The sequence below is a fragment of the Micromesistius poutassou genome, assembly GCF_964030765.1.
Source record: "Micromesistius poutassou genome assembly, chromosome: 5".
In the NCBI taxonomy this organism is placed as follows: Eukaryota; Metazoa; Chordata; class Actinopteri; order Gadiformes; family Gadidae; genus Micromesistius; species Micromesistius poutassou.
The window spans coordinates 1,025,321-1,077,719 of record NC_140275.1 but is presented as its reverse complement, the minus strand read 5'-3'; the positions used below and the strand labels follow the sequence as shown (position 1 = coordinate 1,077,719).

At 50.3% G+C, this 52,399-nt stretch overlaps 5 protein-coding genes across 5 annotated transcripts in view; 1 reads left to right on the top strand and 4 right to left on the bottom strand.

Annotated features, from left to right (window-relative positions):
- Nucleotides 1-2,263: 2,263 nt before the first annotated feature.
- Nucleotides 2,264-16,775, bottom strand: npc1l1 (NPC1-like 1). The gene is made up of 21 exons (XM_084468294.1): nt 16,538-16,775; nt 15,202-15,363; nt 13,959-14,873; nt 13,494-13,787; nt 13,166-13,389; nt 12,945-13,045; nt 12,617-12,789; nt 12,156-12,284; nt 11,388-11,570; nt 10,983-11,097; nt 10,210-10,475; nt 8,725-8,814; nt 8,403-8,593; nt 7,386-7,510; nt 6,834-6,963; nt 6,475-6,530; nt 6,184-6,334; nt 5,160-5,391; nt 4,316-4,429; nt 3,494-3,656; nt 2,264-2,986 (listed from the first exon to the last, which is right to left on the bottom strand). The coding sequence occupies exons 1-21, from the start codon at nt 16,577-16,579 to the stop codon at nt 2,784-2,786; spliced, it is 4,059 nt and encodes a 1,352-aa protein (XP_084324420.1). The 5' UTR covers nt 16,580-16,775; the 3' UTR covers nt 2,264-2,783.
- A 3,250-nt stretch (nt 16,776-20,025) lies between these two features.
- nono (non-POU domain containing, octamer-binding) lies at nt 20,026-21,794 on the bottom strand. Its single transcript, XM_084468301.1, has one exon. It carries the CDS (start codon nt 21,653-21,655, stop codon nt 20,273-20,275), a length of 1,383 nt encoding a protein of 460 aa, XP_084324427.1. The 5' UTR covers nt 21,656-21,794; the 3' UTR covers nt 20,026-20,272.
- Nucleotides 21,795-21,918: 124 nt separating this feature from the next.
- On the top strand, nt 21,919-26,383 carry pold2 (polymerase (DNA directed), delta 2, regulatory subunit). The gene is made up of 11 exons (XM_084468300.1): nt 21,919-22,127; nt 22,307-22,534; nt 22,646-22,767; nt 22,893-23,016; nt 23,436-23,550; nt 23,662-23,860; nt 24,291-24,371; nt 24,531-24,688; nt 25,021-25,148; nt 25,291-25,392; nt 25,848-26,383. Exons 2-11 carry the CDS (start codon nt 22,309-22,311, stop codon nt 26,006-26,008), a joined length of 1,416 nt encoding a protein of 471 aa, XP_084324426.1. The 5' UTR covers nt 21,919-22,127; nt 22,307-22,308; the 3' UTR covers nt 26,009-26,383.
- Nucleotides 26,384-26,502: 119 nt separating this feature from the next.
- aebp1b (AE binding protein 1b) lies at nt 26,503-41,920 on the bottom strand. The gene is made up of 22 exons (XM_084468295.1): nt 41,409-41,920; nt 39,343-39,498; nt 39,143-39,229; nt 38,648-39,031; nt 38,353-38,418; nt 37,689-37,754; nt 37,248-37,322; nt 36,021-36,092; nt 35,624-35,733; nt 33,067-33,206; nt 32,889-32,973; nt 31,841-31,985; nt 31,642-31,730; nt 31,124-31,247; nt 30,524-30,720; nt 30,215-30,391; nt 29,964-30,127; nt 29,238-29,830; nt 28,639-28,778; nt 28,451-28,550; nt 28,181-28,347; nt 26,503-27,169 (listed from the first exon to the last, which is right to left on the bottom strand). The coding sequence occupies exons 1-22, from the start codon at nt 41,659-41,661 to the stop codon at nt 26,822-26,824; spliced, it is 3,738 nt and encodes a 1,245-aa protein (XP_084324421.1). The 5' UTR covers nt 41,662-41,920; the 3' UTR covers nt 26,503-26,821.
- Nucleotides 41,921-49,307: 7,387 nt separating this feature from the next.
- Nucleotides 49,308-52,399, bottom strand: part of elmod3 (ELMO/CED-12 domain containing 3) — a gene marked incomplete at its 5' end in the record, with an annotated part of 6,408 nt that continues 3,316 nt past the window's right edge. Inside the window, 4 exons of the mRNA XM_084468882.1 lie at nt 49,308-49,974; nt 50,507-50,634; nt 51,437-51,513; nt 51,959-52,089. Coding sequence (XP_084325008.1) covers nt 49,724-49,974; nt 50,507-50,634; nt 51,437-51,513; nt 51,959-52,089 — 587 coding nt within the window. The 3' untranslated portion in view covers nt 49,308-49,723. The remainder of the gene's footprint in view (nt 49,975-50,506; nt 50,635-51,436; nt 51,514-51,958; nt 52,090-52,399) is intronic.

Below are 52,399 nucleotides of genomic sequence, written 5' to 3'. Positions count from 1 at the left end.
CCCCGGAGCCCCAGACCACCTGACCCTCCTCTTCCTGCACGGCTCTGCTCCGACCTCCCACCCCCCTCTGCACACACACACACACACACACGCACACACGCACACGCACACACACACGTGCACACATACGTGCACACACAGGCTGCGAGGATGAGAGTTCAGGAGACTCTGAACAAGACAATGAGGGGGTGGGGGTGGGGGCGGGGGCGGGGGGGGGGGCGGGGGGGGAGGGGAAGGAGGAGGGGGGGAGGAGGAGGAGGACATTGTTCTGCGGGTGTGTGAGCGTGTGTGTGTGTGTGTGTGTGTGACGGTCAGCGCTACACAAACAACACAGTGCGTCGGGGGCTGCTGATGTTCCGGTGCCAACAACAACAACAACAACAACAACAACAACAACCCAGTAGTTTGACCCCCTCCCCCGTAGCGGAGCCCATTCATCCAAGATGGCGTTCGGGTTTTTTTTTTTCCCGGGCGGTTGAGGTCTTGGGGCGCCCTGCGGGGGGCGGAGCTACAAGGAGGCGGAGCTACAAGGAGGCGGAGTTTAAAACAAAGTGAACGCAGCACAACGAACAGCCGACAGGAAGCGCCTGCGTTTATCTTCTTCCAACGGTCATGAAATGAATCGGGCATGTTGTCGTGTCTACCAAGTGATGACTTTTATTTTATTTTTAGTTTGTTTTGTATTTGTTTTATTCCCCCCCCCCCCCCCCCCCCCCCCCCCCCAGACCACCATATTGTTTCCTTTTTAAGAAGAAAAAAAAAAACACTACACAATGTCTTGCTATTTAACGTATAATAATAAAAAAGAGAAGCCTACTTTACAGTCCCCTCGGGCCCCTCCCACAACGCTCAGCCAGGCTGACTCCGCTTGCTCCTCTTCCTCCTCCTCTTCTCCTCCTCTCCTCCTCCTCTTCCTCCTCCGCAGCCTCTCGTCAGCCGGGCCACGCGGATCACTTTTGTATTTTGTAAATCTCCAGACAATCAAACCTAACGAGTGTCGCTTTGACTTTAGTTTCTCTCTCCTGGAGCACTGACACAACCGTAGCCGTGGACGACGGCGGCGCGTCTTGACTTTACACTTTACTTTACACCCTGCTAGTTTACACCCCCAACCCCCCCCCCCCCCCCACCCACAACGCTCTCCCTCGCCGGCTGTTTCTCTCTGGTTCGATAGGTACTGCTTTAACTCTCTGGCCCTCACCCCCCCCCCCCCCCCTCACTAAGGACCATGTCCATGGGGTGGGGGGGCCCGAGCTGTCCCATTGCCTTCCTACTGCCGTCGCCCCCGCCCCCCCCCCCCCCCCCCCCCCCCCTCGCTGCATGCACCCAGTAGCATGGCACGGCTGTGGACCCCCCCCCACCTCAACTGCTTTTAAAGACGTTTTCCCTCCCTTAAGGCTGCCTTTAGACGTCGCCGTTTAGATCGCCGTAAGTCTGATGTATCTCTGACACGTTGGGTTTCTTTTCTTCCCACAATGCAATATCACTGTCTGTGGTTGGCTGAGAGGAGGCGAGGGGCGGGACGGGGAGGAGGGGGGGGCGGGGTTTATGCGATGATTAATTCCAGGGAAATTGATCATTTCCCGTCGGCTTGTTTTTGTTGTTTTTTTGCTATTATGCTGCTACACAAAATGGACTCATAGAGAGATGATTCATAGATCAGTGGAGCGACGCCAGAGCCGGTCTATTTATTGTATGTCTGTACCATAAAGTGAGTTCCACCAGAGAAGAAAAAAGTTATTTATATTTTTTTTCCTCAAGACTGTATTATAATTTAAAAGATTTTTTTTTTTTTTTTTTTTTTTTTGTCGCCTGAAATCGTGGTTTCCCTTGTATAATGTGTACAGTATGTTTTGGGGGCATTGCTGACCTACAAAAAAACATACAATCCTATCTAAGGGATGCATTGTTAATAAAAACAAAACATTGATACCCAAAAGCCTTCTGTCCGCTGGTATTTTATCTTTTAACCAGACTTATCATTTACACTGTAGCTATTTAAATCCTTGTTTGATGAAGTGTGTATGTTCTCTCCGGGCAGTTCTAACCCAAACCACATACAGCCCCACTGTGGAGGTATGATCATTAGTGGGCGAGACTAATGACCGCCCACAGATCATTAGTCTGCTCCTTTCACAGAATGATCAAGATTGGCGTATCAAGCTCTCATAGTGCAAGTGGTGCTAATGAAATGCAGCAAACCAGTTCTGTCGTTCGTATTTTCAGAGACGAGGTTCATTCAGATATTCAATATCTTTTTTTTTTTGCATTGAGGCATTTATTACACACTAGAAACATTTGCTTTACAAAATAGCAGTTCATTGCTGGAGTGCTTCCATTCGCTTTACCATAAACACGGTCCCTGTGAAATATAATCCAACATACAAAATAATTACTTTAAATAAACGTTAACGCAGTATTTCTTAAGTATAAAAAGACTCATTCAATAATCTGTCTATTGCTAAATGAGGTACTGTCATCTGTTTTGTAATTTTCATAAAGTTTGGACGAATGCTCTCCAATTACAACACTGAAAGTAGGTCTTGATGTCCAAATCAAGAGTCCCTTCTTGGCACTACAATATATTGCACGGTTGTGTGTCAGCGGGGGGCTTGAAGTCCCACCGACCCATCCCAGGTGTGAGGCACCCACCACAGGCCGAGTGATCCACATGTCAAGGCTTCGGCTTCGTCTTCGTCCAGATCTATTCATTGTGGAGGTAGCCTATCTACCGGAGATGCAGAAGAGCTTGTAAAACAGTTCAATGTCTTTTTCCGGTGTGCTTAGAGGTCAGTGATTGTCTCCCGGGGCTCTTTGTCTGTAGACTGTCTGGTTAAGGGGAGGTCCGGTTTCTCCCCGTGCTCGTAGCCCAGGTTGTGGTGGCCATTGGACTGGCTGTGGACTCTCCTGCTCGTCTCCGTCTCCTGCCGGGCCTTCTCCTTCTCCTGCTGGAGCTTCAACAGCACGGCCTTGTTGACGCCGGGACCTGAGGGGAATAACGGCAGCATCAACCACTGCGCTTTACTGGCGTTTGGTAGGTCAAATATATCTTTCATATTTTTAAAAGACTTTCTATCGATCACTTCTTATTTGTTCTCTCTGTCTGCCTCTCACCGTGTGCATTTTACGTTTTACATTAAGGGAGTTTGGCAGACGCTTTAATCCAAAGCGATTTACAATAAGGACATTTGTCAGAAGAAAGAGAAACAACAAAATATATCGCGAATGAGTGCCAAGCGCTAGGTTCATTTAAAGTGCCAGGATATACAACCTACAATAAGTGCGTACGAGGGCTGTTTTCAGGAGAGTCGCTCGCAAAAGAGAGTTAGGCTGAGAGCTAGAACGATCTTAACTGGAGTCGCTACAAGAGAAAAAAACATGCGCTAAACCGCCTCGTTTCAAAACGTCAGGAGTCAGGACCGAGTGCGACAGTGGAGTAACGACAGGAACCAGAAACAAGGTGTTTGCGCGTCACACGGGCTCGCCTCCGTACCAAAGTAGCTGAGCAGCACCGGGAGGAAGATGAGACCGTGGGCCACCCCCAGCAGCGTGATGATCAGGTTGAGCCGGAAGAAGAAGATCTGGATGAGCTGCGCCTTGGCGAACGCCAGCACGATGATGCCCGGCAGGTTGGTCATGGCCACGCCGGCAAACACCTGATGGGGGTCGCACACAGGAAGGTCGCCTTTCAGTCCAGCGGCGTGGAGGATCACACACATACATGCACACGCACACGCACACACATACACGGTCTAACGGTTCGATGCACGTTTCATTTCGGTACGTACCGTACCAGGTTTTTATTGTTTTTATGGGACTCTAAAAAACGACTCTATAAAAAGTTTTTATTGATTAGCAGCACACACTGAGAGCGTCTTGTCTTGTCCTGATGTTTTGTGTTGAGGACCACAATGAAAATCACAAAATAAGTCCTGGACTTTATTGTGTTTTTATCCTCAATTGTATTTGATGTCTTTCCATTTGTGTAAGGCGTTTGTTTGATACAATTTAATGAATCAAATCAAAATCCAATTGTTTAATAAAAATCATGTACCGAAAAACATACCGAACCATGACTTAAAAACTGAGGTACGTACCGAATCGTGACTTTTGTGTATCGTTACACCCCTAACATACACTCACATACATAAACTCACACATACATAAACACACACACATACACCCACATAGATAAACACACACACACACGGACGGACGCACATACACGCACATACATAAACACACACACATACACCCACATACATAAACACACACACACACACACACAGTACGAACAGAGGAGTTGTGTACTGACCGCACTGCCCATGGTGGCGGTGGCCTCCTTGGCCCGCTCCACGTGGGTGGGCTGGATGCTGAGGGCGAAGGATCGGGTCAGGTGGGACACGAACTCCACGGAGATGCCCACCGCCTGGGGAGGAGACAGACGGGGGGGCTCACAGAGGGCTCTGCTGCTCAGATAGAACCATTCTGCACCAGGTTGGTTTACATCGGTAGAGAGAGAGAGCGAGCGAGGTAAAGCTGGGGTAGGCCATTTGGAAACACAGCCGTTTTGTTGAGTATCCAAACCTCCCCTTCCTTCAGGCCGTCCCCCAAAACACAGGACTAAGCTCCGGTTCCCTCGGTCAAATGTCTACGGGGAATAACACGGGGTTTATGAACGATCGTACATAACAAACTCTGTAGGGGGCGGAGAAGTAAAAGCTGCGTCACGTTTTGAACTACACACATTTCCCATCTAGTTTCGACTGTGTTTTTGGATTGTCGGTGCCGTTAAAATAGCATTTATAATCGTTTGCTACTTTAACGGCACCGACAATCTACTCACCTACAGAGTTTGTTATGATCATTCATAAACCCCGTGTTATTCCCCATAGACATTTGACCGAGGGAACCGGGAGCCTCGGAGGCGGGGCTTATCCTTCAGAGGTCCATAGGTCGGCCTTGTGGAGGACTCCGGCCCCGCCCAATGGGGGCCCGGCAGGGGGCCACCAGGTAGGCCGTCCAATAATCCCAATCAGGAAGAAATGGTTGGACTGACTTATGACAGGCCTGCGAGATCGACAGACCCCAGATTTCTTTTTTCGTTTTTGTCAGACCCAAAATATCCCAAAATATCTCCCCCTAGCACGGGCTCTCACCGTGACCAGGTTGATGAGCGCCACGGCGTTGTAGTGGATGTCCCACAGGGTCATGACCCCCACGGTATCCACGGTGATCATGATGATGGTGAAGAGGTTGAGCAGCCCCGAGCGCAGGTCCATGCCCAGCAGCAGGCAGCACACCACGAAGGTGGGCAGCAGGCACAGAGAGATGTTGAACAGGCCCTCAGGAACGATGGTCAGGTACTGCTCGTAGAACGCATAGGTCACCCTGAGGGGAGGGGGGAGAGGACAGGTCAGAGGGAGACGGGGGAGAGGAGGGAGGGAGACGGGGGAGAGGAGGGAGGGAGACGGGGGAGATGGGGGAGAGGACAGGTCAGAGGGAGACGGGGGAGACAGGGGAGAGGACAGGTCAGAGGGAGACGGGGGAGGAGGGGGAGAGGAGCGGTCAGAGGGAGATGGGGGAGAGGAGGGAGGGAGACGGGGGAGAGGACAGGTCAGAGGGGGAGGGAGAGGAGGGGTCAGAGGGAGACGGGGGAGAGGAGCGGTCAGAGGGGGAGGGAGACGGGGGAGAGGACAGGTCAGAGGGGGACAGGGGAGAGGAGGGGTCAGAGGGGGACGGGGGAGAGGAGGGGTCAGAGGGGGACGGGGGAGAGGAGGGGGAGAGGAGCGGTCAGAGGGAGACGGGGGAGATGGGGGAGGGAGAGAGGACTGGTCAGAGGGCTGAGAGGGAGGGAGAAGGGAGAGGGAGGGGAGAGGGCTACAGGGAGGGCATGGGGGAGACGAGGGCGCTAAACACACGGCGGCAATGTGCCGTCGAGCGACGCGGGTTTGATTCCCACCTGAGCTCCTATGCTACGTGCCGTGGCCTCTCTTTCTCAGCCACCTGTCCTGTTGTGTTGACATTGACTTACTGTTGGGAGATCTCCGGTTGTAAGTAACTAACAAACAAAACGGTGTGCATGGATTAAAGAGAGAGAATCCACGCGCTGAGGGCCCCCCCCCCCCCCCCCCCCGGGGGGAACGCGGCCGCTGTCGGGGGCGTGAGGTGAGGAGGACCTACGTGTAGGGGAAGACCTCGAAGTCCGGCGCCGTGCCCGGGACCTTCCTCATGCCCATGGTGATGTTGTGGGCCAGCTCGCGGACCTTCTCCAGCGCCCTGGTGAACTCCTGGGAGTTGGTCAGGCTGACGTGGTACGCCATGAACCGGGTGGCTGGGTGGGGGGGGGACGACACACACACCACACAACCGCTGTGAGCAGCCGACCCCTGACCCGAACTGACCCCCCCCCCCCCCACGATGAGACTGCTGATGGACAGGTCATCCCCATGACGACAGCACTATGTCACTCACCTATAATCTCTCCACTCTCATCCCGAACCACAGCCTTGTCGTACGCTCCAAGACCACTGGGGGGGGGGGAAGAAACGTGGGCGTAAGTATTTTAGTTTCACGGTTATTTATTCAGTTTGTACTACTAGTATATACTTGAAAGGTTTATGTTAGAGTTCACTTCATCCCATGAACATGAATGTTCGTTGTCGATGTCAGTCGGCTGAGTTCAACTTAATTGCAGACGACTTTCTCAGCGGGGGGGGGGTTTACATTCATTGTGTTAGTGTTAGCCAATCAGGGGCTTGCATGCCTCCGGCAACATGATTATTGTGGTCGAAACAAAACTACCAAGCGATTGGATCTTGTCTGTTGCTCACCCCTTGGGGCACTGCAGGTCCGGCCTGTTGCCCAGGAAGTCGGGGAGGAAGCGGTTGAACTGGTCCACGTCGGGCCTCACCACCATGTTGGGCGTGGCCTTTATACACTTCCGTCCACAGCGCCAGCCGGCTGAGGGCAGAGGAGGAGGAGGAGAAGAAGAAGAAGGGGTTACGGTCGGCTCTGCCTTTGGGAAGCGGTCAAAGCTCCCGTGACGTGCCACCAGGTGTGAGTGGGATTAGCCGCAACGAGCCGTTTTGGAAATCTGCCCCTTATGACATCATAAGTGGGCGTGTCTACCCAGACGTGTGCCGGATAGATCAGTCTACCAGCCTACCCAGTGGACCGTAGCAAACGTTGCTCGTCTATCCGTCACACATCTGGGTGGACACGCCCACCTGTGATGTCATAAGGGGCAGATTTCCAAAGCGGCTCGTAACGGCTAATCACACTCACACCTGGTGGCACGTCACAGCACCTTTGAGGACCACATAGGCGTCCATGTGTGTGGTTGCCAGGTTGGGGTACGAGAGGCCAAGATGTAAAGAACTCACATTCAGTAGCGGGGCAGAATTTCCCCGTGTTTGGGATGGTGTACAGCCGACAACACTTGGAGCTGGGATTCAGCCAGTCGATGAAGTCATCCACCCAGGAGTTAGCAGGGACGGCCAAGTAGGACCTAGTGAGCGCACGCCATCGGTTAGTGAGGTGCACTGAAATTCAGATGAACGTTTCCCTCTATTTCTACATTACTCTCACATTATGACATTTTACTTTTTACTCATGCATACAGCAAATACATCAAAGTGTTCTTAGGAACATTCATATGAATGGAGTTTAAAGAGAAGCCGTCAGAAAGTCATTGATGCGCGGTTATTTTTCAGTATTCACTTTAATTTTGCATCCCATTTAAATCCTCCCCATAAGACTGCTTTGGCTGTCGGCTGTCTATTACAATCACTGTCCCTTTCGCACCCGGTGGGGGCCAGCAGCACACGGAGCTCTGCCGGCCGTTGAGGTGCTTCACGACTGCCCTCTGAATGTGTGCCGATGAAACCTTCTGTGACAAAGTTGAGCGGTGACTGTTTAAAGACCTTGGACTGTATCTGACACAGGCCCCCGAGAAGCACAGACGGAAGAGCAGCACGGTTTGGTGCACAACTGTTTTAATAATTCTATTATTTAAGGTGAGAGGCGACGCGCAGCATGGCCTTAAAACGGACGCTTTTCAGTCCTTTTCCCATAGTGCAGTTGATCATTAACTGTTAACTGAGTCTGTAAGAGGTGAGAGATAGCGAGGGTTCAGTGCACCGTGCCAGGGCATTAAAGCAACACAGAGACAGCGTGTAGTGTCAGAACAGAGCAACATAACCCTTTAATTTAAGGGACAGCTTTGGTATCCGCTGAGGCATTAAAAACAGTCAAATCAAAGGGATATTCTAACGCTTTGAGACATTTTTCTTAATTTCCTTGCAGGTTGTGCTCTGAGCCATTGTTAACATCCGAACACGAGTCTGTGCATTACATGATTAACCTATTCTGTATGGATTGATAAAGCATAAGCCGCTTACAGTTCAGGATATTCGGTGGCGTACTGAATCTTCTGTGTGAGGGAGAACTGGTCACAGCCCACGCTGGAGCACACGGCGTCCATGCCCGCAGCGCTGGTGAAGTTGAATCCCTTGGTGGTCACAAAGTAGGTCGGGATGCCCACCTCAAAGTACTTGTACAAGTACTTGAAATACTCCAGCATGTAGGAACCCTGCGTGCCCAAACAAAGCCATTCATAACGGGGGGTGATACGACGAGAACCGTTTGTGAGCCGTGAGTTTAGTTGGAACCGAACAAACAAGAGGTATGATTCGAAAGCAGCAAATCCTCAGTCCTGCCTACCTGAGGCATGGCCAGCTCCTGATCCAGGCCCACTGTCACGTGGAACATGAGGAATATCGAGCAGCAGAACATGACCACGAACACCACCATCTGGGGAGGAACACACCACCGTTTGGAATGGTCTCCACTCTCGTCTCGTGTTCACTGATGCTTCTTCACTAAGGAGCTGCCACTGACTACTTCTACCAAACGTCTCTGAGATACTACTACTTCATCATTGGCTAGTAATTAAGTAGATGAATTGTAAAGTAGTAGTGGTAGCAGACGGTAAAGTAGATGAATTGTAAAGGAGTAGTAGTAGCAGACGGTAAAGTAGATGAATTGTAAAGGAGTAGTAGCAGACGGTAAAGTAGATGAATTGTAAAGGAGTAGTAGCAGACGGTAAAGTAGATGAATTGTAAAGGAGTAGTAGTAGCAGACGGTAAAGTAGATGAATTGTAAAGGAGTAGTAGTAGCAGACGGTAAAGTAGATGAATTGTAAAGGAGTAGTAGCAGACGGTAAAGTAGATGAATTGTAAAGGAGTAGTAGCAGACGGTAAAGTAGATGAATTGTAAAGGAGTAGTAGCAGACGGTAAAGTAGATGAATTGTAAAGGAGTAGTAGTAGCAGACGGTAAAGTAGATGAATTGTAAAGGAGTAGTAGCAGACGGTAAAGTAGATGAATATTAAAGGAGGCTGGGAGTAGTATGTAAAGTACGTAACATACATAATGCTGGTGATATTGTCAACACTACAGTATCCTCCTCATCCTCAATGTTAAAACCGCTTTCCGGGGTCGCGGGGGCAGCAGCTCCAGCAGGGGGCCCCAGACTTCCCTTCCCCGGGGCCACATTGACCAGCTCTGACAGGGGGGGGGGGGGGGGATCCCGAGGCGTTCCCAGGCCAGTGTTGAGATATAATCTCTCCACCTAGTCCTGGGTCTTCCCCGAGGCCCCCAGTGGGCATCCTTAGCAGATGCACTACAGCAGTGGTTCTCAACCTTTTTTCAGTGATGTACCCCCAGTGAAATATTTTTTCAGCCAAGTACCCCCTAACCAGTACCCCCTAACCAGTACCCCCTAACCAACGCAAAGCATTTTTGTTTTGGTCTCCTTTGCCACTTGTCCCGCCGTGTTTTCAAAAGAATCGCTGCTACGCTTCAACCACGACTCCATCGTTGATCCAAGTGATTGACAGGTGATGCCAGGTGGCATATGACAGGTTGGGTCGAACCATCCTGGTATGGGGGAGACTCTGGGTTTTAAGGATAATGAAATTGAATAGCCTACTGAATATAAAATTCATTTTATGAACTTTTATGAACATGCAAAACTTATGAAGTTTTGCACGGATGCTACTTTTTAAAAAGCATGTATATTTAAAAATCTCACGTAGCCCCTGGAGTGCCTTCGCGTACCCCCAGGGGTACGCGTACCCCCATTTGAGAACCACTGCACTACAGCATCCGTTCATGTGTGTGACGGGTCCGGGCGCCGGCGCTCTTACCACCACGATCCTGCTGACGGGGTGCAGCAGCACGGGGGCGTAGTACTTCCTCATCAGGGGCAGCAGCAGCCCCTCGTTGGGCTGGGTGGGCCGGCGCGTTCCCACGGTGATGCAGCACGCCAGCTCGCAGCGGCTGCTGTCCTGGCGCCGGGCGTCCAGGGACAGCAGCGCCACGAAGGCGGACATCTGCAGCAGGAAGTCCATCAGCACGGCCAGCGCGGCGTACAGGGCGAAGGACTTGACCGCCGGCATGGTGGACAGCGCTCCTGGGAGCGGGACAGGGGGAGCAAGGTTAGACGGGAACAGACGCATCGGATCAGGGATCAGAACTCCAGAGTAAAAGCCACGCTTAACCGTAACTGATTTTTGTGTTTTGCTTATTAAAAACAAATGCATCTTATACTGTTTCCGTTGTTTCCGTCGTTTCGTTGATTGCCTTCGGCATTCATGAAGCATTCTGATTCAGATTCTTTAGGATTCTGGTGCTTTAGAAGAAGTCTTGCTGACATCCTCGTCAGCCATCGACTTATAGTGAGACGCCTCAAGAAACGTCTTCAGACCGGTCTCTGAGAGGTTGGAGTTTGAATCTCATATCTAGCTTTCTTCTGACAAATTATTTTAGGTCACTTTGGATAAAACCGTCTGCTGAATGCCCTTAATGTAACGCTAAATATCTTCTGATGGCTTTAAGGTGTCCTCACACGCGACGATGGACCCGTACACCTTGAGACATGTGGGCCGTCCTACGATAGGATGGATAGACGGCCTCTCACCTAGGAAGAAGCAGATGGACTCTGAAAGGCTGCACAGGAGCATGCTGGGAGCAACATTTCCCAGAACTCGTCCGATCTGCATTTCTCTGGTCTCGCCTGGCCTCCGCACGTCTCTCTAGAAGGACGAGCACAGGGTTCAAAGTGAAGACTACCACCTTAAGTTAAGTGCACATACATTGTGTATGCAATAATGTGCACACATTTGGTCCTCGTGTTCTTCCTCAAACATCTTCCTGTTTTGACTTCTGCTCGTCAGAATCAGAACCCATCTACCTTTTATCGTCAACACCTGAAAGACGTAAAGGGGTGCCAGGTTTTCAACCCCATCCCAATGTGTGCGACGGTTCTGGCTCCACGCGGTCCCACTCAGTGGTGTCAACAGTACTGTGACCCTCTGTCTCTCACCTGGTGCTCCAGCACAAAGATGAAGATGTTGTCTGCGCCCACGGCCAGAACCAGGAAGGGAACCACCTGCAGGATGATCAGGGAGGACGGGATTCCTATCCAGGCGTAGAAGCCCATGGAGGCCAGAACGGAGCAGCCCACCACCAGGATACCCCCGAAACCCACCAGGAACTTGGAGTCCACCTGGAAGGAGAAGGGCAGGTGTGCAGTGTAATGATGCACATATTTGGCTGAATACATGACGTTTTTAGTGTTAACTTTATCTAACACTATAGAGCTATAAAGAAAAACTGAGGTTTTGTTTTATCGGCCAATTTTGAGATATGCGTCTGCGTCTATATTTGAGGGAGATCCATTTAAACATTTGAGTGTCAAATCTCTTTCATGTAAATGAATCTATCTTTCCAATCTTTAGAATCTTACACATTGCCCTTTAAAATCTACAGCATGTGTTATATACTGTGTAGGGGCAGTAAAACTGTAGTCTAAAGGTGTAGATAAAGATTTAGTTTCTCAGTTTATTGCAGTCATCATTGCCACAATATCTATAGAAATATCTATATCTGTATCTACTCTACGCAGTTTCTCCATTTGGCTTATTAAATACATTAAAGTCCATATAAAGGCGGCGTGATTGTTTAGGTCCTGCCTCATCTCATGATCCTCGCATTCACTGGCCGCCCGAGAACGCTGTGAATACGGTATGGGGACGTGAAGGCAGACAAACCAGTCAAACCATTTGGTTTTGAGGGTTCGGGCGGTACTTACCAGTATGCGTTTGAAGGATGAGTACTCCCCCAGTGCCACGGCAATGTAGATGAAGATGACCAGGTAGCTGATCATGAAGATGGGGATGTCCTCCGACGTTGTTCTGTTGATCTCATCCTCAAGCGACCTCTGAGAGAGAGAGAGAGAGAGAGAGAGAGAGAGAGAGAGAGAGAGAGAGAGAGAGAGAGAGAGAGAGAACGTAACATCACCGAGAAAGAGAGAGAGAGAGAGAGAGAGGGAGAGAGAGAGAGAGAATGGCAAGAGAAATCAACACGTCAATGACCCTGTCAATCAGACGGACCACAAAACCGTGTGAATGTGTGTTCATGTCCATTCCACTGGTGGACTCTCAGACTTTACGCAGAGTCACATCCAGTTAGGTAATACCTTAGTCCTCAATGACAAGCTCCTTAACCGTATACAAAATAGCATTAAGAGGACATCAGCCCCCAAGTTCATACCTCCGCCATGTAGGCAAACGTGAAGTTGTTGCTGGGGTCCTGCTGGTACTCTTGGACGATGTCGAGGAATATTTGCTCCCACTCCAGCGCCACGTTGAACCGGGGGTCGTCCCGGTTGTAGTTGTTGAGGGAGAAGGTCAGGATGAGAGCTTCTGCGTTCGTGAAGTCTTCGTCTGAGCGAGGAAAGAGACATAGGGAGGATGAGAGTGGCAGAGCTGAGTTAGCTTACGTGCGTGCGTGCGTGCGTGATGAGGTTGACGAGGTTGGTGAAGGGTTTGTCAAGTTTGTGAAGGGTTTGTCAACATAAAGCAGAATGTGCGTCACTCACTCTCGTAGCCTCCGACCGCGAGGAACGGAAAGACGGGCGCCCCATAGTCGGCCATGCAGCTCATACCCAGGTCGGTGATGTCTCTAAACGACAGGGGGGAGCTGTGGACAAGATGGAGGTCATTCAGTCTTCATTTCAGCTCATCATTCAGACACACATATATTTTGTTGACATGACACCACATTCAGCATGAATCATTCTTTGGGTTTAGTTGTTCTTACTTGACACAGTAGATGAAGTGATCCCTCCAGTCCACTTCTTTGGTTACTCCTAATTCTGTCATGTTAACCTTTGCGTTGAGATTGGTCACATTGTTCTGGAAGTACTGCAACAGACTGTTGACCGCACAGTCGGTCATCGTGGGGTTGTTTGGGTTCAACGGGGCAAAACACACGTCCTTCAGAGTTGCACTTCGATTAAGGTCTGATGACCAGAACTCGATATTCTACAGAAAGAAACACAGAATATATTAATTTCTTCAATAAATTCCCATACTACTTTGATAATAGACAATGGTGCAAGACGATGCTGTGGTTATATGGTCTTTACTTGTATTTTTGTCTGCAGCTCCAACAGCTGAGTTAGGAGCCCTTTCTCGAGGATGCCGCTGAAGTTTTGCGTCCCAAACAACAGGGAGTCGTATATATGTCCCTGTCTGCCCGGCGCTGTCAGGATCAGCTGGTTGGTCCGGAAGAATGGGTCAAAGTACTTATCATGGAAGTCCTTTTCTTTGCGGGCTCTGCTGTTTGGAGCAGACCACAGCTGGACTGGATCGGTGGTCAGTTCGATATACATAAGGCCTGTGGCAAAGACGGCCACCACTATGGCTGCAGCCATGAGCACCTTAAAGGAAGAGAGGTATTACACAATCATTACTGAATGAACAATGACGTCTATCAAGATTACCTCATGTCCTGCTCCTTAATTATCTCGATTATCGAACCAAGAACATCCAAGAGCATAGCACTGCATGATCTGCAATGAAACATTAAAGTCAAGGCTGGGGAGATTTACCTTGAGTGGATGCGAGGCCATTAGAGTTCCCCAGGACTGAAACAGAGAGCCCAGGAACTCCTGAGCAGCCAGGCTGTTCTTGTCCGTACACGACACCTCAGAGGGGTCGATGAGTGGCTGGGTCACCGTAATCCCGTTCTGGTCCTTGGCGCTCGTTTTCCCCGTCCGCTTCTCCTCGTCCTTCTGCTTCTCCTTGTCGTTCACCCAGCAGGACACCAGCAGGTAGAGCAGGAAGGCGACGAGCAGCAGGCAGAGCAGCAGGATGGAGATCACCAGGAAGCCGTCGATGCCCATCAGGCGGAAGGGTCCGGCGGGCATGGCCGGCGGGGCCATCACCGGGCATGAATCCTGACAGTCCTGGCACGAGCAGCCCTCCCCTCCCGTCGGCGTGGTCTCGTTGCACCTCAGGGTCCGCCCGTTGTACGGCACCATGCCCGCGGGCACCCCCGCCGTGTCCCCCGGCGGTATCAGTTTGAAGTCGATGTCCAGAGGGGCCAGACCGTTGCTGGAGTCGCCCTGGAAGTCGTACCAGCGCTGGGCGTTACACAGCTTGGCGCCGTAGCGACCGCACATGGTACCGATGGCGAACCCTCCAGTGGCAGGGATCCGGACATTCTGGCAGGACCTGAAGGCTCCCTCTGCGAAGGTGGTGGAGAGGTAGGCCTGGTAGCCCAGCACCACCTCCACATTCTGGCCCAAAATGGTGACGTTCGTGGTTTCTGTGACGTTCACCGTCTGGGTCTGGTTGGGGCTGCATGTGTTGATGCAGTGCAGATGGGCAAAGTTGTCTGCACAGGAGGGGCAGCGCATGAGAATGACCTTGGACATGCTGAGGCTCTTCTCCAGGGTCTTGAGCTGTTTAATGGAGCAACAGGCTAGGGTCGCATTCTCTCCACGGTCCAACATCGGGCACACCTGCAAAAGAAAGGGGTTTCATAGGTCGGTTGCCTGAGAGACTTAGGTCCCGCGAAGGGGTAGGGTGTGGGGGAGTGAGGGGGAGTGCTGTTTTTCCCCTTAAAATCAACCCTTGAACTCTAACCAGCTCGGTAGCTGACTTGCAGCTAAGGGCACTCAAAGCAAGTGTTCTTGTTAAGGGGAGAGACTTACTGCCTTTACTGTTGTAAAGGTGCTGCATTCACAGTCAAATTCCAGTCTTGTAGTTGATCTCTTTGCCTCACGTCACATTCTGTCTGCTGTTCCTCTTTCGATGAGGCTGTGCGGCCAAAGGGTAGAAATTACTCACCGATTTAAGCTTCTGGTAGTGGGCGCCCTTGAGTGCTCGAGCCGGGGTGTAGCTGAGGCAGGGAATGATGGGATCGATGAGAGAGCTCTCGATTGAGGGGTTCTTGCCACATTCCTCGTAGAAGGCGCACTGACCGGGCTGCACCTGCCCCTGAGAGAGGACCTGTGTGAAGACAGCCCAGACATTATCAGGGTGTGAGCTTGGCGGGACAGGACATAGACGTCGTTCATTGGCAGTGAGGGAAGAAAACCATCGGGTTATTGTTGACAATGTGCAACGGACATTGGCATGTTTTACTTCATGGATGTTGAATGCGATGATGTGATTTTCTTAATGTAACGGGTAGGCACCCTAGGACCTGGGAGCCACCTCAGAACAGTCTGCCTGGGGAGGCCCGTTTCGGTTGCAGGTGTTGTTCAGAAAGTAATTATCCCTAATGATGACGATATCTTATCTGTGACGTCATGACCTGAGCCGAGTGCGTGCATAGTGTGTGTCGCCAGGTCAGCGAGGTGGTGGTGTGATGTTAAAACCATAAAAGGGAGGGACCACTGTCAAAGATTGACTGACAGTGGTACTGCACCTCATGTAAGACATTCAGCTCCGATTTTTGTTAGAAAGGTTGAAGCACATTTATCTGCCATCATCTCATCTCATCTTATCAGTGTTTGCTAAGAATGTGTGTTTTTATCTAGCCTGGAAATCAGAGGAATCTGCAAGCTCATGTCCTATTGGCTGTGCCCCCCCCCCTCCCGATCAGACCGGGGTCCAGTAGACCCGGTCTGGGTCAGGCCCAATCACAACGCTTTATATACTATTGGGCATGTGTTTGATATGATGACTGTACAGTCAATGACGCATTGATTCCCATCCGTTCTGTAAGAAGTTATGGACTTGTCCTTATTGTTATTAACATATCATCAATCAAAGTATATATTTATAATGGATACCAAATTTGCACCCCGGTTCATCACATTCATGACGTTTCTTTGCAAACAATCCATTCAAGGTTCCAGCGAACACTGTGTCTGTTGGACACTTTTGGGCAACAGTTAGAAACAGTTAGAAGCAGTCAGTGGACCCTGACCACTGGGTCAACTTTGCCAACAATCACAGGGTACTAAAAAAACACTAAAAGCACTTCTATTACTACAACTTAAAAATTATTTTGATAAACTAGAAGTTATGTATACAGTACTGTATGTGAGTGACATGAGTGTGTTTCTCAAAGTGGGTTATTGTGTGTGTGTGTGTGTGTGTGTGTGTGTGTGTATGTGTGTGTGTGTGTGTGTGTGTGTGTGTGTGTGTGTGTGTGTGTCTGTGGAAATGCACTTACCAAACATGCGAGGAAAATTATCAGCGTGGTCACACGGCCCATGGCTTCACCTCAGAATAAAAAAAAGAGTGCCAAAGAATCTGGATCCTTCTCCCCGGCGTACAAACACACACAGGCCAAGCCAGTGAGGGTCCTGAGGTCTCCGGATCAAAGCTCTTCACGGCGTGCTCAGAGAAGTCCCGGGTCTCCAGAGCCTCCACTCTGTGGCTGGTGTTGTGGAGTGTGCTGGTCTTGTGGAGTGTGTGTTAGGAGTGGGATGGGAGCTGAGGCAACCAAGACACAGCCAGCCCTCACCCTCCTGTGATGTCACACCTGCCTTATCTGGTCCGATGTGATCCGCTCCAATCACAACCGGGGATGATCAATTCCTTCCTCTGATCATTAACATGATTCTGACGTTGCTAGGGGGGGGAAAATCAACCATATACAGTAAGATTAATGAATAATGGAATGTGCATTCTTGCATTCAACAAAAATACCTTAGAAAATAAATTAACTCTGCAGTGATTTGTTTCATTTTTACTATATTTAACAGTAGGGACCCCACCAATATATTGATATAATTATTTATTTTATAATAAACACGGCTTTGCTCTAACCCAGCAGGTGGTACAATGTAAAAAACTTTGTCTCTATTTACTTAAATAAATCATAAATCAAATGTATTGAAACTTTTAAAACTAGAAGTAAATATGAGTGTTGGCTATCCCTGTCGATCTGGATGAAGTGTCAAAATTATAATTTTATGAATGGTTTTTGTCACATCATTTTACATCATTTTCTGTAAGACCTTTAGCCTCATTTACATATTGACGCCTCAATTTGACACCAAATAAGGATTCATCCAAACATCTATTAAATAGAAAAAAATATAAAGTGCATTTAACATTTTCTTTTTCAATCCCATTTAAATATTGAATCAGTCAATCTAAACATTTATGCAAACAATTTCACCAATTTAAAAACATATTTATTTAAATGTCCCCCCAGAGAAATGTTGACTCCATGGCTACGGCCTTGGAGAAAAGGATACCATTATACATTTCCAAAACTTCATCTGGTTAAACAACTTATTTTAATCCTGAGAACATGAAGCGTTTGACGAGCGTGACTAGTGACTCCCTGTCTCAGAGTCCCAAAGGAGTGGAGATGGTGACACACATTATAGACCTCACAGGGATAGTCACACCGACAGGTAAAACCGTACTGCCATGGCCGTTGTCATATTATTATTATTATTAAAATGACATGTCATGGTTATGGTGTGTCCTTGACCGCATGCTTACAGGTGAGATTAAAGGTAAACTTGGCCCTGTCCACAGCTGTTATCATTCTTCAAGGACCCTGGGAAGATAAACTCGCCAAGGGACAGAGAAGCACCACAAAGATCACGACCCAGGCATATCGGAAGCATCGGGTCTAAAGTACTCTCACACATTTGAAATGTTGAATAAGCAGAGATGGACAAGAGATAGAAAACAGCAAAACAGGGGGAATCCGTCGACTTCATCACCATGAAGTCGACGGAAAGAAATGGGCGTAAAATGTCACCAAGTCACAAATGCATGTTTTGAGTATGTTATGTTGCATAAGCCTAGTCTCAAAAATAGTATAGGCCTAAATCTTAACTGAACAATTGAACGTAATATGTAGGCCTATACACCGGTAATATATAACTACATACAATTTGACGGTTGATTATTTTTTTTATATATATGATTTTTCTTTAGCAGTAGTTAAGACCTACTGCACTTGAGAAATCTTGAGCACATCTCCGGGGCAAAGCATGAATACTTTAATGATCTGCACCATACGGACGTGTATGTTATATAAAGTATAACATTATATAGCCTAACCATGGAAATATCTAAAGGAATCAGAATGTTCTCCTGATATAAATAAACATTGATAGAATAGTTTGGATTCAAATCTCAGAATAGCATTGTCTGTATATATGTATATATACACACATGTTTAACCTATGTAGGCCTACTCTCTGTGAAACAAAAGGCATTTATTCCTTACACAAAATATCAAATTTGATCTTCAAGCTATTGAAAGAAAGGGGGTTGCTAAAATTATTTGATTCATTGCTTTGGGAATGAATAACTTAATATTAAGATTTATATTGGTTTTAAATGGAGTAATAGACAAAAATTGCCCTTATGTTTTACAGGTAGAGACATGCTCATCAAAAATATATCTAAAAAAAAGGTTATGTCCCGGCAAAATAGGCCTATATATTATTGGCTAGTGAATACTTCTGGATTAGGAAAATGTTGTTTACTATGTTAAGTACCCCTTATCTTTATGTCATAGCCATTTACCTTTTCGAAGTCCACATTTTAACTGCTACCTGCTAAATCTGCATATCTGCTAAATCTCATCCCTCCCATCTCTTATCAACCCTTAGAACGAAGGGACCTTACCACCATTATCTCCACCACATCTGGACCCACTTACAGTACGAGGGAAGGGTGGCATGGCCGTAAGCTCTTGCCTATCGGCGCGGAGAATGTTGTTCCAGGTGAAGTAAAACTCACAGGCTGGGAGATTATCCTGATATTGACAGGGTCATAAATCATTGAATATTAACCGTGTTGGCCTTCTCGTATCTGTTGTGGTTCAACCTTGACACAACGATTGATGGTTAGGTGAAGCACATTGAAAAGTGGGGTGAATCTTCTCTGATGAAGGATAATGAGCATCCCCTTCTTGAGTTGTACTTGCTTAGGATGATATAACTACAAGTAGGCCTACATATAATTCTGCACCTTTTTTGAGTGCTTGTGTAATTATAGTTAGAACAGATGGCCTTGTCTACATACCTAAATAGCCACCGTTTAAGTTATCCTCAGGGCACTGTAATGATCAATAGGCCAAGTGTAAATACAATTCCCAAAGTATTTTTTTCAGCTCTCCTTTAATGCTTTCAGGTCAGAGGCCACCAGCTTTGAGGTGTCAAGTGTTCTTAAACGGATCTTAACTCAAACAGTGTGAAAGTCAGTTCAGGGATCTCCATTCCTGTCTGAGCAAAGGAAACTTTTGCATAATTGCACATTGCAAGCCCATCCATCAATGATGGCTAATGCTGGGCAAACATGACAAACAAAAGGTGGGTGTTGATGTCTGATAAATCGGACTAGTCTGCGATGACTTCCTTTTCGATCTTTATTACTTAAGTCCCCTCTTACTCATGGCTCAGTAAATAATACCCGATGTCTCCATGCAGCCATTTGTTTTTCCGCAACAAATGGGTATGGTGGTTTCCGTATCAAAGTCGGTATTCGTCATTTATTGAAGCATAATCTTAAATCAAAATGTATTTGGTTTATGAATAACAGCCAGGATTGTACCTCCATAGCTTGCTTGGTAACACCCACACCCCCCCTGTCTAGACAAGGATACTGTTTTAGCGCTAATTATGTATTCTATTTAAAAAACAATGTGTATGAGTATACTCTGAATGACAGGAAGCACTTGAGACATCATGAATTTATTCAAGGAAAGCTGAAAAGTGACAAAATCATTTACCGTTCCAATGAAAAGTACACCAACTTCAGAAAGAAAGTAAAACACTTTGAAAAAATTGTAACTATACTAATCAATGTCTTGTAGTACAAAAAGAAACAAATATAGGAAGAAAAAAAAAAGCCCATGCATCATTTATCAAAGTTCAATAGCACTGTTATATGAACGTAAAATAAAGAACCGGGAGAGAGAAAAAAAGGACTTCTAAAATCTGCGTTGCTTATTGGGTCCATATTCACCTGGACCGGGCAGGCCCCGCGGGAAGCCGCCCTGCTGGCCTCCGCCACCGGGCATGTTGTTGTTGTTGTTGCTGCCGGGGCCCGGTCCCATCAAGGAGGTGTTCTCAGCAGACATGGGTGGGTTACCGGCAGGACCGGCGTTGCCACCCATCAAGTTCCTATTCATTGGCATCCCGTGGCCGCCAGCCATATGCATCCTCATCTCCTGCTCCCTGCCTTCCGGGAAGTTCCCCCTGAATCCTTCCTGCTGCCGCTTCATCATCTCCTCCCCGCGCATCCTCACCTCCTCCTCTCGCCGGCGCCGGTCCTCCTCCTGTCGGATCTCGGCCTGCTTTCGCTTCTGCATCTCCTGACTGTGGAGCTCCTCCATCCGCCGGAGCTCCTCCTGGCGGCGGAGCAGGTCCTGCCTCATGAGGATCACCTGGTGCTCGTGTCGGGCCGCCTCCATCTCCTGCTCCAGCTTCTCGTGGGCCTCCTTGATGTTCCGGTCCACCATGTCGTACTGCTGCTTCTCCATCTCCATCAGGGCCTTCCAGCGCATGGCGTACTCGTACTCGAAGGTGCCCGGCTGGGCGAACCGCGGCGGCTGCTCCCTCTCTTTGTGGTACTGCTGGTTCTTGTTCACCAGCTTCTCTGACAGGCCCTCGTCGTCGTCGAACTGGTCCATGGGCTCCACCGTCACGGGTCGCGGGAAGGCGGTCAGCAGGAAGGCGCCCTCGCCGCACTTATCCAGCGCCTTCCGGGCGGCCGGCTTGGAGGTGTACTCCACGATGCCTTTCCCCGTGGGCCGTCCCCGGTCGTCCACGATCACTATGGCTCTCTCGATCTGGCCGAACACGGCGAAGGCCTCCTCCAGCAGCTCGTTGGACACGAAGTCGGGCAGGTTCTTCACGGTCAGCGCGGCGCCGTGCGTGGCGAAGCGCACCCGGATCTGCCTGCCCCGGAACGGGGTGTCGTCGAGCTCGGCCCGGGCGATCTCGGCGATGATCCGCGACTCCAGCCGGATGAACCCGAAGCCCCGGTCCTTGTTGATGAAGATCTCGGAGGGCTTGCCGTACTTGGAGAACAGCTTCTCCACCTCGGGCTCGGACACGCCGGTCGGGAGGTTCCCCACGAACAGCCTGCTGCGCTGGGTGTAGGCCTTCTCCCCGGGTTTCCTGAAGTTCTGCAGGTCCAGGGTGAGGGCCTCGCCGGAGTCCGGCTTGGCGCTCTGGTGCTCGGGATGCTGCCCGTTTGTGTTCATTCCTCCGCCGGGCTTCTTCTGCTGCTGCTGCTGCTGCTGCTCCGCGGGGCCCGGCTGTCGGGGCCCGTGGTTCTGCTGAGGAGGAGGACCCCTGTTTCCTTGCATTTTTTTTTCTTTTCTTTTAAAACCCCAATTATTCTCCGACCTTATTTGTGTTTTTTTTGAACGCGCTCTTCCTAAGCGGTGAGACGGCCGCGCACAAAGAGCTGAAAATGGCCGCAGCTATCGTGGCTACCAGCAGCGGGCTAGGCTAACACCGGGCTAACAGCGCTGTTGTGGTCCGTGTTGCCAGATTGGGGCGTGTTTCCCTCGACATTTGGCGACCTTGGCTGCAAGCAAGGCAACGCTGGTGGCCAGATGGGGCGGGAATCTGAGCCGATCTGGCAACGCCGGTTGTGATTTGAAAGAGACGGCGTCACTTTGTTCGTGACGCGTTCGACGCGCGACGCCGACGGTGATTTCGCGGGAGCCTCGATGTTGTTCCGTCGTTCCCCACCTGGTGCGTGAAGTTTAAACTGCGCACGTTTGTAATAGTTCAAAACCACCAACAAACCAACGCGGAATTACGCATAGAAAGGTAAGATTGTGTTTACCGTGAACATTGCACGTTGTCATTGTTGTCGGGTTAATGTGTTATTTGACAACTGTGTCTGTAGGCCCGATTGCGGGACACTGACAGTAAAATAACATGATGAAATAAGTTGACATCTCCACGCTTCATGTTAACACCAGTAACGTGTTTTTACCGTCTTCCAGTCATGTTCTCCGACCTGAGTGCCCGCAGAGAGAGCTCGACTCTGCTCTGTCGCCCGGGATCCGAGGACCCGGGGCCGGTGTTCGACCGGGTTCTGCCCGCCTACACCCCCTGCTCTGAACGCTTCAGACTGGGCGACCGGAGCTTTAACCGTCAATATGCGCACATTTATGCTGCACGTCTCATGCAAATGACGCCTGGGCTCACACAGAGAGCGAAACAGAGATGGGGTGAGGTTTGGTTTCGTACTAAGGGTAACGCTGACCCATTTGTAGACGTATGAGGCATGACTTATGTCTTGAGTCGCTTGTTTGTGTATACAAATGTGTATGCTCTCACAGGAGAAGATGTATGCATTCGGAAACTATGCGATCTGCAGACAGGGGAGCAGTGTTGCATTGTGGGAACCCTGTTTAAACATATGGACTTGCAGCCATCGATTCTGAAGGAAATCAGTGAGGAGGTAAGGTTTCACCGCTTACTTAAGACGCATCCCGAATTACACACAATCAAACACACCATGGCTGAATTGTCACGGGCCGATGCTCTCTAGTCCAACTCTAACCTGTGGTTAACTCTTCCATGAAGCACAATATCCTGCCTCAGCCGCCGCGCACAAACTACATCAGTGATTCTGACGAGCTCATTCTAGAGGACGAACTGCAGAGGATCAAGTTGGAGGGCAAAATCGACAAAGACGTTTGTGTCACGGGTCAGTTTCCATCGTTTTCTTTAAAGGTGCCATGACGTGCCACCAGGTGTGGTGTGATTAGGCGTTACAAGCCGTTTTGGAAATCTGCCCCTTATGACATCATAAGGGGCAGAAAGTGGGCGTGTCCACCTAGACGTGTGCTGGATAGATCAGTCCACCAGCCTACCCAGTGGACTGTAGCTAACGGTGCTCATCTATCCGTCACACATCTAGGTGGACACGCCCACCTGTGATGTCATAAGGGGCTGATTTCCAAAACGGCTTGTAACGGCTAATCACACTCACACCTGGTGGCGTGTCATGGCACCTTTTTAAGGGATGACTGCTGTGTATGTGTGTGTGCGACGGTGACGATATAGCAGTGAAAAGAAAGCGCTTCTTTTAGCTGTTGTGCTAAATCTTTATATGTCTTCTCTCAGGTAGCGTCATTGTCATATACGGTGCCGAGAAAAACATTGGGAAGTTCTCGGTGGAGGACTACTGCACTGCGGATCTCCCTCCGCAGAAAGCTCGGCCTTCACTGAGCTCTGACCGGTATAGCCGCTCGCACATGAGCACACAATAGACACACACAAAACCACTCACTTTGCAGGCAGAACACTCATCGATTGTCAGACTAATCGCTGGTCTCCGTGGCTGGTTCAGGTTCATCCTCCTGGCGTCTGGTCTGGGTCTGGGCAGTTCTCGCGCCGACAGCATGCTCAGTCTGCAGCTGCTGGTCGACATGGTGACCGGTCAGCTCGGGGACCAGGGGGAGCAGAGTGGGGCGGCCACCATCTCCCGAGTCCTGCTGGCCGGGAACCTCCTGAGCCAAAGCACTCAGGACAAGGAGGCCTCCACCAAGGTATGCTGTGGTCCTGTCTGTGGGGAGGTACAAGACGCTGGTAGAACCTCAACCATTGACGATGAGGACCTCGCTGACAGATACAAGGCATCTCTACGTAGCCCACTGTCAATTTGATAGATTGCTGTGACCACATGCTATGTGGATAGGCTACAAATCATCGTCATTTGGACATGCTGTTCTATTCATTATTAGACGGTTTTCCCCCTTGCACCTGAATTTGAACTTCTTCAATACAAATCAGTTTAAATCAAGTAAGCTGTTTGAACAGGTGTTTTGAGAAGAAGGTAGTGAGAGACTGGCACTTTTGTTTAAACGATTAGTACACAGGAATCGCTTCCTACTTCACCTATCCTTCAAGACGAGTGTCCTTGGAAATGCATGAAGGAGTGGAGAACGATAATGAGTGGCCTCAACTGTGTGTCCCCAGCCCAAGTATCTCACCAAGAAGACGCAGGCGGGCAGCGTGGAGGGGATGCGCCTGCTGGACGAGCTGCTGCGCCAGCTGGTGGTGAGTCTGAAATAGCCACGGAGAAGCATAGTGCACGTCATCATGCAGAGTAACGCACCTTACAATCTCCACCGAGGGTCTTGGGTGTGCAGCAAGAGAGAAATTCTGATGTGTGTGTGTGTGTGGTCATCTGAACGGCGTTCCCCTCTCTCTCTGCAGGCGTCCGTGCCGGTGGATGTGATGCCCGGCCAGTTCGACCCCACCAACTACGTCCTCCCCCAGCAGCCGCTGCACCGCTGCATGTTCCCCCTGTCCTCGGCGTACCCCACCCTGCACCTAGTCTCCAACCCCTACCAGGCCGACGTTGACGGCGTCCGGTGAGAGCTCGTATGCCACAGAGGCGTAAGGGATCGCATCTTTGTGTTGTCGTTGGGGGTATTGGTTGAGATTGGAGGTATATTCCATATAGCATATAGAGCCTCTACTCTGAAGTCATTTTGGGTCATAAACTGAACATATGTGCCCTTGCAAATCCACTCATAGCAGTTGTGATGAGGTGTTGTGCTCCTGTTAAACCCTAAAATGCTTATTTTTGGAGGGGTTCAGGAGTTGTAATTGTTTTAAAAGCCAGAGATTTTAAGATTTAGAGTCTGTCTTTGACGTTGATATCATCTTGCGCTGACCTCCCTCCCTCCCTCCCCCCATGCAGGTTCCTGGGGACCTCGGGACAGAACGTGATGGACATCCACAAGTACACCAGTATGACCAGCCACCTGGACATCCTGGAGAACACCCTGAGGCTGGGCCACCTGGCGCCCACAGCCCCCGACACGCTAGGTACCGGCTCAGTGCAAAACCTTTAAATGTTATAATGTTATCCCTCACTCACTCTGCAGCGTTCACAGGCCTACAGCAATAATAAGCTATAAACAATGTCCTTTTCACTAACGGTGTTTTTCCTGTATTTGTGGCTTTACAGGATGTTATCCGTTCTACCAGAAGGATCCTTTCATTCTGGAGGAGTGTCCTCACGTTTACTTCTCTGGCAACGCACCCTCTTTTGACTCCAGGATGGTAACCGGTCAGTACCAGTGTCTGGTCCTATCTAGAGCTTTAGTACTGCTATATGTAACCGGAACGGTCATTTATGGCACTGCTATGAGGAAACTCATAGCAGTGCCATCATTTTTTTTTTTGTCTTTGAGGGGTATGTTATGTTTGTTTTGAATGTAATGTTTATTAAATGTCTGTTTGTGTTGGGTTCTGCATCAGTGGCCGGGTTTACACTCAATAAATATCTAGATTCTGTTTGTGAACCTCGACTGTGTCTAGATACAAAATCTCATCTGTTTACCCAAAAGCCACAACGCACTCACCATCACCGTCGCCTGTTCCCACCGAGTTTGGACGTGCGCTGAGGTTCAGCGGCGCTCCTCATTATTCCGCCGGTGCTGCTCTGAATGTTATTGTCCTTTTTACCCTCCTGTGTTTTATAGCTGTTTGGTTTTAAAGGTGTCCTCCCTACCTTTTAACCAGGTCCTGACGGCCAGCAGGTCCTTCTAGTGACCATTCCAGAGTTCGTCACGACCCAGACGGCGTGTCTGGTGAACCTGCGCACCCTGGAGTGCGAGCCAATGAGCTTCTCCTCCTTCTGCACCGCAGACGAGGAGGACAGTGAGATGAACGTCAGCCACTGACGCTTTCACACGCATACACACACTCACATACACACACACACACGCTCACATTTACACACTCAAGCGTGATGTCTAGAGCTTTCTGAGACTACTCGCATGTATTATTCAGTGTTGTCTCGATCCAGTGTAATGGCGTCGACGATTTGTGAAACCATCTCTGAATGATGACACTATCACTTCCACGTGCCACTCATCCATGTGCTGTATGCTAATAACAATAAGCATCTTTAAAGACTTTGAATTGCTATTCACTGGCATTCAAAGTTATCACGTGTCACTAATATGTTGACTTCAAGAAGAAGAAGAAAGCATGTGTTTTTAATTTAAGATCTTTGTGGCAACAATGTCTTGAACCACCACAGTCATCACGAGGAGCACCCCACAAAATAATATGTAATAATGTAATAAACTTGTTTTTCTAAATTGGTAGTGGTGTTGTTTGTACTGTTTAGTGTTGATGAAGAAAAAAAGACCAGTTGTTTCATAATTTGTCAAGTAAAAAATAGATGCCATCTTTATTTTCAGTATGCAATACGCATAAATATGTCCCGCTCAAAGCCAAGTACATTCACAAGTAAATCTTCTATATCGAAACAGTAAAAACAAGAGTGTGGAAAGTTAAGGCTACATGTAACCAGTAAACAAGTAGTTACAAAACATGTGAAATGGACAGATCCAAACGGGTATTCAGCTGTTCCCATAGTGGACATATTATACACAGAACAGGCTTCCATTGTTTATCATTAAACAAACACACTTATGATCGCCCCTGTGTGTGTGTGTGTGTGTGTGTGTGTGTGTGGGGGGGGGGGTTTAATAGTCATCGATTTTGTACTCATAATCCCCAGTTGAAGACTGTCCCTCCTCGATCATCCAGGGGTTGTACCAGGACGTGGTGCTCTCTATCGGTGCGGCGGCTGTCGTCGTCGTCGTCGTCGTCGTCGGGGGTAACGTGGTCGTTGACATCAGCCTCATCCTCTCCTGCCTCAGGCGGCGGAGGCGAGCTAACCGCAGCTTCCTGAGGCCCTGGCGGTCCACGGCGCCGCTCGCTCTGGTCGAGCTGTGGGTCACCGCCACCCCTCTGTTCCCCACGTGGGTGGTCTGTGTGCGGCCGCCGTGGCTCAGCAGGCGGATGGGCTTGTTGCCGTGCAGAGCCATGATCTGGAGACACAGGGAGCAGGGCGGTGGTTTATGGAAACATCCAGACCGGCTCGCCGGCTTTGCATTATACACACGAAGAAGTCGAGGGTCATCATAGTGAAAAGGGTTTATTTATCCCACCTAACCCTCCCCAGCGAACCCCCCCCCCCCCCCACCCACACCCGGCCGTGACAACACAGACCAAATGGACCCTAAAGAAATCCTCCAGCTCTTCTTCCACGTATACCAGAGAAAATCTCCCACATACAAAAATACAACGCCAACAACACCTTGGACTGTAAAAAGAAGGCATGAAGATAACATTCCGAACATGAAGTTCATGAAGTGTTCCTGGGGATCCTGTTTGAGAAACCGGTTTGCTCCCTGCTCTCCTCCCCCCTTTGTCTGTCTCCCTCCCTCCGCCCCCCCCTCCCCCCCCCCCCCAGGCTATAGTGGGGGTCGTAGAGCTGTCCCGGGACCCTCCTACGGAACATGTGTGTAAGCCCCCCCCCCCACTCCCTTTGTTCTCTTGCCACAGGAGTCTCACTCTATCAATGTACTCTGAAGGTGGCTGGCTCGGCCATTCTTATTTTCTTTCACATTAACTATTTTTGAAAAAATATACATTGTTGATTTAAATCAATAGCAGCGCCATCCAAATGTTAAATATCAGATAGAAGCATATGATGCCTACTGAGCATATTATGAATATGGAACTCGTGGGGGTAGCCAGTGGGGGGGAGGGGAGCGATTGTATCAGGGTGGCCGTGCCCACCCTGATACAGTGGTGCCCCCCTAACCACCCCTGGGGGGCGCCACTCTCCAGTAGTAAAATAATCAAAGCTACCTCTCGACCAGTTTAACCCACTTAATCGCGCTACTACTTAATCACGCTGCACGTAGTCAATCAAGGCTATGACTGTAAAGTAGCGCATACGCTAACAAAACACCGGCTCTCATCAAGCCATCCTACGAAGGAGAGGCTGGGTCAGGTGGAGCCGTGCTGACGGAGGGGACCGTCGGACCGCTCACCTGTTTGATGCGGTCCCAGTTTGACTTGGCCAGGTTGAAGCTGCAGGCGGTGGCGCCCGCCTCGTAGCCCACCACGCACAGCTTGGTCATGGAGGTGAAGCCCTCGGCCCGCACCGTCACCTGGTACTCCCCCGGGTTCAGCAGGCGCCAGTAGTCCCCGCCCGGAGCTTCAGGGAACCAAAGAAAAAGGTACAAATATATACTCATAAGTTAGGTGAAAAGGTGAAAGGGAAAAACAAAAAGCGATATTGCTCAGAACGTTGAACTGACCTGTGGTGACGTCGTGTTCGACCCCTTCCACCGACACGGTGGCGTTTGAGATCGAGTTTCCCTCCTGGTCCTTCACGACGCCCCGGATGCCGCGATGCACCTTGTTGGAGGAAAGACAGAAGTGTTGGCGTTCATTTTATTCAGTACCCGGTAGACCCGTGTCCTGCGCACGCTTCTCGGTGACTGACCTGTTCCATAAAGGTCAGCATGGCCTCTCGGTTCTTTTCCCACTCGTACGCCAGCTCGCTCTCATGTGGGAACTTATCACACCCCAGGAAGATGGACAGCTCCATGCAGTTGGTGTGCAGGTAACTGAAGTCGTTCATACCTGAGGAGAAAGACGGGTGCCGATGAGCGGCCAGCACCCCATTGGTCCACCAGAGGGCGCCATACGTCTTAACTAGTCCCGATGGAACCCTGAACTAGGTGTGTGCGGTCACTGTCCCAGCCTAGAAAAACAAACTCATTCGTCCTTCCCTTATACCAGCATTAAGAATGTAAATGGACTGCATTCATGCGCTTATATATATATATTTATTTATATTTATGCACTTTACAATAGTGCCTAACATTCACCCATTCATGCACGCATTCACACATCGACAGCAGAATCAAACATGCAAGGCGACAGCCAGCTCGTCGGGAGCAGTGAGGGTGAGGAGTCTTGCTCAGGGACACCTCAGCACTCGGAGCTGGGGATCGAACTAGCAACTTTCTGGTTACCAGCCAACCCCCCCCCTGCCTCCTGAGCTCCACGACGTCATGGGATGTGTCACGCACTACTCACTGCCTGTGATGGGCTTCCACTTGGCCCGGTTGACGATTCCCACCCCGACCGCAGCGTCCTGTCCGTGGCAGGAGCCGTGGAAGTTGTTGGTCAGGCTCAGATGTGTGGAGGCGTAGGAAATGGCCAGCCACCTGAAGAGGGACTCATCGGCGGTCTTTCGAGCCTCGTCTTCAGGCTCTGCGTAGCTTTCAGCCCCTCTTCCTCGATTGTCCTCTTCCTCCTCCTGCCTGTGGCCGTACCCGTGGTCCTGACCATAGCCCGGGTCCTGACCGTAGCCCGGGTCCTGACCGTAGCCCGGGTCCTGGCCGTAGCCCGGGTCCTGGCCGTAGCCTTGGCCGTAGCCTTGGTCGTAGCGCTGGTCGCGGCCTTGGTCATAGCCGCGATCATGGCCCTGGTTGTAGCGCTGGTCGTAGCGCTGGTCCCGGCCCTGGTCGTAACCATGCTCGCGGGCGTGGTTGTAGCTGGTCCCTCGCCACTCCTCTTCTGGGTCATAGCCGCGGTTCGTATACTCATCTGGTTCATGGTGGCCGTACCCATCCTCCTCCGGAGCCTCCTGGTAGCCCCCCCTCCACTCTTCATAACCGTCCTCGTACCTGCGAGGAAAACAAGGGTTGAAAGGAGTCGGTTGGTTTGCTTTGGTTTCATTGCGTCTCTAAAGTGAAAGGGAAGGAGAAGAAGAAGAAGTCAAATGGTGGACTGGTAGAGTATCGGAACAGGGAGGCCTACTGTCTCTTCTTGCGGCTGTGGGGCCTTTGGCTCTCGGGGGCCTTGTTGAGCCTGAAGCCGTCGAAGGGATAGGCCACCACCCTCTCTCCACCCTGGAAGTTTGCGCCCAACACAAACGGATGGCTCTCCATCCACGAGATGATGGCCCTCGTCTCAGCGGCCATCTGGTGAAGCAGAGCAGGCGGACACATGTCAATCATACTCAAGGAGATCTCTTTGGAACCAATCGATGGAGACCAACCGTATTTTACCGAGGAGTTTGCTTCCATGTACTCGGGCATGGCCACGTGGTGGTTGGGAGTGAGTTTGGGCACCATGCCCTTGTCCTGGGCGTCCCACAGAACGCTGTTCAGGTCGGGGAAGTTCTCGAAGATATCGTAGCCGTCCTCCGTGTAGTGGCCCGTCTTCCAGCTGCTGAGCTCGGACCCCTGCGGAGGAACAGTGGTCATTGAACAGGTGGCTACCGAGTGGTAACCAATGAGAGCCGAGTTAACACGTCAGCGCCGTGTGTGCTCTAGGATATGGATGACGAGGTGTGTGTTTGAGTTGTGTTCACCCACCACTTCGAAGGCCGTCTCGTGCCCGTCGGGGTTGAGCGAGGGCACCAGATGGATGCGCGTCCCCTCCACCAGCCTCTGGACTTTGCCGTTCCTGTCCTTGTACTCCTTGCACAGGTACTGCATGAGCAGCAGGATCATCTCCCGGCCCACCGCCTCGTTTCCATGGAGACCCGCGGTGAAGCGGAACTCTGGTTCACCTGGGGAGAGGAGCGTTCTTTAATAACAGTATGAGGTTCACGAGAGCAGCTGTCGACCAGGTCTCTCTGAATGAAGGCTTCTGATTACTGATTACTAAGGAGCTGTGGCTGGATCACAGGCCTGGGCTTGTGTTTGTGTGTGTTCTGTAAACTTTCCATGGATGTGGAGGAACTTAAAGAGCAAGTGGGCGCTATGGACTTTATAAGGCACCCCCAGGTTATTAAATTGGGGAAAGTATTACACAACATTTTTACAATTGCAGCAAAACGATTTTCGGAGAAAGAGACTCTCAAACTGCGGCCAGGGGAATGGATGGGCCAGGAAGACTAGTACTTCAGACTTGTATTCAAGTACTTAAGAGCCCCAAATTTGGTACATCAGGTCAAACGGACACGTTCTCACCGATCTCATGCTCCGTGGGGTTGCCAGAGATGACCATGGCCACGATATCCAGCCCCTTGGAGCTGAGGCCCAGGCTGTAGACGTTGGTGATGTTGGGGCATTCGTCGTTCACCGACTTCATCAGCTGAACGAGTCAAATGAACGACGGTAAGGAGAAGAGATTCAGCTGCACAAGACGACAGTCAGTGGTCATAGTGTTGCAGGTCACGATTAGGTAGTTGAACCGTAAGTTAACGGAACGCATGACTTACAGGTATCTAGACCTGTAGCACAGTGTTGAGCTATGAATCACAGTCTCCGCACTAGACTGTATAAACCCAGTAGTACAGACAGTGGGATCCAATGCAGACTTCAGAGGCCTCTGTGCACCCTGCCCATCAATAGTTATGCCACTAGTGTACACAAGTGTTGCCTGTGACCCGATTGTGTAAAGGTTGAATGTTATATAATTTAGTCAACACACATGTTCAGTGCACGCGGCCTGAGGCACTACCGCTGAAGAGGACTAGGCTACTCACCGACACCATGTCAGAATAGCTGTGGTGTTTGAATTTCAGGTAGTCCACTGGCGTCACTTCATTCTGACTGTACCGGATCTTCTCCAGGTCTGTGATGGCGAAAGAGAGGACAAAAAGAGTTTCAGTTGTGTTTTTACAGAGGACCTAGGCCAGGGGATATTGTGTATTTTTTGCGTTTGGGTGTAATTGCCCGGTTTACCAGGTAGGGGGCAGCCGAGCACCTCGGCCCGCATACACAGACTGCCGTTCCAGCTCTGCGGGATGATCCGGATGTAGCGGGCGAGCACAGGCTCCGCCAGCTGGTTCATCACCGGAGTGTCCTTATCACTGTTTCCAAAGAACAGCTTTGGAAACGGAGAGGATGAAACCCAAACAGAGGCAGATAGAAGGAAAATAATGAAGATTCATTGGGTTATTAGGGTATTGTAGTATTTTGAGGAGGGGGGGCGGTTGAAGTCACGTACATAATGGAGGAAAGATTACGCAGTGCGTCTGGGCCCCAAGGAATCACCTACATAGACAGTCTTTAGTAACCAGGTTGTAGATTGATTAGTGAATTTATTGTTAATGTTGATTAAAATTTAGAGAGAATAGATTTAACAATAACTGGGGCTGTTTGACAATGTCAGATCTAATGGCCTTTTTATAACTATTAAATGTCATGAAATTCTGTGAATCTATAGTTTTTCGGGTGTGACACCAATATTCTGTTTGTATCATTGGCATTGGCACCATTGTTATCAATAGTGAAAAGTATTTTATATACAGAAAATATACACCACACATGGTCAAGTTGTTAACCTATTTCATCATTTTGCACACACTTGTATCGCAGGTGACTTGAACAATGAACGAATATACAGGTCAGTAAGGAGGTGATAGGGGTGATGCCCTGCTCAAGGATACCGGCAGGAGACCGTTTCGGGGTTAGATTTTTTAAACAGGCCTACTCCCTCTAAACTCTCGTTGCCCCCCCCCCCCCCCCCCCCCCCTGCATCTTTCATTTTTGAAGATCGCAGAGTTTTTTTTTTTTTTTTTGTGATTTAGTATTTACTTCTTGTTGTTATTGTTATTTTTCTCTGCTTTGTAAGGTGACCTTGAGTGCCCTGAAAGGCGCCCCCAAATAAAATGTATTATTATTATTATTATTATTAGATCCCAGAACCTTGGGGATGGGATTCGAACATATAAACCACCAAACCACTGATTCGGCCCTCCCTAAGCGAGGAGGCAGAACCAGAACTCACCCAGTCAGAGTACCCGTCGTGGAAGTTGGTCCACTCTCGGCTGTCGTTGCTGAAGCTCAGGTAGTACGACATCACGTAGTCGGTCCTGATGAAGACAGAGAGGCGTCACAATCAGTGTCATCAAGCACACCAGGGTCAGAGTCCGGGCCCCCCGGTGTGTGTCGGTTCTCCTGCTCACTCGTTCTGGGAGTCCCGGCCCTGGGTGATGACGCCCGTGAACTCGGTGTCCTTGCGGGCGTCGATCTCCAGCCAGTGGTCCTTGTCCTCCGAGTTGGCGCACCAGGCACCCCCCCTCATGCTGTCCTCGTCGTCTGAGCCCTGTGGCAGACCAGGGAGGGGCAGCCAGTCAAAACAGGCCATAATGTCCACAATACATTCACTCCCCCCCCCCCCCCCCACCCCCCAACCGAGGTAACTCCACATGCAGCAGCCAGTGTGCATCAAAGTGTACAGCTTTAAGAGAGGAAAGGTTTTAAGATAAACAATAGGATACACAAGAATATATTTTTAAGCAATAGATCACGACAGGCTGTGGTATGTTCTCATTATACCACAGTTAAGGGGCGACCCCCTTAACTGTGGTATAATGAGAACATTTCACTGACTGAAGTGAAAAAGCAAAAAAAAAAAAAAAGCATTTTTTTTAACGAATACAAAAAAGTAGTCCTTCCTGGCTGCCTGCAAAGTGCGCGGCGGTTGCTATGCAACACACTGTAGCGTCCTTCAGAGAGAAGGCTAGAGACGGTAGCTTGGTTCTCAGGGAATTTAGCCTACTATCGAGTTCACTCCCCGTGTGCCTATTGCTTTACAAGATTTCCACCCTCTCCAGCAATCAACATGTTTTTAGGCTTCAGTGAACTATGCTATTGCTTTTATATATAAATAAACAACAGTTCAACAGATACTGAACTATGTAAACTGAACGGGCGTCATAGCTGTGTGTATACGCTCAATATACAACAGTTGGGAACTAATCAGATCGCTTGATTTAAGCCACCCGTTTTATAAAATATAATATACATCATGTGCATGTTTCTGTTTGACTTTGCAGTTTGTTTGGAGTTGTTTAGTGAGTCCTTACAGCTCAGCACTAAGCTGTTTCAAAACGTAACAGCCCCCACATCGCCTCTGATGTATAGCTAGATTTATATATCTATTTATTTATTCTATGATGGGCTGTACCCTACGTGGGGGGGTGCAGTGGTACTTAGGAGGAAACAGGGTAAGACCATCCTACAGGCAGCATGTTGTTTGAACGTTTGTGACACAACAGTAAATCCTTAGAGCATCCTTGGACTGAGGCCTGATAATCAGAGCTGAGGAGTAACAACACACTACAATCCACTGCTAACTAAAAGGTTTACAAACTGTGCTTAAGATTAAAACAGGAGAATCCACTTTATAGCAAAACCTAGCTTAGGGTGAGTTCCTTTTTTGTTTTGGTTTTCAAGCAAACATCGTGATTTGAAAACAACTTTTTTTCGTTCAGTCCATGAGAGAGATAACAAAATGTTATGATGATCTCTTAATTTATTCTGCTTGATTTATTAGGTGCAAACTAGTTATTGGTAGATAATGGGTAGATTTTCTGAAAGGTAAATTGTTTCATTCTTAATATAGAGAATCTTGAACTTTGACTAATAAGAAGCAAGTTCATCTGTAAAAACATGAAGCATTCTTGGTCCAAAATGCCAGGATCAATTTGTAGTATTAGCTTCTCATGACACCCTTGGCGTCCTCCTGATGAAGAGAGTTTTGTGAAGGGGAATATGTCTTTAAGAGACTTCAGGGTCGTATGGTGGAACATTTGCTGGCTTTGTAGTGCAGCAGAAAAGTCAAACTCAAGTATGAATGAACTTATATAAACCGCCTGGACTGTGACTGCCAGAGCGGAAGAGGTTGCAGACATTACGCATCACCGTTATTATTTTCCAGACTGTAGTTAGTATAAATTGTAAGCTCTGCTAGTAAAGTGATGGCTGTAGTGTACATCATATATTCACACCCAGAGGACCCATTGTTTGTGTGTGTGTGCACACATGTTTATTTATTTGTTTGTTTGTGTGTGTGTATATGACTGTCCTTGTGCATGTGAGTTTGTGCATGTCTACTTGTTTGTGTGTCGGCGCGTGTGTGTGTGTGTGTGCATGTCTGTGTCTATGTGCGTGTGTGTGTGTGTCTACTTGCACACGCATGTGTGTGTTTGTGTGCGTGTCTGCATTTGTGCGTGTGTGTGCTTGCGTGGTGTGTCTGCTTGTGTGCGCGTCTGTGTGTGTGCATGTCTACATCTACTTTATTTCTTTGTGTCTGCGTGTGTGTGTGTCTACTTGCTTCTGTGTGTGTGTTTGTGTGTGTGTGCATGTCTGTGTCTGCCTGTGTGTGTGTGTGTGTGTGTGTGCGTGTCCGCTTGTGTGCGTGCGTGTCTGCGTGTGTGTGTGTGTGTGCGTGCGTGCGTGTCTGGTTGTGCGTCTGCTTGCGAGTGTGCGTGTGTGTCTGTGCATGTGTGTGTGTGTGTGTGTATGTGTGTGTGTCTGCTTGCGAGTGTGCGTGTGTATGTCTGCGAGTGTGCGTATCTGCGTGTGTGTGTGTGCATGTCTGCAAGTGTGTGTGTGTGTGTGTGTGCATGTCTGCGAGTGTGTGTGTGTGTGTGCGTGTCTGCGAGTGTGTGTGTGTGCGTGTGTGTCTGCTTGCGAGTGTGCGTGTGCATGTGTGTGTGTGTGTGTGTGTGTGTCTACCTGTATGTTGAGGCGAGCCCTCTGTGCTGCGTAGCGGTACTGGGAGATGGAGGAGGCCATGATCTGGTCGGGCTCCACCTTATGAGACTCCAGCCCCAGAGGAGGGCACTCTGGGGGGGGGGGGGGGGGGACGCAGAGGGGAACCGGGTCAGAACAGGGCCAGCTCAGGGTAATTCAGTTAGATTCAAATCACTTCATTTTTCCCCGAGGGGCAATTTAAGGGGATGCATGACGGTAGCTTCAAAAAAGAGACACAATCAACAAACACAAGCAGCACACACAGACTGCATAATCAACAAACACACGCATCACACACACAGCATGCAGCATGCAGCATTGCAGCATGTTGGAAACACCACGGAGAGGTCAGAACGGGGGGAGGAGGGGGGGGCTTTACTTTTGGGCTCCTTGTAGACGCGAGGTCTTTTCTTGGCTCTCTCCTCTGCCTCCTTCAGCTTCTCGGCACGCTCTGGAGCGGACATCGGAGAAGAAAAAACAAACACACAAAAGCCATCGTTTGTCGTTTCAGCTGCCCACGTCTTGGAGATGAATTTGTGAAGCGATTCATGAGTATGCTTAAGACTTTTAGACAGAGCTTGTGACCTGAGGGGCCCCTGAGAGCCGCCTTCTCCGCGGGGCCCCAGATGTGTTTTATTCTTCTCACATCAAGTATGAACTAAATCGGAATCACGTTGTTTTCAGAATCTAAAACAGACGTTGCGTGGAGCTGCATTTCTTCTGCAGATCTTTTCTGCAGAGTTGAAATACCACCTCTGCATGTATCGTGGCGTCAAACCTCCATTTATACTAGATTATGGTTTACGTCGCTGGAGGTGCCAGAAGCAGTAAGTGCTGATATGCAGGGAGACATCTGGCTTCCCGGGGTGCTCTGCTCCTGGTGGCAACGATAATCTCATCATGTGCATTTTGGGGCTAAGCGTAAGTCTCAGTCTGCCTCCCAGTACTCTGTCAACTTGAACCCAATGACAAGGTGAACGGCAGAGCGCAGGTTACGCCCTATTGACACTTAGCTCAACAACGTCATATATCACTGCTGTCTAGCAGCGTAACCTTACACCCCGACAGCCAAACCAAACATCCACCGCGGGCCGCCGAGCAGAACCCAGCACGTGGCAGGCACCTCCGGAGAATCTCTCTCCGCTGCGATCTCCCTGCATCCTCTCCTCCCTTTCCTTTGAGTCTCTCCATCAGGGCAGCGTGGGTCTGTGCGAGCGTGTGTTTCGCAAGTTGTGCAACAGCCGCAGATGCTCATTCCCGCCCTCTCCCTGTCTCAATCTGTCCGATAGCCGATCGGTTCGCTAGGGGATTTCAGAACTGTAAGTTATTTTGAAGACACACTAAAAACAGTTGTTCCGGTTTGTTGGCTGTAGTTGACCTTTTGGTGCCTGATGTGAAGCAATAGCGTATCTATAGACAAAGTCCCGATGCCAGATGTTTGCATGGTGTGTGTAATCACATCTGAATGGTCTGTGTAAGCCCCAGCCAGAGTCTAGGCATGCCAAAGTCAAAGGCCATTTTCTTTGATTTAGAACTTTTGGCATGATGGGTAATGTGTCACAGGGATACGGTTGGCCAAACAAGAAACACATCTGGCTTGCCTTACCTCTTTCCTTTCTTTCCATCTCTTTTACTCTTTCTTCCTCCAGACGCGTTCTCTCCGTGTCGTCCTCTTTTCTCCCTGTGCAAAAGAAGACACTTCGTTTTTTGCTAATCATTTTTCAAACTCATGTGAGTGATTGTTGTCGAGTGAGTGTTTCCTGAGAGTAGAAAGAGTTCACTGATGAAGAAAATCACTGTGCTTATTGTGAGGCTGCCTTAATTACTTCTTATTATTCTTACTTCGGGCCATTGCTTCGTTTGTTAGAGTAATGATTTAGCTAGCTAGCTTACAAAATCTAAAGCATAACAAAGTCGTGGTTGATTCCAATGTACACCGTAGGACATGATGAGTATAGTATAGAACACTGTATAATTATAACGATGGCTGTGTTTATGCATACGTTGTTTGTTGTCTTGTGTATTGTGCGTGGGCATGTGTACGTACATGGTCGATAGTCGTCGTAATCCTCGTACCAGGTTTCTCCGTAAGGAGAGGTGACGGCAGGCACCTCTGATTTAAAGAAAAGACAAAGGTTTAAAGAGACTCAGAAGAACACAGCACATGTGAGGTTAAAGTCAGACGTCAGACAAGCTCTGACGCCGTAAATTATACAGTCACACTTCAACACACGAGCTAGGACCCAAAAGGGTCAGATTCCTCTTCCCACAACAATCGCCCTCTATTTGGATAAGGAATTAAATGAAGCTCTTGCAGCAGCCAGTATAGTCATTGACACTCAAGCAGTTAAAATGTTTATTTCACGTTTCCAAGTGTATTATTTTAACAGGGTTAAAGTTGCACAACAGCCTTTTTAATTTTCTAACAAACCTTATAAAAAAAAACCTTGTATGCAATAAACAGAGAACCACCGGCTCACATTAAAGTACAGAAAATGAGGGAGAGCTCTCAGGAAAACTGTTTCCAATTGGGTTTGAAATGTGCGAGGGAGTTTTACTCAGTTCCGGCTTTGAAACACACAGATGGCGTTTTATTTTAAACACAGTTCTACGATTCGCTCTGAATCGTGGAACGTCGTTCTCTGAATCTTTTGGGCGATCGTGTGACAGTATTGGAATATCAAACGGTTCGACCGTGAAGCGGATCTTACCTGTTACGGCCTCTACCACTATCTCTGGGTTGCTGTCTGGGGCTGGCAGCTTGTCTGGAACCTCGGCTTTAAGAGAGGAGTAAGTTGTTACAGAGTTAACACCAGATGAGGGCGTTGCAGGAGAATGTGTGAGCGAGACAGATATTTCATAGTGAGAGTGGATGATCTTGGGAAATAACGGCTTAGTCACACACATTTCTCCCTCAGTCTTCAGATTTCAAACAGGCTGAACTCTTTTTGAGGTGAGCAGCTGTGTCAAACTGAGGCTGAGGGAGGACGCTGTGGTGTTACTCACACGGCTCATCCCAGTAGTCCCCCTCGACGGTCCCATCCACCCGAGGTGGAGCGGTGACCTTCCAGTCGTAGTAGGAGTCTTCGGTCACGGTCTCGTCCGGCTTCCAGTCGTAGTCACCGGTGTTGCTCCCGGTGAAGTCCGGCTCCGGATCATACTCCAGTTCCGGTTCGGGTTCGGGCTCCGGTACGGGCTTTGGTTCCGGTTTGTACTCCGGCTCTGGTTCCGGCTCTGGTTCCGGCTCTGGTTCCGGCTCTGGTTCGGGCTCTGGTTCGGGCTCTGGTTCGGGCTCTGGTTCGGGTTCCGTGAATTCATCCCAGTTGGACCAGTAGTCCCCGTCGGTGGTGGGCTGGGTCGGCCCGTCCCCATCCGGGTTCCAGTAGTCATCTGCCAGAGACGACCGTGAGACCAGGAGTTAAGCATGGGTGTACAGTGTGGTGTGTGCAGTGTGGGGTGTACAGTGTGGTGTGTGCGTGTGTGTGTGTGTGTGTTACCTACCTCCACCGTCAGTGTAAGGGTAGTCTGGGTAGGCAGGCTCTGTGGTCATTTCCGTAGGTGGTTCAGTAGGCGGTTCTGTTGGGGGCACTGCACACACACACACACACACACACACACACACATTTTGTCAGGCAAAATCAGGTTGCAGAATAAGAAGCGGAGTGTGTAGCTCCAGCAGGAGCGCCGGCGGCGGTCCTCACCGGTGGTGGTGGGCGGCAGCGTGGTGGTCTTCCCCTTCTTGCCCTTCTTGTCGGCCTTGGGCTTCCTGGTGGCGTTGGGGTCCTTGGGCTCCTTCTTCTTCTTCTTGTCCTTCTTCTTCTTCTTGCCTTCCTCATCTGGCGCGCGCCTCAGCCGGCCTGCAGCACACGGGACAACGCTGCAGTCGGGCCCTTTATGAGCTCTTCATGGCTCTTCCTCTCCGTTTCCTCTCTCTCTCTACCTCTTTTCCCCTCTCTTCCTCTCTCTCTTCCTCTCCCTTTCCTCTCTCTCTCTACCTCTCTTCCTCTCTCTTTCTCTTCCTCTCTCATCCTCTCTCTCTTCCCCTCTCTTCCTCTCTCTCTCTTCCTCTCCTCCTCTCTCTTCCTCTTTCTCTCTCTCTTTTTCTCTACCTCTTCCTCTTCCTCTCTCTCCCTCTCTCTTCCTCTTCCTCTCTCTTCCTCTCACTTCATATCTCTACCTCTCTCTCTCTATCTCCTTCCTCTCTCTCTTTCTCTTCCTCTCATTCCTCTCTGTTCCTCTTCCTCTCTCTCTCTCTCTCTCTCTCTCTCCCTCTCACTTCATCTCCTTCCTCTCTCTCTTTCTCTTCCTCTCATTCCTCTCTGTTCCTCTTCCTCTCACTTCATCTCTCTACCTCTCTCTCTCTATCTCCTTCCTCTCTCTCTTTCTCTTCCTCTCATTCCTCTCTCTCTCTCTCTCTCTCTCTCTCTCTCTCTCTCTCTCTCTCCCTCTCTCTTCCTCTTCCTCTCTCTCTCTCTCTCCCTCTCACTTCATCTCCTTCCTCTCTCTCTTTCTCTTCCTCTCATTCCTCTCTGTTCCTCTTCCTCTCTCTTCCTCTTCCTCTCTTTCTCTCTTCCAACATCAGGAAAGATATCAACCTTTCTCGATGGTGGACAGTAGGAATGACATGTACTAGTGTTAATAAAAGCAGTGAACCGGCTGGTATTGATGGATGGGGATATTGGAGCTGTGGTGCTCCATTTTGTTTTGCTGTTTTGCTTAACAAAGTGGGTCGTGAGGAGCCAAAGCCAACACTATCCCCCGGGATCACTGACCAAGAACACGACGATCAGACTTTTGTGTTTACTGTCACAATTCGACCCAGCTGAGGAATTGTGTTTTTCTGGTGGTTTGCTCTGGGGGCCACCCCCTCCGAGGTGGCCAGAGAGGACGTCTGTGCACACGTCTTCGTCACATCAGTGGCTCTGTGGTGGAAAACACTCCTCTCAGTTTCCAGCGGTGGTGCTCTAAAGGCCAAACGTTTAATAGCAGGCGCTCTGTCCAGACACCACACTGATAATATCACATGACCGACCTCGCCACACTTAATAGTAAGACACTCGCAAAAACCAAGCAGGGTACAGTTTAGTGTTGATTCTCAAGGTAATTGGGTTCATTAAGGAGAGGGTCTGGCATGCCTCTTAGATCTGTCTCTTTAAAAAAAAAAAAAAAAAAGAAGAAGAAAAAAAGAGAAAATCATGAGCATCTTGAGAATCCATCGTGGATGTAGACTCGGAGTCAGCATGAATCACTCAAGGCTGAAGCAACACACAGAGAATGGAAAAGCCAGTGTCATAGAAATACGTGAGTAAGATCCTCCAGCCTTGAGGTCTTTGTAGTATGGAGAGAATCCTGGCTGGTGCCCAGCTGCTGATCTGTAACCAGTACACCCATTGCTCTCATTAACTTCCAGTTGTGGAAGAGGGGCGCTGGCTAGGTGAGCATCTGGAGATATTCTTTGGTTCTGGCAATGACCAAGTGTTTGTCTGTGTGTGTGTGTGTGTGTGTTTGCTTGTGCATGTGTGCCATGTAAGTGAACCCACACATAAACATGTCAAAGACACCTAATATATCCAAAGAACAAATAACATAAATAGCTTGAAGATCCCACATTCCATACTTTTAGTTTACTTTTTCTTTTCTTTTTTAAGTGCGCTGCATTGGACAATTCCAAGCCTTGTGCAACTGCGCAACAGACCCCAAATGAAGACGTCGTGTAAGATCGCGCCCTGTTGTTGGTTCTAGTGTCTAGTACAGAGTGTCTTCATACCTGGCAGCGCAGACTCCCCCGTCAGTCGCTTGCTCCTGCCGCCGATGCCCCGCAGTGCGTCCAGTGCGACCGGACCTCCGTGCGTCTCCGGGTCATCCGGGGACGCCTCTCCCGCAAGCATCCCCGGCTCCTGCACCTCCTCGGGCTGCCGGAGACGGACGACCCCCCCGGCGCCCTCTCCTCCTCTGGGGAGCAGCACCACGCACACCGCGGCCAGCAGAGCCGCAGACGCCACCAACGCCCGGCCCTTCATGCTGATCCCTCACAGCACGGCAGGCTCTCTTCTGTGTTGTTTTTTTTCGCCCCTGTCCCCCCACGATCCGACCTGGAGACTTTGCACCACGTTGTGCCGGGGTCCAGTGTGTAGTGCCTCGAACTCGTCTCTTCTTCTTCTCGGCGCGCTGTGTTTAGTCCTCGGGGCTCGGCTCGCCTGGTGAACTCACCCTGAACAGCAGCGTTGGGTTTGGGGGGGCGAGAGGGGGAGAGAAGCACGCGCAGTGTGAGCCTCCAGCTTGCAGCCACACTTCCACTAGAGGCGAGACGCTGGGTTCCTCCGAGACCCAGGGAGGGGAGAGGAGGGGATAAGGAGGGGGCAGGAACACACAGGGAGGGGGTTTGGGAGGGAGAGAGCGAGAGAGAGCGAGAGAGAGAGAGACAGAGAGAGAGAGAGACAACCAGCAATGAACCGGCAAATGAAAAGGGTTCCTAATTCCCCTTAAGGCTATGGTCAGCTGAAAAAAAAAAAAGCAAAACACCGGCCATGATCCCCCTCACCTGGCCGACAAGTCCCGACAGGTGCCGGGATCAGACGGGCGTGGAGACGGGAGAGGGTGCAGGGGCAGGCGGTCTGCAGCTGGGCTGCTGGTGGGGGGTAGGTGACAGCAGGTGAGGCCACCCTAAGAGGCGGTTTGCAGCTGTGGTTAGAGCGGAAAGCTCTAGACCTCCTTCAACGGCTCGGTCGAAATTCCTTGCCTGCTAGAGGTTAGTCTGGCTGTAGACTAGAGCTCTCTCACCCTCTCACCCTGCAGACTAGAGCTCTCTCACCCTCTCACCCTGCAGACTAGAGGTCTCTCACCCTCCACACTAGAGGTCTCTCACCCTGCAGACTAGATGTATCTCACCCTCCAGACTAGAGGTGTCTCACCCTGCAGACTAGAGCACTCTCACCCTCTCACCCTGCAGACTAGAGCTCTCTCACCCTGGAGACTAGAGGTCTCTCACCCTCCACACTAGAGGTCTCTCACCCTCTCACCCTCCAGACTAGAGGTGTCTCACCCTCTCAGCCTGCAGACTAGATGTGTCTCACCCTCCAGACTAGAGGTGTCTCACCCTGCAGACTAGAGGTGTCTCACCCTCCAGACTAGAGGTGTCTCACCCTGCAGACTAGAGGTGTCTCACCCTCCAGACTAGAGGTGTCTCACCCTCTCACCCTGCAGACTAGAGGTCTCTAACCCTGCAGGTTAGAGACTTGGAGCAAATCAGCAGGGAATAGAGCGAGTGAATTCCAAAGAAGAGAGCAAGGGGAGTAGCAGGAGGAGGGGGAGAAGGAGGAAGAGGTGGTGGTGGGGGGGAAGAGGGGGGCAGGGATGGGTAGGCTAAGCTGGTGGGGGGGGGATAGTGTGTTTGCTTTTGTGTGCTAACAATGCCAAAGTCCACTTATCATTACAGAGTGGAATTCAGGGAGAATGAAAACAGTCGCGCAGGCAGCGGAACATAAATTCCTTTTTCCTAGCAGAGTGTTTGGCTGCAGGATGGCTCCCGGTTTTCCATTTGACTTGCAGAAGTGTCATTTTTTCCTTTCTGTCTGGCCTGCCCCTACGCCGTGGCCGGTGGGGCTATGCTACATAAGCTTCATTCAAGATTGAGCTTAAAACCAAAAGAATGCCCCCATTCTGTGCAGGCAACTGTCATCCGCGGATTCAACTTCCTAAAACACAGGCAATTTAAATTAAAATAACACTGGATTTTAATTGTATACTGTACTAGTGGAGCACAGCGTTGGTGTTGCTAGGTTGTCGTAGGTTGTCCTGACACTGGTCTCCTTGAAGCAGTTTGGAGATGAAATGTGGCGTCTACTGCATATTTGTCTCTTCCTTATGTGTGCCAAACAGACATGCATATTTCTGTACATTTCTGTACATTGAGAACAGACTCACATATGCACCTGCTAAAGTAAGTCATTACATAAACTATTGGAGGAGCCGCCATGGACGAAATATGAATCCTCAAAATCCTTCTGCACACGTGAGGCTGAACAGGTAGGACACAAACAGCAGAAGCATTGTGTGATCCTCGTGTTGCGTATTAACCACCGGGCGATGGAAAGGCCGTGCTCAGAAGACAATACGGTTCCAACTGAAAAGTTGGACTTATGTGTTCTCTGTATTCCTCATCTGACTTTAATAACACAGAGAACTACTTGTTCTGCGTCAGCTTCACGGAGTAGGAGGGGATTAAGAATAATGAGGAGACATCTTTTATCAATCCGATTATTTAATGGAAAACTTTTCTTAGTTGAAACATCTTATTTCAGCCTCTTCACAGTGACACCAATCATAAAAAAAAACACAGGAACAGCCAGTTGCTGTCCTGATGTTCGAGGTATTTGCCAGCAGCAAAGCAAACAATAGCTATGATGTTCTTAGTGCTTTATTTAATTCTTCCAACCCGCATGAATCAAAACACCAACTTCCTTACAGTCAGTTTTTCACTGTTTGGTTTGGACTAGGAACCTGATTGATGTGTGAATCTGTAGTTGTGTTGATAAAATCGTCGAGTCATCAAGCACACAGCATCTCCTGCGGCAGGAAACACTGACATCAGAGTGTGAGAGAGAGAGAGAGAGAGAGAGAGAGAGAGGGGGGGAGAGCGATAGAGAGAGAGAGAGAGAGATTTGAGGGAGAGCGAATGCATGCGTGGGAGAGAGCCCTTTTTTTCCAGAAGGCTCACTAGGTACAAATGGTAGAAGAATGTGTACCCCCCCCTCTCCTACTCCCCTTACTGGCCATCAAGAGAAAGAAACACGCCAGAGTATTTGGCATTCAAAAACCGTGTAGCCTCTCTGGAGAAACACAACCTAATATTATGTTCAAAAACAATGCCTAACTGTCATTTCTCCTTCACTTTAATCCGGGTCTGGTAGACACAGGGACCCAAACAATGTCAAGAGAAGTGATGACTACTCATCTTAACCAATACAACAATAAAATACATACCTGGAATTGGTTGAACCCTTCCAGGTATATCTTTTTTTTTCCATGATCGTGTGCGCACTGGTTCTGCAGGTCATCTGTCACCGGACACTGCGGGGCCGCGGCCCAGAGCTTGATTGAACACAGATGCAGCGGCGGAACCGAGGCGCCTTCGGAGATTCACAGCCCCTCATTCAACTTATATAACCATCAACACGGGGGAAAGCTTATCGCATCCGCGCCGCTGGCAATACTGCGATAATCTGACGTTTTCTTTCAGAGGACGTGAATTAGCGCACATTTTGCATGGTCTGCAATGTATGTATTGTTGTTAAGGTAGGGAACGCAAAAGATACTGGAGCTGCGATTTCAGTCTGCTCGTTTTATAAGCCATGTGGATGGAGGAGTTTGTAGGGTGTAGACCCATTAGTTATAACATCAGGATAAGTAGTTATTAGTGATCGTATTATTAATACATCGAGGTCAAACATCAATTTGCCTAGTTAATAAATGAATGGCGCTATGCATTGCTTTACGCGAGTGGGACAGTGCTGTTTTATTACAGAAAGGGTCTTCGGATGATTATCCTAGACCGCCCTCTAGTGGTGTAACGCTGCAACTACCGCCTGCGACTTCATTCACAATCAGAGCACATGAAAGGCCCATCAAGCAGCCGGAATGGATGAATTGCAATTACAAAACAGACAATTTTAAAACACAATTTTAAAACGGCATTTATTTAACGTTCTTCATACAATACATTGAATGTACAACAGCACATAATCTGAAATACCTCTCATTACAAAATAGGGCTTCTACAATCAAGGTACAGTCATAAAATGCTCTGGGACAAGACGACAACGCCAACAGTAAAACACCTTCATATAAAGCGCAGGATATTGAGAGAAGTGATTGTATCAGCCGAGCTATTGTAGGACGCAGAGCTTCAGACCGCTGCCGTGACGAGCGCGTCCGACCGTCTGCCTGGACCCGTTTCCACTTTGATCTGGATTACTTTTCCAAACGATAACCCAACGCAACGATAATTTGATCCGTTGGAACCGGTCAAAAAAAAAAAAAAAAAGTTGGGAGTCATTCATGATTTTATTTGCAGAGAGAGAGAGAGAGAAAAAAAAAAGAGTTTGGATATTGAATATATATGCTAAGGTTTGAAGCGTATACAGTATCGTGACTGCTAATAATACAGTAGCCTATATACTTACAATCATATATTGCACCGGCTTGTTTTTAGTGAGTGCAGCTGTTGGGACAGGGTTGAAGTGAGTGTTTTTCTCTTGACATCAAACACTTAGATCACAGCAAGAGTATACCGTACTACCACTGAAGCCACAAGAAACCAGCTTATATCAACATGGTAAACGCCAGCCAATCCAACGTGACCTCCCGTCTCCGTCTCCTAAGTGTCAGGGGCCTATAGTGTGTCTCTAAATGTCTTCCTAGTATACACAATACACATTGACTAACTCGTGTGTTTAAATATGCCATCATGTGGGGGGGGGGGGGGGGTCCTTCTTTTTGACACAGCGTGTTTGAATATATATATATATGTCACATTTCATGTCATGTATATTCAAAAACGTCTGACAGAGAAAAAACCCAGAAGGGACCCAAAAGGAAACCGAACAGAACGGAGACGAAACCAACAGAGAGCGCGGAGTCCGTTCAGAACGCGACCCGGCGGACGGAGGCCTCCCCCGGACAAACATCAAGAGAGAGAAAGGAGAGGGTCCTCTCAGGTCTTGAGGTAAGAAATGTGTCTCAGTTTTAATGCCCTACTGACAATCATACAAATACAATCATCTATTCTCTATGTACAAACTTCCTGATGCACACCCGAGCACACACGCGCACACACACACACACACACACACACCTTTTGATAGAGATCAAATTAAACTAAACGTGAGATTATATCCACAGTCGGTTGAGGCCCGAGGGAAGGGGGCTCGGACATGGAGCCTGATGTACAGGTGGGCAATAATAAGCATTATGGCTGTTGTAGATGGCCTGGACCCCCCCCCCCCCCCCCCTCCTCCTCCTCCTCTGCACACCTCACACACATGACCAACATTCGACAAAGAGTGCAAATTCTGCTGTCCGACTAAATCTCTTGCAAGCGCTTGGCGAAAATTATAATGTTCAGCTCACTCATAAAAAGTCGATAAAGGGTGTATAAAAATGTCAATAAATAATAAAAAATATAACTGCGTATCGTTGTATTTATTGATATATATCTCTCCACGCGCGCGGCGGGTGTGCGTTCTGTGAGGGGGGGGGGGGGTTGTAGCGGGGGTTCTGCTTCAGCGGTACCGTTTCACACGCATGGACGACCTGCTGGCACTACCTGACGACCAGAGACTTCTAAACGAAACGTCGCACAACGCCGGACGCACAGGGGCGAGAGGAGGACGACGTCTGAGTCAGGTTCCCCCGGTCCCTGGACCAAGCATCCATAAACACCACCATCACCCCCACGCCCAACGGGTGGCCTGGGATACACCAGGAGGAGGGGGTCAGAGACCAGGAGGAGGGGGTCAGAGACCAGGAGGAGGTCAGAGACCAGGAGGAGGAGGAGGGGGTCAGATACCAGGAGGAGGAGGGGGGGGTCAGAGATGAGGAGGAGGAGGGGGGGGTCAGAGACGAGGAGGAGGAGGGGGGGGTCAGAGACCAGGAGGAGGGGGGGGTCAGAGACGGGGAGGAGGAGGTCAGAGACGAGGAGGAGGAGGAGGTCAGAGACGAGGAGGAGGAGGAGGTCAGAGACGAGGAGGAGGAGGAGGGGGTCAGAGACCAGGAGGAGGAGGAGGGGGTCAGAGACCAGGAGGAGGGGGGGGTCAGAGACGGGGAGGAGGAGGAGGTCAGAGACCAGGAGGAGGAGGAGGGGGTCAGAGACCAGGAGGAGGAGGAGGGGGTCAGAGACGAGGAGGAGGGGGTCAGAGACCAGGAGGAGGGGGTCAGAGACCAGGAGGAGGAGGAGGGGGTCAGAGACCAGGAGGAGGGGGTCAGAGACCAGGAGGAGGGGGTCAGAGACGAGGAGGAGGAGGGGGTCAGAGACGAGGAGGAGGAGGAGGTCAGAGACCAGGAGGAGGAGGAGGGGGTCAGAGACGAGGAGGAGGAGGGGGTCAGAGACCAGGAGGAGGAGGGGGGGGTCAGAGACGAGGAGGAGGGGGGGGTCAGAGACGAGGAGGAGGGGGGGGGGGGTCAGAGACCAGGAGGAGGGGGGGGTCAGAGACGAGGAGGAGGGGGGGGTCAGAGACGCAAACGGCCAAGCGTGAAGATTTCTTTCCCCGTACTAACGGACGTGATCGGCTGATTACTGAAGCTTTACCAGGAGGAGGAGGAGGAGGAGGAGGAGGAGGAGGAGGAGACGCGATGCTACAGTACTAGTTGCTACCTGAAGAACGCTACAGGCCAGGGACGCGCGGGACGGGCCGATGGCGGTTTTCACCTCGGGACCACCAAGGTGCCAGCGGTGGGGGGGTGGGGGGGTGGGGAGGTGGGGGGGGGGGGGGGGGGACGACCGGGACGGAGGCCTGTTGGCGGCCCGACCCCTGCCAGGGTCTGTAGCGAACGCGCGGGGGGCGGGGGGGGGGGGGATGTGTTGTGTGTACGAGGAGCGGGTCCTTTCTCTGACTGGTGTTCCACCGGCGGGCGAACGACGTCGCTTACTGCAGCAGGTGCTCTGATAAAAGCTGGCTTCATCGTGTGCCAAGGAAACAGAAAGACAACGAAAAACACAAACAACCCATCTGTTGTCAGTTCCTGTCGTGTCACGCACACACACACACACACACACACACATACATAAAACACAGACGCACACAAACGCACACACACGCACTCGTTCACTGGCTCATGCACACAAACCCTGAAGTTAGGAACGAAGTGGATCGTCACACAGTCGTCTTCTTGTGTTGATTATCATTGAGGAGAGCTGGGATTGCATACCGTACCAGAGGCCGTCTGACCAGAGGCCGTCTGACCAGAGGCCGTCTGACCAGAGGCCGTCTGCGTCCCGTCATATCAGCCTGTTCGTTTCATCCATCTCTCTCACTCACACGCACACACATGCACGCACGCGCACGCACACACACACACACACACGCACGCATGCGCCAGCTTTGCAACTGCCCACACTGTCACATGCTCGGAATGTAAAGACAGCTCATATAGCAGAAGGTTGGCCCGGCCCTCTGGTGACCAAGGCAAGCACATACGCTATCGCTAGGCTATCGCTACGCTAGACCCACCTGCGCCGCTGACGCCAGAGGCAGCGCTCCGGGGGGGGGGGGGGGGGGGGCCTTCTGAGGACCACAGGGCAGTCACTCGCTGCGTTCGCCCTGGGCTGCTTTTTAAACTACTCTATAACTTTAGGGACGTCCGCGGTCCCTTTGCAAAGGACTTCAATATTACTCGTCCTTAGATCATTTAAAATATATATATACATATATATATATATATATTTATATTTATATATTTATGTGTATTTATATATACATTTATAGATTATAGTTTTCTTCAACCATGTTAATCTCTAATCAACACCTACTCCTGGAGTAGGTGTCAGGAACGCCCGGAAGACCGGACCTCACACTGGGGGGGGGGGGCACCCTCACTAAGAATGCATTACAGTAGGGAACGCAAACCCCCCCCCCCCCCCCCCCCCCCACCAAAACAAAGTGCCGTCTGTCTGTCTGCCCGCCCCCGCCGGCCTGACGGAGCAGCCCCCCCACGGCCTCTAGGCGCTCTAGGGCTAAACCCGAAAAGCAGAACCCTGGTTTTCCTCGTAGTGTTGTTTGTGTCGTTGCCGTGGTAGCCGTGGCTGTGGACCACCTCGTGGAGGCTGGTCGGCATCAGCCCAGCGACCGCGGACCCGCCCCCCCCCCCCCCCCCCCCCCCACACGCCCTGGGGGGGGGGTTGTCTGCTAGAAGCGCCTCCTGGGTAATAAGGGCCGAGTGGGGTAAGCATCCTCCACACACACACACACACACACACACACACACACACACACACACACACACACACACACACACACACACACACACACACACACACACACACACACACACACACACACACACACACACACACACACACACACAAGCTTAGATGAGTCGGGCCTCTCCCTCCATGTCCGGGGGCAGCTCGCAGACTCCAGTGAAGTGCATCTGCTTCTCCTTGCTGCCCTGCCCGGACCCCGACCCCGGTCGGGCCCCGCCCAGGCTGGGGGACCCCTGGGGGGCCAGGGGGTCCGGAGACGCCCCCCGCGGCCCCGCCCCCGCCCGCTGCTCCTTCAGGAAGACCTCCAGCCTCCGCATCATCTGCTTGGGGTTCTTCTTGGCAAACAGCTCCACCTCTGCACGCGCACGCACACGCACACACACACACACACACACACACACACACACACACACACACACACACACACACACACACACACGACCAGCATCATTACCATCGTAGACCCGATGATGCATGTGGCTCAGGAGGTAGAGCGGGGGTTGGCTGGGAACCGGAGGGTCGCTGGTTCGATCCCCGGCTCCTCCTCCGAGCTCCTAGAGTGTGGAGGCGTCCCTGAGCGAGACGCCCTCACCCTGACTGGCGGCTGGCTGTCGCCCTGCGTGGCTGACACCTCCGTCGGTGTGTGAATGTGTGCGGGGATGAATGGGTGAACGTGCTTTGTGTGGCCACTGGTTAGAAAAGCGGTACATAAATGCAGTCAAAAAAAAGGAGGAAAAACTAAAAAGGCCGTTCAAGAAACGTAAGGACCGGGACTAAAACCGAGAACGTATTATTCTACATGTTCTGCGGTTTTGTCGTCCCAACAATTGGCCAACGACCCCCCGCATGAAACGTTGCGGGCCCGCGTGGTTCAACGCGGCCGGTACCTTTCAGCACGTAGCCGGAGTCGGAGATGGTCTTCTGCTGGGTCTTCCACAGCTGGAACAGGTGCAGGTAGGTGGCCACGTAGAACTCGTTCAGGACCCCCACCACCTGCTGCCGTCGGTTACACTCCCTGAGAGAGAGAGAGAGAGAGAGAGAGAGCACAGGGGGTCAGGGGGGGGTACAGTGGTGGTGCTGGTGGTGGTGGTCTCCTCCCTTACCTCCCTCCGCCCTTCTCCTACCTTAATCTCCTAAAAACAACCCTCTAATGCACGTATTGTATGTCGTTAAAAAATAGTACTGAGCATCGTGTAGCGTCTCATCCTAGCTGTCTCTGCTTTATGCAGGGAATGGGTTAACCTAGTGATTGTTTGTGCTTGGCACTTGGCACTATGAACACTTGGCACTATGAACACTTTTCAGTTTTCAACTTCACCCTCTCCCTTTGGAACATGAACTGTATTATTTGAGTTATGTGTGTTTCTTAGGATCCTAAGGATCCCATTTGTTTGTATTTATCTGCTAAACGCCCTGAATAGTGTCATGTGAATGGTGGTGGTGGGGGTGGGGGTGGTGGAGGTGGTGCGGGGCTGTGGGAGGGGGTGATGGTGGTGGTGGTGCTGGTGGTGGTGGGTGTGGTGGTGGTGGTGGAGGTGGTGGGGGTGGGGGGGTGGATGCTGTGGGAGTGGTGGAGGTGGTGGTGGTGGGGGTGGTGGTGGAGGTGGTGGGAGTGGTGGTGGAGGTGGTGGGGGTGATGGTGGTGGAGGTGGTGGTGGTGGTGGTGGTGGTGGTGGGAGTGGTGGTGGAGGTGGTGCGGGGCTGTGGGAGTGGTGGTGGTGGTGGTGGTGGTGGAGGTGGTGGTGGGTGTGGGGTGGTGGTGGTGGTGGAGGTGGTGGAGGTGGTGCGGGGCTGTGGGAGTGGGGGCCGGGGCTCACTTGGAGAGGGCCTCTTCTCTCAGCACTTGCAGGGCGATGCGGGTCATGTTGATTGACATCACGCTGAAGGGGAAATTCTGCAACGGCGAGGAAAGAGAAGGCGGGGTTATTCCACGAAGACCCCGGATACTCAGGTATTAAATAAACAGGTATTAAATACACTCAGGTATTAAACAAACAGGTATTAAATACACTCAGGTATTAAACAAACAGGTATTAAATACACTCAGGTATTAAACAAACAGGTATTAAATACACTCAGGTATTAAACAAACAGGTATTAAATACAGGTATTAAAACCAACAGGCACACGTCGTTCTGGCCGCTCCAATATGAGATAACACGTTTTGAGTTTTTATAAAAGGTGTGTCTCTTTTTTTTCTGACTTAAATCTGAGCGGGGGAGGGGGGTACCTGGGTGTGTGGTGGGGGGGGTCGCGGGGGGTACCTGGGTGTGGGGTGGGGGGGGTTGCGGGGGGTACCTGGGTGTGGGGTGTGGGGTGGGGGGGGTCGCGGGGGGTACCTGGGTGGGGTGCTGGGAGAGCTTGTAGATGTCCCGGGCCAGCGGCAGAGTCTCGGGGTCCATGACGAAGTACAGCGTGTGCATCAGGCCCAGGAAGCCTGTCCCACGCAGGTCTGTGGACGGGTCCGTACCTGGGGGGGGGGTGGGGGGGGGGGGCACAGTCAGGGGGGGAGCAGTGGTGCCAGATTGGGTGGGAATTCTGTGTGAGTGTGAGCGTCTCTCTGCGTGTGTGTGTGTGCGTGTGTGTGTGTGTGTCTCTCTCTCTCTGCGTGTGTGTGTGTGTGTGTGTGTGTGTCTCTCAGCGTGTGCGTGTGTGTCTCTCTGCGTGTGTGTGTGTGTGCGTGTGTGTGTCTCTCTGCATGTGTGTGTCTCTGCGTGCGTGCGTGTGTGTCGCTCTGCGTGTGTGTGTGCGTGCGTCTCTGTGTATGTGCGTGCGTACCC

Coding starts and splice junctions, on each gene's coding strand:
- npc1l1 (XM_084468294.1), bottom strand. CDS start 16,579: ATGGGCCGTGTGACCACGCTGATAATTTTCCTCGCATGTTTG. Junction 10,476..10,982: donor GTCCATCTGCTTCTTCCTAG/GTGAGAGGCCGT, acceptor TCCCGCTCCCAG/GAGCGCTGTCCACCATGCCG. Junction 7,511..8,402: donor GCCACCGAATATCCTGAACT/GTAAGCGGCTTA, acceptor TGCGCTCACTAG/GTCCTACTTGGCCGTCCCTG.
- nono (XM_084468301.1), bottom strand. CDS start 21,655: ATGCAAGGAAACAGGGGTCCTCCTCCTCAGCAGAACCACGGGCCCCGA.
- pold2 (XM_084468300.1), top strand. CDS start 22,309: ATGTTCTCCGACCTGAGTGCCCGCAGAGAGAGCTCGACTCTGCTCTGT. Junction 22,768..22,892: donor TGAAGGAAATCAGTGAGGAG/GTAAGGTTTCAC, acceptor TCTTCCATGAAG/CACAATATCCTGCCTCAGCC. Junction 25,393..25,847: donor TGACTCCAGGATGGTAACCG/GTCAGTACCAGT, acceptor CCTTTTAACCAG/GTCCTGACGGCCAGCAGGTC.
- aebp1b (XM_084468295.1), bottom strand. CDS start 41,661: ATGAAGGGCCGGGCGTTGGTGGCGTCTGCGGCTCTGCTGGCCGCGGTG. Junction 33,207..35,623: donor GGGCTCGCCTCAACATACAG/GTAGACACACAC, acceptor GGTCTGCCACAG/GGCTCAGACGACGAGGACAG. Junction 29,831..29,963: donor CACAGCCGCAAGAAGAGACA/GTAGGCCTCCCT, acceptor TTTTCCTCGCAG/GTACGAGGACGGTTATGAAG.